At 36.5% G+C, this 68,012-nt stretch overlaps 13 protein-coding genes across 17 annotated transcripts in view; 9 read left to right on the plus strand and 4 right to left on the minus strand.

Moving 5' to 3' along the window:
- The window catches only part of LOC129566425 (paraplegin), a 3,787-nt gene extending 1,808 nt beyond the window's left edge, over positions 1–1,979 (plus strand). The window contains exons 7-14 of the mRNA XM_055442357.1: positions 10–216; positions 283–323; positions 393–476; positions 533–666; positions 772–908; positions 976–1,063; positions 1,152–1,386; positions 1,500–1,979. Of these exons, the coding sequence (XP_055298332.1) occupies positions 10–216; positions 283–323; positions 393–476; positions 533–666; positions 772–908; positions 976–1,063; positions 1,152–1,386; positions 1,500–1,874 (1,301 nt within the window). The 3' untranslated portion in view covers positions 1,875–1,979. The remainder of the gene's footprint in view (positions 1–9; positions 217–282; positions 324–392; positions 477–532; positions 667–771; positions 909–975; positions 1,064–1,151; positions 1,387–1,499) is intronic.
- A 2,531-nt stretch (positions 1,980–4,510) lies between these two features.
- On the minus strand, positions 4,511–5,378 carry LOC129565523 (zinc finger protein 219-like). The gene is made up of 2 exons (XM_055440499.1): positions 5,082–5,378; positions 4,511–4,973 (listed from the first exon to the last, which is right to left on the minus strand). The coding sequence occupies exons 1-2, from the start codon at positions 5,190–5,192 to the stop codon at positions 4,572–4,574; spliced, it is 513 nt and encodes a 170-aa protein (XP_055296474.1). The 5' UTR covers positions 5,193–5,378; the 3' UTR covers positions 4,511–4,571.
- A 2,873-nt stretch (positions 5,379–8,251) lies between these two features.
- LOC129565524 (vascular endothelial zinc finger 1-like) lies at positions 8,252–9,039 on the minus strand. The gene is made up of 2 exons (XM_055440500.1): positions 8,811–9,039; positions 8,252–8,676 (listed from the first exon to the last, which is right to left on the minus strand). The coding sequence occupies exons 1-2, from the start codon at positions 8,925–8,927 to the stop codon at positions 8,293–8,295; spliced, it is 501 nt and encodes a 166-aa protein (XP_055296475.1). The 5' UTR covers positions 8,928–9,039; the 3' UTR covers positions 8,252–8,292.
- Positions 9,040–12,010: 2,971 nt separating this feature from the next.
- On the plus strand, positions 12,011–13,763 carry LOC129566114 (uncharacterized). Its single transcript, XM_055441712.1, has 4 exons — positions 12,011–12,222; positions 12,914–12,937; positions 13,029–13,254; positions 13,423–13,763. Exons 1-4 carry the CDS (start codon positions 12,068–12,070, stop codon positions 13,681–13,683), a joined length of 666 nt encoding a protein of 221 aa, XP_055297687.1. The 5' UTR covers positions 12,011–12,067; the 3' UTR covers positions 13,684–13,763.
- A 1,479-nt stretch (positions 13,764–15,242) lies between these two features.
- LOC129565937 (uncharacterized) lies at positions 15,243–17,898 on the minus strand. Its single transcript, XM_055441323.1, has 4 exons — positions 17,641–17,898; positions 17,399–17,549; positions 17,082–17,245; positions 15,243–17,007 (listed from the first exon to the last, which is right to left on the minus strand). Exons 2-4 carry the CDS (start codon positions 17,542–17,544, stop codon positions 15,440–15,442), a joined length of 1,878 nt encoding a protein of 625 aa, XP_055297298.1. The 5' UTR covers positions 17,545–17,549; positions 17,641–17,898; the 3' UTR covers positions 15,243–15,439.
- A 7,092-nt stretch (positions 17,899–24,990) lies between these two features.
- On the minus strand, positions 24,991–26,559 carry LOC129565525 (innexin inx2-like). Its single transcript, XM_055440501.1, has 2 exons — positions 26,321–26,559; positions 24,991–26,176 (listed from the first exon to the last, which is right to left on the minus strand). Exon 2 carries the CDS (start codon positions 26,167–26,169, stop codon positions 25,117–25,119), a length of 1,053 nt encoding a protein of 350 aa, XP_055296476.1. The 5' UTR covers positions 26,170–26,176; positions 26,321–26,559; the 3' UTR covers positions 24,991–25,116.
- An 8,906-nt stretch (positions 26,560–35,465) lies between these two features.
- On the plus strand, positions 35,466–40,074 carry LOC129565643 (zinc finger protein 26-like). The gene is made up of 10 exons (XM_055440740.1): positions 35,466–36,093; positions 36,242–36,535; positions 36,644–36,868; positions 37,265–37,414; positions 37,545–37,838; positions 37,928–38,113; positions 38,182–38,718; positions 38,786–39,223; positions 39,294–39,687; positions 39,783–40,074. The coding sequence occupies exons 1-10, from the start codon at positions 35,875–35,877 to the stop codon at positions 39,953–39,955; spliced, it is 2,910 nt and encodes a 969-aa protein (XP_055296715.1). The 5' UTR covers positions 35,466–35,874; the 3' UTR covers positions 39,956–40,074.
- A 163-nt stretch (positions 40,075–40,237) lies between these two features.
- On the plus strand, positions 40,238–43,130 carry LOC129565644 (uncharacterized). Its single transcript, XM_055440742.1, has 7 exons — positions 40,238–40,460; positions 40,694–41,044; positions 41,102–41,750; positions 41,898–42,548; positions 42,614–42,667; positions 42,738–42,794; positions 42,915–43,130. The coding sequence occupies exons 3-7, from the start codon at positions 41,373–41,375 to the stop codon at positions 43,002–43,004; spliced, it is 1,230 nt and encodes a 409-aa protein (XP_055296717.1). The 5' UTR covers positions 40,238–40,460; positions 40,694–41,044; positions 41,102–41,372; the 3' UTR covers positions 43,005–43,130.
- Positions 43,131–43,288: 158 nt separating this feature from the next.
- Positions 43,289–46,459, plus strand: LOC129565603 (zinc finger protein 271-like). The gene is made up of 10 exons (XM_055440622.1): positions 43,289–43,449; positions 43,537–43,842; positions 43,964–44,383; positions 44,444–44,617; positions 44,681–44,947; positions 45,011–45,244; positions 45,300–45,383; positions 45,445–45,840; positions 45,918–46,061; positions 46,173–46,459. Exons 1-10 carry the CDS (start codon positions 43,390–43,392, stop codon positions 46,239–46,241), a joined length of 2,154 nt encoding a protein of 717 aa, XP_055296597.1. The 5' UTR covers positions 43,289–43,389; the 3' UTR covers positions 46,242–46,459.
- Positions 46,460–46,872: 413 nt separating this feature from the next.
- LOC129565878 (uncharacterized) lies at positions 46,873–50,244 on the plus strand. Its single transcript, XM_055441181.1, has 9 exons — positions 46,873–47,141; positions 47,229–47,507; positions 47,625–48,014; positions 48,085–48,207; positions 48,291–48,599; positions 48,719–48,937; positions 49,052–49,273; positions 49,337–49,447; positions 49,521–50,244. The coding sequence occupies exons 1-9, from the start codon at positions 47,112–47,114 to the stop codon at positions 49,842–49,844; spliced, it is 2,007 nt and encodes a 668-aa protein (XP_055297156.1). The 5' UTR covers positions 46,873–47,111; the 3' UTR covers positions 49,845–50,244.
- A 146-nt stretch (positions 50,245–50,390) lies between these two features.
- Positions 50,391–54,630, plus strand: LOC129565582 (uncharacterized). Of its 4 annotated transcripts, none has more exons than XM_055440596.1 (13): positions 50,391–50,855; positions 50,935–51,003; positions 51,083–51,313; positions 51,387–51,617; positions 51,686–51,826; positions 51,892–52,086; positions 52,204–52,404; positions 52,470–52,787; positions 52,861–53,028; positions 53,117–53,188; positions 53,248–53,505; positions 53,596–53,775; positions 53,833–54,630. In XM_055440596.1, the coding sequence occupies exons 1-13, from the start codon at positions 50,829–50,831 to the stop codon at positions 54,154–54,156; spliced, it is 2,415 nt and encodes an 804-aa protein (XP_055296571.1). In that variant the 5' UTR covers positions 50,391–50,828; the 3' UTR covers positions 54,157–54,630. The 4 variants fall into 4 exon arrangements, with proteins under 4 accessions (XP_055296571.1, XP_055296573.1, XP_055296572.1 ...); XM_055440597.1 differs by having other exon boundaries at positions 50,403–50,855; positions 53,596–53,769; XM_055440598.1 differs by lacking the exon at positions 51,892–52,086.
- A 167-nt stretch (positions 54,631–54,797) lies between these two features.
- Positions 54,798–57,037, plus strand: LOC129565526 (uncharacterized). 2 transcript variants are annotated; one of them, XM_055440502.1, is made up of 5 exons: positions 54,798–55,219; positions 55,305–55,571; positions 55,630–56,004; positions 56,072–56,350; positions 56,428–57,037. In XM_055440502.1, exons 1-5 carry the CDS (start codon positions 55,199–55,201, stop codon positions 56,665–56,667), a joined length of 1,182 nt encoding a protein of 393 aa, XP_055296477.1. In that variant the 5' UTR covers positions 54,798–55,198; the 3' UTR covers positions 56,668–57,037. The 2 variants fall into 2 exon arrangements, with proteins under 2 accessions (XP_055296477.1, XP_055296478.1); XM_055440503.1 differs by lacking the exon at positions 54,798–55,219 and having other exon boundaries at positions 55,305–55,397; positions 55,456–55,571.
- Positions 57,038–58,093: 1,056 nt separating this feature from the next.
- Positions 58,094–60,726, plus strand: LOC129565942 (uncharacterized). Its single transcript, XM_055441328.1, has 4 exons — positions 58,094–58,124; positions 58,343–58,538; positions 58,712–58,941; positions 59,018–60,726. Exons 2-4 carry the CDS (start codon positions 58,393–58,395, stop codon positions 59,293–59,295), a joined length of 654 nt encoding a protein of 217 aa, XP_055297303.1. The 5' UTR covers positions 58,094–58,124; positions 58,343–58,392; the 3' UTR covers positions 59,296–60,726.
- The last annotated feature ends 7,286 nt before the right edge of the window (positions 60,727–68,012 follow it).

Genomic DNA, 68,012 nt, shown 5'->3' on the forward strand with positions numbered 1-68,012 from the left:
ATTTTATAGGTTGTGGTAAGACACTGTTGGCAAAGGCAGTTGCCACTGAAGCTAAAGTGCCCTTCCTCACGATGAATGGTTCGGAGTTTATCGAAATGATTGGTGGTTTGGGCGCTGCACGTGTTCGTGATTTATTCAAAAGGGCCAAATCGAAGGCACCATGTATCATTTATATCGATGAAATCGATGCCATCGGAAGACAACGCTCCAATACAAGTATGACGAAGTTCATTGAAATAAAGCAATGTCTTGTGCATTAATAATTTTCAATTTATCACACAGCATCGCCAACATCTGGAGAGTCCGAGCAAACTTTGAATCAAGTATTTTGAAATATTGCGTGTTAGATAACTTTTTTTAAATTATTTTTTTATTGAATAATTTCTTAAAAGTTGCTGGTCGAAATGGATGGTATGGCATCAAAGGAAGGAATTCTCATGCTGGCTAGTACCAATCGTGCTGACATCTTGGATAAGGTAATTTCAAAGTTTATCCATTCAATGCAAATGTAATAATGATGTGTTTTTTCAAGGCTTTGCTGCGACCGGGACGATTTGATCGACACATCACTATCGATTTACCAACTTTAGCTGAGCGTAAGGAAATTTTCGAAAAACACCTGAGCGGCATTACACTGGAAAAAGATCCATCTACGTATTCTCATCGGTCAGTGAACATTTTGAGTGCAAATAAATCCTGGTTTAAGAGTTCTCTTATTTCTAAGTACGTTTCAATTGTCTTTTATGTTAATTGTGTCGTTACTTCGAACAGATTGGCCGTTTTGACACCAGGTTTCAGCGGTGCCGATATTGCAAATGTTTGTAATGAAGCTGCACTACATGCTGCTCGTTTTTGCAAGAAATTCGTAGCAGAAGGTGATTTGGAATATGCTGTGGAACGCAGTGTTGGTAAGTCAAGTGAATAACTTTGGAGCTTTTATACCAATGCTTTTATTGTTTGTTTCATTTGAAAAAGGTGGTACGGAGAAACGATCCAATTCGCTGAGCAAACTGGAGCGTCGAACAGTGGCTTATCATGAATCTGGCCATGCTTTAGTCGGATGGTATGGAACATTGCTTCTAAATAAAAGAAACATAGCATCAAAAATATGTGATTGTTCTCATCTCATGCGCTCATTGTTCTCATTACAGGCTATTGGAGCATTCAGACGTATTGCAAAAGGTTACCATTGTACCGCGAACAAATTTAGCGCTTGGATTTGCTCAATACACACCACAAGATCAGAAGTTATTCACGAGAGAGCAGCTGATTGATAAGATTTGCATGGCTTTGGGTGGACGTGCCGCAGAGAATATCACATTCAATCGAATTACAACCGGTGCTCAGAACGATTTGGACAAAGTTACCAAAATGGCCTTTGCAATGGTGAGCTCAATTAATATGTTTGAATGAAACGACGTAGTTGTTCTCGAGTTATTCTGATTTCTAAAAGCTGCCATGAAAAATGGTATGATCAAATCGATTTTACCCAATTTCAGGTCGCCAAATACGGAATGAGTAAAACCATTGGACCAATGTACGTGCCTGACGAACCCGAACAAAGCTACAACGATGAAAAGCCATATTCAAAAGCCTTGGGCGATTTAATCGACATCGAATCAAGGCAAATCATTCAAAATGCCTACTTCCGAGCTGAAGAAATCCTGAAAACCAATCGAGATAAATTAGTCACATTGGCCGAAGCCCTGTTGAAACAGGAAACGTTGAACTATGACCAAGTGGTTGAATTGATTGGACCACCGAAATACGATGCAGCCAAACGAAAGGTTGAACCAATCGAATTCGAACAGTCATTGGAGAATTTATCGCAAACAGAAACACAAAGTCCCAGCCCAACAACCACACAGCAATAGATGTTTTTATCTTTTAGTATTCTGTTTTTACTATTAGATGTGTATTTTGCAGAAGTTTTTTTAAAACAAATAAATTATTAGAAATCTGTTGAAATTGAGGAAAAAGTAACCGTCTCCACTTTGGTTTGATTTGCTGAATTGGCGTTTGTTGAGGGTTTTTCTTAAAGAAATATCAGAAATTTTTTATTCCGAAAACTTATTTAATTCGAAATAATGAATTAATTATTATACTTACATTACAAGTTTTTTGAGCAGCTAATTTACTGTATGATGAAGCGACTACTGTAAATTTGACTCGATACTCACATAGAATTTCAGTTAATTTAACAAAATTTCTCAAATAAGTGGAAATTATATCCTTTGAACACGCTAATGAAGACGTGTTGATGATGAGATGAGCGGAGATGAGGTTCTTCGACCGCAGAAGTCTGCAACGGTTTGCAATTTATGGAACCATGTTAAAGTGGAAATGTTTTGCCTCGGCTGAGAGAGAAATCAACCGGAGAATTCATCAAAAATGTTTACCGATTGAGCTAAAAACATTGCAGTGGCATTGATGCAGAACACAACATTTAATTGAAAACACAAGCGATAAACATTCTAGCAAGTTCGCGCACGTCATTCGCCTAAAATTTGATTTCAAGTCATTACGTGTTGCAAAAGTTGGTCGTGTATTTTGATGTATTCGGCGGGTTCGTGAGATTTGAGTTTGGAAGAATCGACGGTACAACAACTGTATATTTTGGGCTTATTTTTATAATTTTGTTTATTGCGATGCCGCATCACAGACAGAACCAATTAGATTACAAGATTTATTCAGTAAAATGAAAATTTAATTTATCAACCAATTTGATTGTGAATGAAATTTAAAATGCAGTCCGTATATCTGATAACTTTTACCAAAGACATCTCAAGCAAAATAATTGGAATCAACTGAAACATCAAAAGCTGTGTAAAACTTCCGAAAACCAATTATTTTAATTTTTTCTTTCAGTTGAGGTTTCCAACCAATACAACCATTGAATTTGTGGTTATTTTGATAAACTAACAATGGTTTGGCTGTGTTGTGCGGTGTCGTACACAAATTATCCGCTCAATTGTGTATTTTGGATGGCGCCCGCTGATTTACGATATTTGTATTTCCATCTTATTACAGTGCGACAAAATAACCACATTATTATCAACGCATAAATCAAAAGAGCAATGGAATTATCTTTGGCTTTGATTCACATTCTAATGTGTATCGATTTCGCGTACGTGCAAAACGGATGGGGATATGGAATGAATGAGTGTAATTTGCCGTCGCATCACTCCGAGATGCACACTCCACCAATGTGTGATGATGATGGTGTGGTGGTGGTGGTGGTGGTGATGCTAGCATGTATGTATAAATACGTTGCTTGATGCCATGATAAATATCCCTTGCGGCAATCGATGTCGAAAAACAGAAACCATTAATGCAGAAGTGCATTAAACATGCATGCGATTGAGCTGAGCCAAGCCAAGCCGATCCAAGTATCTCCATCAACCGCATATAAACTCACTTCATTCGTTCTCTTACAAAACACATGCATTCAAGCCTTTATACCAATGCACAGCATTCATGTCGAAATGATATAGCCCCAGCATCACGTGCTAGTGAAATTAACCGATCATTTGCTCGATTCGAACGTACGGAAAACCATCTACCGAATAAACGATTAATTGTTTTTTGGCCGGTTTCCGTTTCCATACTCCCTCGCCACCACCAATTTTTTGCGTCAACTTGAAGCTGTTTGCCCATTGCAATCGCAAAGAGTGCTACATTATTCGGTTTCATTTCAGTTTCACCATTGAATGCTCGTAGAAAGTTATTGGCCAAATGGTTTTAACTGATTGGAGTCGAATTTACGTCCATAAATCTGATTAAGCATATACCGCATTCGACGAACGCATCATGCGCTGCAGTACATCTGTGCAAAATGAGGCTGGCTGCTGCGAACATCAGTCTTTCGGTCGAAATATAACATGCACCCGCACACATCAAGGGGCGCATCCATTGTAGATGGCTTGACCATTGAATTGCTATTCTCGTCACCTATATAAACGGGAAGGGATAAAAGGGAACAATGCAAATTACACACACTGTTTTCAGGGAATATTTGTTAGCGATTTTGTGGTTACCACGATTTCATAGAGAGCAGGAAAAAGAACCGTCCAAATTAGTCCGTTCTGGAAAAATACAGGAAACACATTCCAAAAATATGATTTGATGTGGTTATTCAATCCAAAGGGGTTCATTATCGGGCCACTTTTTTAATGAACTCTCTGCATAAAACCGCTTAAAAAACATCGACCAAATCCTGAAAGTAGAAAATAGCATACATGTTATGAATGACAAACAGGAAGCTTAATTATAGCTTGTATTGACTTGAAACCACATGAAATAGTAGCTAGATCAAAGCGAGAAAAAAAAACGTTCTGGGTCCCTTAATTTGAATTTTCTGCGCATTATTTTTACTTGGTACAATTTTTCATGTTACAGGGAAGTACTAACCTTATCTTTTGACATATGCTGCCCGTGATGCGCCCCTAAACTCAGTATCTAATTTCGATAGTTTCAATGTGTCAAACACAAAGCAAAAAAGGATAAAATGATTTGACGAAAACGTTTTATTTATCAATTAAATGATCTAATTTAGCACAAAAGATTCGTGTTCAATGTGCAGAGGACAAATGCTTTTTGTAAAGTGATGTTGTCAAAAATTTCAGATTGCACAATGGACAGTAGTGTTGGTTCTTCTTTTCCTTGTGACGTTGGATATGGTCTGTAAGGTACCACGAGGTACAGAAACACTTTTCACAGATATGACATTTGAATTTTTTGCTTTGGCCGGTGTCTGAATTTACAAAATTTTCCTCGTACATTGGTTCTATCAATGGGTCTTGATCGTCCAATGGGACAAGTAAACATTCATCTTCGGTTGTATCATTTGGTGGCGCTTGGTTCTGATTCATCTGGGTGACTGCAAAAGACTTTTCGCATTGCTTCTTGAAATTATACGTCACTTCTAATTTCCGTGTGCATGACAGGCAAATGTAGCTCGATTGATACTTGATCTATGTTGACAGATAAATAAAAAGGTTTGGAATCAATTAGACACAACAAGTAAGCAATTTTCTTGTAATCGTCAAATAATGATCAGAAAGTGACGAATTTCTACTTACGTTTGGATCAATGAATTGGCTCAGCATATGTGCCTCATGTTCCGCTCCATCACCCAATGTCAAAGAAATCAGGCATTCCTTTTCTTTTCTGCACACTCGACAAGTCGGCATTATGTATTCACATGAAATGATCGATGAAAATTTCGTAAAATCTTTCGTTTACTCTGTTTTCAATGAAAATATTGATGATGTGGTGGTATAAATACAGTCGCTGGCTATGGAATATGACAAAATATTATGAAATCAAGTTTGACATTGCGCTTGTGGTATAAACGAGTTTGACAGAACAACAGCCGAATTCGCTGTATCGACTTCAGACAAATGAACAATGGCTGCTTTGTATGAAGAACAAACCTTTCACTGCTTATACAAACCTATTGAATTCCATAGCTGATTCTCCCTGTTTACTCAATAATTTTTGTTTAGCTTATGACAAGCATACGAAATGTAACTTTGTTTTTGGATCAACTGTATTCGTGCTGTTTCGTGATGATTGATCAAAAATACATCATTTTAAATGAAAATGGCCTTTGCAAATCTGAATAATGATCATTGAATTGAGAAAAATATGCTTAACGAGATGCGAATCAATTGCATCCTAATATCACTCTTTCGTTCGGAGGATGTAAATGCATTAAAGTGTTAGAAAAAAGTCATAAAAATGAAATGTTGAGTATTCCTTCAATGTTTTCGTCTGATGTGCTCGTTCATGTGTTCCTTTTTCAAAAAGAAAAGGCTGCAACCAGGGCACTTGTATTGCAACTTTTTGATGTCATGCCACTTAATGTGGCTTGATAATGCAGGGCGTGTAAGAAATTTATGTGTGCAAATCGGACATTTGAAACTGAAATTCGGAATATTCTTGCGCTGGGACGTTGAACTGTGATGAGATGCCGACATGTGATTGGTTTTCTTTACCGACTTGTGTTCGGTTTTCTTTTTCGATGAACTGGTTTCCTTTTTCGGTGGTCGCATCGGAATTTTGAATTGCATTTTAATTTCACCATCGTGATGATCTGGTCGGTTTTTGTTATACTTCTGGTCGGCACCATTTGGTGCTGCTGCTGCTTTCGGTTCATCATCCTCGGTTAGATCGATTGGATGGGTAACACAGTGTTTTTCCAATTCGTTGGCTGTTTCAAAACAGGACGGGCACGTTTTGCACTTGAACGCCATTTTTGCGGCTCTTAAGCGGTTGGCTGCCATTGATTTGTCACATTTCTGCTTGAAATTATATGCCACGTCTAAGTTATCATAACAGGGCAAACAAATGAACTGCAATTTTGGATCCTGTTCCATGACCTGAAAAATGTCACAAAAATAAGCATCAGTTTAATTCAATGCGACACAATACAAAACACACTTTGTGAATTTTATAATAAGCAAAGGAAATATTCATCAAAAAATACCAACAGGTGTCATAAAAGCTCTCCTCGCTCATTTCTCTACACAATTCTTCGGTCACAAGCTAAAAAAAACATCCACTCTACTTACATTCAAATCAATGAATTCCTTCAATTTGGCCAAAATATCTGTTGCCTCATCTTTATATTTCAGATCAATCAAATTGGGGGTGTCGAATCGACAGATGCAACACATTTTCGATGTCGTCGACATTTTTTTCCAATGGTTTTAATATTTCAACACGTTGATACGCAGCAAATGTAAAAGTTTATTAACGCAGCAAAATGATGTTAATTCAAAGAATGGCTCAGAGGTACTGTGCATCCGAACTGACTGATCATCGTCTGCACATGAGCTATTGACAGTTTCAATCAAGTGTGATTTCGAAATGTCAAAACCGTAGCATGTTCAATAACAACAGTAACATGCAATTACAAAACTATACCGCTCACGGTGCTTGCGATGCTGGCACTAACACAATCACACGTTTTTAAGCAAACATAAGCGAATAAATATCTGCAATTCAAAAACAAACGACGTCTATTTCAGCGATAATACTGTTTATTTCATTTGTTACTTCGCATGAACGTATACACGATTGAAAATATATACCGTTTTAAACGCATACAAATGAAACAATTTATTTAAAATATGAAAATGTCTATGTGGTTTGGATATTTTACTTAATGACGTTTTAAAATGTAACTTAAATAACTATTTTTATGCAGAAACCGTTAACGAAAAACTTAGTCAACTAAAATCGATTTTTGTGTTTTTTTTGCATGCATGACTCCGAAATAATTTCCGTGTTAGAAATTTGGAATCACATTTGTGGCAATGGTTTTGATTGGACTTTTTCATGTGCCGTTTGATATGTTGACTGAGATGACCTTTTACTTTGAATGCTCTGCTGCATATGTCACACTCGAACTTTTCAACCATTTTCGGTTCTTTCTTTTCTTTGATAATGACATCATAACCAGGGTCGTGTTCCATCGGTTCGAGGTTTTCAACACCTTTTCCAAGGCTCATCTTAATCGATTGTTCATATTTTCTTCTGAATTCGTCCGCAATCAGAAGATTTCCAACGCATTTGATGCAAATGTGCTTTGCCACAACGTGAGCCGAATTCTGTGAACAATCGAAAATCATAATTAATAGTTAGCCCACAACACAACAGAAATCGATTACAAATTCGATCGACAAAACACTGTAATTATGGAACTTACACTTGATGCACATAATCCGTTTATCATTTGCTCGATGCGTTCCAATTTTTCATTGGAATTGAAATGGTCGTTATTTTTACAAATTTTACAAATGTTTGAAGACATTTTTCACGGTTTTTGGAATACGATAATATTTAAATCCGACTCTGAACGAATGACACTTTTAAGCGTTATAAATTCGAAATGTTCTTTTAGCAACAAGGAGAGAAACCCAACTGTCAAATATGACGATATGAAAACAAACATGAGACACTCGATTCAATGAAGGAAGTGGAATGGAGAATAGAAAAGAAATTGTGTTTGTAATGGTATGGGAGGTTTGAGTATTCACCACTATGAATATGCAATACGATATGGATATACGGGATATGAATTTCGTTAATGAGAGAAAAAGACAAGAGAAATATTGTTGAATGTCGTTCTCCTCTTTTCGTCTTTCTCTTTTTCTTTGGTTATGAGCTGACAGGAAAGAGTTTGTTTATGCAAAAGTACTGAAACACTATTCGTTTATTGTACAATGAAAAATTGGCATTTGTCGTTTGGTTTTGTTCTACAGGGTGTGAACCGTTTATTGCAGTTCAAAATGATTTACATGCATGATCTGTAAAATGTTTTACTTTCAAAAAACAGAGTTTACATTTTCTGCATGAATATTCTTTGAGGTTCATTTCGTGTCGTTTTTCATGTGTTTGGCAGTTTTCTTTATATTTGAAGCGTCGTTCACATTTTTCGCACTGGAATGGCCGTGTCTTTTCATTATCGTTCGTCTGTTTTCCTTTCTTCGAGATTCGACCTTCGGTATTTTCAGTCAAAGTACCACCATTCCTATTTTCGCCAGGCAATTTTGGATTTTGAGCCATCTGTTCGGCGTTGAGCGCCACAGTCAATTTTATTTTGAATTCGAATGCCCATTGTAAGCGGTCCTTGCATGGAGAGCAGATATGATTCGGTAATGCTGATGCCTGGAAAACACAGAATATTTGTTAGTGTCAGTATCAGTTTCGATTGGTTTTTTGTTGTTGTTATTAAACGAATGTACTTTTTATACTGCACTTGGTGCACATCTTTTGACATATAGTCTTTTTCTCTTACTCACATTGGATTCTACAATGTTGTTCAACATGCCCAAAATATTCTTGACATCTTCGTTGTTTTGCTCCAAAGGCACCATAAATACTCGCGAAAGTCGACACACCCGACAAATTCGTGACATTGTGGCGTTTGTTTCGATTAAAATCGTTGGATCCGTCTAATAAATGATTAGAAAAAAACCCGTTAAGAATCTAAATTCAATCGTTCTTTGCGCGTCTCTCTTCTTAATATGAATCCAATGAACACTGCTCGTTAACGAACGTGATGAGGTGGGAAAATAAATATCGCTCACTACATTGATACGAGTGGATATGTCTATGTATAATGTCTGTGCATTTGTCTATGTGCTTTGTAGCTCGCTTTACATGTACCCTATGCTAACTAATACCAATCAAAGCCAACTGTTAAACAGTTGTATTTAGTATAAGCCGTGCGCTAACTAATGTAATAATGTATGTGTATGTTTATATGCTGCTTTATTTACAAACATTGATGCTGTGTGAAATGTGACATGGTTAAAAATTTCTTTTTGCATACATAGCACGCATGTTGGTTCGATTTTGCTTCATGCCGTTCCAAATGCTGTTTCACTTGTCCCTTGGTTTTGAAGCGTCGGTCGCAAACGGTGCATTTGAATGACGGATTGTTTTCAATTTCAATGATATCAAATTCTTTTGTCGTGATATCGCCGTTCGAAACATCATCGTCACTGAGGCCATAATCAGGTTGACTGATTCGTCGTTCGTAATTTTGTACGAATTTCGTTGCAACGAAAATGCCTTCGATGCATTGCGAACACACATTGAGTGTTGATGGATTCCATTGAGCCTATTGATTTAATCAATATTTTGGTTGAATTTCCGATACAATTTTTCTGGGAAACTGTTCACCATTTTCTTACCTTTTTCAAATCTTGATCATCCTTTGCGAATTCAAATAAAATTTCAAGTGCTTCGGTTAGTTGCTGTTCGAAGCAAGTTGGAACAGTGTTTTCGATTCCACAAATTGCACATACTGGGATTTGATTTATTTGCTCAAACATTTTGGATATGCTTCACGAATCGATCTGAATGCGTTGAAATCACCCAACTAACTAAGTTGTAGATCATCTTTGAAATAAGGCTGTCAAAAGAGCGAATCAAATTGAATTTATGTAAACAAACATGTCAACGAGCAAAATGCAAGTTTAAACAGGCGAAGATATCAACGACGACATCACGATGTGACATGATGCATAACGGTAAAGTGTTGCCTAAAAAAAGTGTTTGTGTTCCAAAGTATATACAAAGCGAAATATTTTTTTTAAACTAATGAACGCAAAAAAGGCATCGTTTTGTACGTGACGGTTGGATAATCTTTTGGTGTATAAACCAAATTATGTTTTAATAAATTTGGCAAAGGCTCGAAAAAAAAACTGTTTTTTGTCAATTTACAAATATCGTTTGGTGTAAAAGATTTGACAATGAGGCTGTCGGCTTTATTCAGAGATTCAGAGTTTGAACTCTCTTCGTAGACAGTGTAAAAAAGTGAATTGAAATAGACGGCTTCGTGTGAAAAGGTCTTTTGATACGACATTTGCCTCCATTCGCTTATTGCAAGCACTTAAATGCCAATGACTCGGAACAGCGCATGGAAAATGAAAGAGAAAAACGGAATTCTTTAAGGAACCTTTTTGAGAGAGCGGGCGAGAAAAAACTGTCCTTAGTCATATTCTTGCGTGCATCGAGTAGATGAATTACTTTTGTTGTAAAATTTGTAACAAAGCACTTGTTTGTTAGCTCAAAAAGTGCACTTGAAAAACACGCGGCATGTGAAAGACAAAAGAAGTCAAATTAAAAGGCAATGCCAGTGTATGTGTTGTTGCTGCTGCAATGACAAGCCTAGCGCGATAGAGCTGGCGAAAGCGTTAATGAACAGAATAATGGGACAAAGCATGTAAATTGAAGTACCGCATCACCATTTGATTTTCGCACCTCACCCAGAGAGATTCAGCGCTAGAAAGAGAGGGAGTGAGAAAGAGCAAAAGAGAGTAAAAGAAAAGAGTGTCTCGTTGATAAAGCATTAGTTTAGTTTGTACAGTTCTTGAAAAACATGACTTTTTTTTCCTTTCTTCGCCCAAATGGATGTATTTATTCGATGAAATTAAATTTACGATAGCAAATTTTGGTATCAACTCACACTTGCACACAAATGCTGTCGACGGAAACAGTGCGGAAAGAAGAAAAATATAACGAAAACATGTGATAAATAGAATTTTCGCCCGGTTCAGAGTTACATGGTGATTAATTGCTTTTCCTAATGCAGGATATATACGAAAAGTTTTCATTCGCTTTTGCTCTCGACCAAAAATCCCATGCAACTTCGCCGTTAGTTTCGTTTACAGTGTGTTCCGTGTTTCCTTGCTTGCTGCTCCGATTGAACCAAAGGTACATTACATTGTGTTTCCTTTTTCGAGTGTCGAAAACTCTCCAAACACTGGCTAAACAGCAGCAACAACGACAGCAGCAGCATTCCTTTTTCCTTGGCAAATTCAACAATAATTCAGGTTAAAGCTGCTTGTGATGGAGATAATATGCGAATCGTTGCCGAATTAAACACCAACAACACACGGTTTTCATTCGTACAAGACGTTGAAAATTGCTATGCCAATGTATATATATTTTGTGCTTCGTCTTTTTCCAGAGAAACTTTCGCCAAAGACATTTTAAACATTACTCATTCTTGAAATTATATGTGCTGGTGCTCAGTAGTTTGTTTTTGTGCTTTATTGCCATTCGATAAAATTAGTCTTTTTCACTCCACCTAGTGAACGACCAGTGAGAAGAGGACAGAAAAACACACTCATTTTTTATATACTCATGCTTCGCTCATCTTTGTTTATTAGGTAGAACCGAATGAAATGTTGTGCATTAAGCGTAGCACCGAGAGAGAGAGAGAAGAAGAAAAGACAGAGCGTTACAAACGCTTTGTTTGTGACAAACGAATTAAATTCCATTGGAATAACAACATTTACCACACAGTTTCTGTTTAGTTTAGTTTGATTCTTCTGCTTGACGAGTTTTGAGCTCAACATCGTTCATCATAGATCAAGTTTGTGCAAAGTTCTTTATTAACCGTTTGTCGAAATCAGTTTTCAAGTAACCCACTTTTCCATCTATAAACGAACATATTTCGAATTTTGGCAACTCATATGCTATTACTTAGCCAAAATATACTTCTAAAATAGTGCGAATAGAGTGATTTTTCAATCAAGAAAATATAATGGATGGTCGTCGTCTAGAGAATGGTAATACACCGAGTGGTATTTTATCCAATACACGAGATCGTTTCTTCGATGCACAAAATTATCCACATCAAAATCCATACGATACTCCGTTACCTAATTACTATCCAGCTTATCAAGGCGGCTATGAATAGTAAGTTCGATTAAAACAAGCGTCTATGTTCGAACCATAAATTTTACGAATTTCCCTTTTTTGTTCTTCGTTTAATCGTTAATTTTTACATTTAATTGATTAGATTTTTCATCACTTTGTTTATCTTTCTAATTTATCTCGAACATTTTTCTTTCTCTTCTGCTTCACTTTCGTGGAGAAAATTTGATTAAAAAAAAATTCAAGCATTCATTTAATGTTCGTTAACATCAGAAGGTCAAATTGCGTACGGCACGACGAGATAAATTAAATGCAATAAACAAGGCCATGGACACCTTACAGCACAATTAATTTAAAGCAATGAGCGAAGTATCTCTAAGGAGCTTCGCGTAAAAGTAAAGTAAATTTATTACTGCTAATTTTTATCTCTACGCATTTCGAAGCGGTGAGCTTCAGTATGATTGTGTTTACCTTTTTGCGAGCTAATGAGAGAAACCTAACGCGTTTAGAAAAAATTCATTTGTAGACAAAAAGCCAGCTTCTTTCGCATAATTTTTGAATGCCTTTAAGTGTGCTTGCTGTTGGATATATGATATCTAAACTCAGTACTTATGAGTCAATAAATGCTCATCGAATCAAAATTTTAATTTGTAAAAATTCTTTTCATTTTTAAACGTGTTTTTTCCTTCCTTTTTTGTTCGCGTCTTTTTGGCTACTTGAAAATGGAATGCAGTGAACCTGAGACAGCTGATTATGGGTAAGATATGAAATGAAATCCATTCAAAGATGATGAGATAAAAAATAAAAAAAAGTTCTTTTCAAATCGATACGTGTGAATAATTCTCAAGTAATGGTAGATTTGGTCATGGCCAAGGTCAAGGGCAAGCAACATTCCATCAACATGTTTATTCAACACTTGGCGGAGGAGGTGGCGGCAGCAGTGGTGGTGGTGGTGGTCATAAAAGCAAAAATCACGCACTGGCTATGTCTGCACTGACATTATTGGCATTTTTATTTTTCATCCAAATGTTGCAATCATGTTTGAAAGAGCAAATGACATCATTGAATCCAACGGTACATTTCCATTACAAATTTTTTGTTTTCGAATATGTTCCAGTAGTTTTGCGTTTAATCATTGCGTTCTGATGGATTTGCGTCCAAAACAAAATTCCTCTGAATTGGATTTAAATTACATTCAAACTATACTTCTAATTCGTTAAACGTTTTTCTCATTGAATTTAGGTAATGGTAATGACGGCAGGCACAAGTCGATTCCGGAAAACTGGAACAGCCAGCACAACAGGTGATGCGAACAAAGAGCTATTTCAGAACGATCCTCATGAAGCAATGATATCATCTGTAGCCGACAATGTTGATTTGCTAACCAACGATCAAGGCGATGTATTCTATGGACCTGCACCAAAAATCTCATTCAAGTTGGACAATTCTTTCGTTGCAAGAAGTGCCGATTCAGTGCCGAAGGAAACACGAGAAGAAACATGAATAATTCAACACACACTTTGGCAAAGCAGTTTTTTCTTTCGTATTCTTTAAATTATTAGACTGAAAAATGAATGATTCGTTGTTAGAGCTTCTACGCCGTTCAAAATTTAAATAATAAAATAAACGAAGTTAATCTTTTTTCCACTTTTAACTGTGAAATAGTTTATTCATTAATGAAACACAATTGTGTTTCGCCAGCGTTTCTGAGTTAGTCTGCAGTGTTAAACGATTATCACGTTTACGACTGTGCATCGATTAGTTACGGCCAGTTGGCGTTTCTTCTTTCTTCCAATTTTTATAACAACTTATTGAATTCACGACTGACTTTGAAATATTTTAAAATGAAATGAAAAAAAAACCATAAAATTCAAGTGTTCTTTGGAGTACGAAATGGAAACAACGAAATAGAGAAAAGTAATAAAAAAACCCAAATTTTATGACTAACGATAAATTTCATTTTTCTCTCGTCATCGCAATCAGCCAGCTTGTTTCGGGCGAGAATTTATAGCAATTGAAACTGAAATCCCAATCGTTCTACAGCAAAATGTGTGTCACGTAATTGCGAGTGTCAGTTCGGCAGAGAGACACAGAGAGACACAAGGGAAAAAAAAGCGGAAAATATATAGTGCGTTAAATTATGAGCGCGTGAAGAGAGTACGTGAACAAATGGGTATGATATTCTTTAACCGCATATGTTTGAAATGCACGCGTACATTCCTGTACAAGAGCCATCGTGTGGCGTTGACACGCAATCGTCGTACATTGCAATTTTTCCCATAATTGCATCGGATTGCATACACGGAGAGGGAGCAGCAATGCATTCAAGTGCATCTGATGCATTTTAAACGCTAATTTATTTGATTGTCGATGCACTGATGAAAAAAATTGCGCCCAGATTTTCTATAAATTACATATTATGACAATTAAAAGTGGCCACAGTGCATAAATCAAGTCGACTATGGTTGAAGTGGATTTCATTTAAAATGAATTTTATTTTATCTGGAGAGAAACTTTTATGCCGAAAAATATACGCACTCAAGTAATATCGCAATCATTGATGCACACCAAATTACTTTCGATGCAAATGCCTTATATTTTGTCATACATAAAAAAAAATATTTAGCTCTTAAATTTAATATCAATTTTTTTTAATCGTAAGATTTATCAAACGTTTGTTTTGCTAATATGAAAATTCATATTCAAAGTAAATAGCAAATAGTTTAGTTGGTTCAGCGCTGTCACAACCTGAAAATTTAACTTCGGAATAACCGATCAATTTTAGTCCAAATATTCCTAGGCAAATGTTACGGATAAAATTCTGGTTACGTCACCAAAAATTTATACTAAATAAAGGTCATCATAAAATGAATGATCGCCATTAAATCATCATGAAAATATAGATATCCTTAAAAAAATGCCTTTCTATTAGTTGGAACTTGCGTTTGCAAACGGATTCGATTTAATTGTCAAACTATAAAAAAATCACGCTTTTACCTTGACTATGACAGCATTATTCCCACTAGCCACTCTTTATATGAGAATGAAATAAAACAATTCGATTTCGATATATGTTTATATTTTTATGTCTTCAAGGACGAAAAAAAATGATGATATAAATGGCTTTGTATTGTGCTAAACAGAAATTGTTGATACGTATTAACAAATGGCTGAAAATATGGCAATTCTAGTCTTAGTGTAAATGATTTTATGTAAAGTATATCGAGAAAAAAAATGAACAGTAAAGAAATGAAATATTTTAATTTCTAGAAATAATTTTTCCATGATTGTTCAAATGTATGAGCTCTTGTTGCGATTGGATGATGTGTTCGTCACCTCTAGCGCCAAATTTAACCGCAAATCCATTTTTGCGTAGCTCATATGAATGCGGCTTTAATTGTACCACAGCCCTATGAATTTTGCGAAAATAATCCGTCATATGATTCTGTGCGTAGATTTTCCATGAAGCATGGCCACGTGGCAGATAAAAGTTGAACACACTAGAATGAACGAACTTCCCCCTCGTCTTCGACGTAAACTCTTTTTTTACGTCCATCCGATGAAATTTTACAATAATTCCGTCTTTACATTGAATTATATCTTGATGAATGTCTGAAATGGTCACACCAGCAACACCTACCTCTCGACAAAATTTTAAGAAGACATTAATCAAATCTCGTTCGTTAAGATTGCTTCTAATGCCATAGACGAAAACATTGTTTGCTAGCTTTTGTTGCTCAATCAGCTCCTCAATGATAGTTGACCGATTGGAGGTTGCAGAATGTGTTGTTACAGTTGAAGCCGTTTGTGGTTGTGATTGTTTTTGTGGTGTTATGACATGGACAGTAGTCGCGGCCGATTCACTTTGCGATGTTGAACGCTCGCTCGCGTTCAATTCGATCTTCTTCTTGGCTGACGAAACCATGAAACTGAAAAACCCGTCCAAAAAAGTGTTAAATGATTTGCTACCATCAAACTTCGTTCCGCTCACATTTTGTTCTTTGAGAGTCAAACCATTGGGCCATATTATGATCGTGGTGAGAAAATGATTCTTCAGTTGATTTACGAATAGTTCGCGATGCGTGTTCACTGTGTCAATTTGGTGTCGGCACTTTTCATGATAAATCATTTCAGACAAATTCGACGACTCATATTTGCATTTCGAGCAAGAGAAATTGTATGAATGGTCCCAAAAGTGGCTCGAATATCTTGCATAATCGACCTTTCCCTGGCAATAGCCGCAAATCAAGTGATCTGGTGTGCTTCCATGGTTTGTAAGCTCTTTCGATTGAACTGCTTGGCCATTGTGTGAATTTTCAAAATGTGCAGCGATTTCAGCTTGTGTTGCGAACAGTTGATTGCATTTTTCGCATTGATATTTCGTATGTGTATTGACTTTCAGGAGTTCGTCGATCAGTTTCTCTGTGTAGCAAATCGGATTGAATATCTTGGGCGCTGACTTCATATCATGTTCCACTTTGAAATGGTTTGTCATGTCATCGTTTTTGGAGCGGCACAAGCCACATTGATCGCGATCACCACGATTAACAATCGCAAATTGTTGGCCAGCATGTTTGTCCTCGTGATGTTGCACCAGCTCGTGATACATGCCAACCTTTTTGCAGTAAAAACACCCGACTGAAGCCACAGCGTAGAAATTGAAAGGCTTTGAGAGCAATTCGTCCGCATGTTTGGCCAACCAATGGCTGTACACATCATCAATAGTTCCGATGAAAGATTTGGCCGGGTTTTTGTCGTCCAAACAATCAACACAGAAGAAAATTGTACATGGCAAATCATCATGCCCTTGTTTGTTGCTTTTATCACCTGAAAGAGAAGAAAAGGCTTTTTTTAAATGCACACTCACTCGATTCAATCAAAATCTTATTTCAATATCATACCATGATCGACATTTGGCTTCTTCATAGGAGAAGGCTGTGTTGACGAAGAAGAAGCTTCATTTTGTCGCTTTTTCGGTTGTCCGTTTACTTTGCTGGCATTCTTTGCATCTTTGACCTTTTTAGGCCTTGATTCGTTCAAATATCGTTGGCATGTTTCAATCACTCTACAAAATAAATTCATTTGTTATATAAAAGATATTTGTGACACATCCACTTAGCGGCAAAAGAAAGTTGATTCTCCGCTATACTGCTGTGCGAACGCGTGTAGTCTGTAGTGTATAATATGTAATTTATTCGTGTAAATTCATTAAAATTACCGCCTGTTGGTCAGCTTCTGAAAATGTTCGATAAATTTTTTTGTAAGCTTCCGTTTGGATTGTCTAAACTGATCCAGTGCCACCCATACTTCGGATTGAACATTTTGCCAAAACGCATTTTGAATCTGTACGATTTTTTCCTCCATTGTGGCTATGAAAATGTAACAAAAAGTCGCTATTAATGTTTGTGGTTTTCAAGGAACACTCAAGGAAGATTCATTTTTAATACAAACAAAACGTACAATGTTTCCGATGGAAGCAATATAAGATTGATTTCAAAATAAAGACGATTCGGACACAATTTTAACATCCAATTATGAATTACCCGAACAATATTTCTATATTTCCTGTCTAAACGATATTCTGATATAAAATTTTCCAAGAGCAGATGAATTTCACAACACACAGAATGAACACACAATATGCTGCTGATAGAGCGTAAGCAGACCGGCACTCGTCAGCATAGCTACCAATACACTTAAAAGCAATAGTGTTTGATGTTTATTCGGGTGGTGTGGACACAACTACAATAAAGGAGCAACAATTTGATTATGGTATCAGCGACACAAAGTCACAATATTCATACTGAACGCTGTCAGTTGTGCCAACAACACGAATTTAGAATATACAAATTATTGAAAACTCCAATTCAAATCGACCAATTTTAGTGGAAAAATAAATGACTTTCGGCTTTAAAATTTTCAAATGCAGTTTTATTGACAATCGAATTTGATACATTGTATATTTTACGTTCTTATTTGGTAGTAAATGTAGAATATGTATCTAAGGGGATTTATCTCTCGCGAATGCATTCGCATTTCAGAACAAAACTTCGAATGTTCGCGAATGCGACGAATGCGGCTATGACAGCGAACTTGTGACTACATAATTCATTCGTTCATTCGTGTTTGGGCATGCATTCGCAACGTTGCCGTATGATTTCTATGTAAAAATTCGCACTCGCATTCGTGAGAACGTTCGAGAACAGCGAAATACGACTGCTATACGAATGCGAATGCGAATGTTTACATAGAAATCATATGGCAGCGTTGCGAATGCATGGCACCGAGCGCGAATTTGTGAATAAAAATTCGAGTGCCAAACCGACATAGAAGCCCCTAGATATTTATACCAGCGTCAGACAAATTGCAATTAGTTTAGAGATCTCATGGGGTTTTACAACCAGCAAATACTCAATCTGCCGGTCAACTCACTCTTCCGTGCTGGTGTCAAAATCAATCCTGAACACAAAAACAAGTACATTTACCTGTTCGCATATGTGGCCAGCGTTTGCGAAACATTCGCGAAAAAGGCGAACAAACTGAATATCAATGACGAATCGCAGAGCACAATATTTAAAAGGGATTTTCAACGGATTTTCAAAAATTTTTAATCTCGGCTTGTTGTTGGTGTTGGTGCTATTTGTTTCATTCATATCCAACATTAAAACAACTTTTTTACAACTAAGACTGACTTAATTTTGAAATACCAATTATTAATATGACGTTTTTCATTAATGCATGTTTTTTTTTGTCGTCAAGAAACACCGTTTTTCTCGACAGCCTATCAATCCATTCCGAAATGAATAATTAAGCTTAATATTTCTTGGACTTATAATTAGTTTGAATAAAAGACAGAAGAATATGCGACCAAAATACAAAAAAAAATAAAAGTATTTAAAAAATGTTTTCTGTCATTTCCTAGGTCTAGTAATTGACAGGATGAAGTTCGCTCGTAGATCATCATATTTTCCTAAATGTTTGAAATCTTTGAAACAGCAAGCGGAACGACATTCGGCTTTTGTCACTTTACCAGGCGGCTTTTTCCATGTTCTTGGCTTTCTTGTTGACCATGATGATATTCAGGGCCTGCAAAAGATAAAGATGTCGTTTAACATATTGAAATAAGTTTGATACAATGTTCAAAACATGAGCTGTTATCGTGACCATGTTTGTTTGGAAATTAGAATAATAACGGGAACTAACTTTGAAGAATATTTGCAAAAACACACGACCGGATAAAATGAACAAAATGAAATCGTTCGTTTATTGAATTAATCGGCAGGTTTTTTCTTCATGAAAATTTCGATTGAACATGAACGACATCGACTACACTGATTTTCTTCAAAAAAAAAATTTGCTGTATTTTCATGCTCATAAAGTTTGCTCTTACCTTTCTTTGGTTTTGGATCCTTCTTGGGAGGTTTCGATGGCATTTGTGCCAGTCTTTGGAATGACAATTGTAACTTTCGCGATTATGTCGATTTTTAACAATCGTAAATTGCTGTTCTGCACGTTCTTCCTTCTGATGTTCGATCAAATCATGACAAAGAGGAATTTCCCAATTTCCATCTGTTCCATACCGTTCACATGGTTGAGTCGAACTGCAAAATGGAACAAAATCATTTTTTTCGATAAAAATAAAATCTTTGTTCAGTACTTTGAACTGCAAATGAAATTACCGATAGTTGGAAAATCTTTTGTTCTTTCTAAACTCTTTGTATCGATGTACCGCATTGTCTTCATACTGAGCCATGATATTTGCCACCATTGCTGCAATGAAAATGAAAAAAAAAGCAAAATATTAATTAACCAAGTAAAATGATGGTGATGGAAAAAAAACCACGAACACAAGAAGATTTTTCGATTCAAATAAAACGTACAATGTTTCCGATGTAAGCAATGTACGATCCATTTTGAAACAAACACAATTCAGACAATTCTTTATTAAAAATTGGATAATCATTCCAATAATTCTGTCCCAAAACGCTTTTCGAATTCAATTATAAATTAACCGAACAATATTTTCTATCTAAACGATATTCTGATATTTCATTTTCCAAAATCAGGCGAATTTTGCAACACATAGCGTGTTTTACAATATGGCGCTGATTAGGCGTAAGCAGATCGGCACTAAACAGCAGAGCTACCAATACACTTAAAGCGACAGCATTTGATATGTGTTTGTGTGGTGTGGATACAGCTTAAGGAGCAACAATTTGTTTATCATCCCAGTTACACAAAAACGTATATTATTGAACGTTGTCAGTTATAACAACAACACGAAGTTGGATATAAAAATGAATTGAAATTGAATATTGAAAACCTCAATTCAAATCGATTAATCTTCGTTGAATACAAATTGGGTGTTTCTTGATAAACACGGATAAAAAGGCTGTGATTCACTTCCGAGTTCACCAATTTGTATGTTAGTTTTTCACTTCTTTTCTTGTTGAATGGATTTTAGCACGAAAATAAAATGAATTGAACGTAGCACCCATTTGTGATTTGTCTAAAATTATTTCACTCATGTATTGTTTGGAATCAATCATTGAGTGTATGAATGTGGTTGCCGTCGATATCGGTTTCATTTTAACGACGGTTTATTTGAAATGTCAATATATCACAAGCTCCATTGTCCAATAAATATTAAATAGAAATGAAAACAAACCCACCTTTTCTTCAACAATTTGTAAAAACACTTCAATTTATTTAGTCCTGATACTACTGTCTTTCTTGAAGGACCGTCTACAAGTGAGAGAAGTTCATCAAAACCATGTGTAATTTTTTTTGCGAAAGAAAGCAAAGCAAATGAACGAAAAAGCCATGATATCATCGTAAGAAAAATGAGAAAATAACGAATACCGCTAAACTCACACACATATGGGCGCAACAAATCAGTTCACAAACGAAGTGTGTTTTATACACAATATGCAATGCGAGTGAGTGAGATAGAGAAAATTTGTCGACAGTGGAATGAAATCACTGGCTTTAAAATGCGTATGTGTGACACATGACTCAAATTCCGAAAAACAAGCCTGTAAATGTCTCTATCGTGTCAATAAACCGAAACAGTGCACTTTTCAAATTTAGGTATCAATTTCATTTGTTCAATAGCATCACATGACCCAAGAGTGAACAGGAGTGCATAGTGTCACTACGACTCGACTCATTCAGGTGCATTGATTAATTGAATGCATTAGTAAATTGGATGGCAGTGTATTTCTTGCACCAAATTCAAACCGCTGCGGCTGTTTTAAACAGTTCACAAAATTGCGAATTTATGGAGCGTACATCGAAAAGTTGCGTGTGCGCTCAGCACAAGCACATCGACTGCAATGGGCAGATTAATTAAAAGCAACCCGGCTACCATATTTTGCCCGTTCCATTCCCAGTGACCTACATGTGTCAACCGACAAACCAATTGATTTCGATACATTCATCTCAGCACGAAAATACTGTGATTATGCTTTGTATCACATCGACACTTTCGACACAGATATTTGAAACATGCCCAACATGGGCTGTCACTTTGAATGGTATTTGTGAAAACCACTAATGCCAATCAAGTTGACAACCAAACAAATCGATGCTTGTGCATGCCCGCAATTTTCTCTAATATAGCACAAACCACCACACTGTTCATTTTGAACAAGCATTACGGAAATTATGGCTACATTTCAATGATTCGATCTCAATGACTTTGATTTGAACAAAAAAATGAGTTTTAGGCAAAATACAAGAAGAAAACTTGTTAATGTGTTCCGTTTAGGGGAAATTGAATTCATTCCATTTAAGAATTCGAGTAGTTGTGGATTGAATTAAATTCAATGAATTTACTTACATATTAAAGGTCCTGTACTTTTACTACGTCAAACATTAAATCGACGAATCATGATGCGAACGGGTTACGATTTTCAAAATATAATCAAAACGCAATGAAATATATTCATTCGGTTCCACGGTCACCTACTTTGAATGGAATGGTTAAGGTTTGTATCACTCCAAGAATGGAATTCCATACACATTTCCATCAATAATAATCAATATTGATAATTCCGTTATATATGGGTTGAAGTAATTAGCTGGAATAGGTGAAGTGTAGGCATTGGGCACTGAAATCGTGCACAGAACATTGTTTAGTTATGCTATAGGAGATGATTCAAGGTAAAAATGTTCACTGTAAATGAAAGCGGCTCATATAAAATTGAGCATAGTATTGATTGACATGCGAAAATAAGCCATTGCCTTCTCACAACTTACTTAGATGCATGAATTTCAATCCTAGATCATGGTTTCATGTTCGAAAGGATTGATTCAATTTCTTGACATTGGGCAATATAATGTTCACTGTTCAAAAATAATAAAATTTTGTTGAAATTAAGGCGAAACTTTGGGAATACTTCCGTAGATACTGTCCAATGCCCATTAGTTTGTGAGTGACCATTCAAATTCTCAAAACTATATGAAACTGACTTTGAATATAACAGCTCTTAAAATGGAATTTCGACAGCACTTTCATCAACAGTAATTAATATTGCAAATTTTGTTTGGTTTGGTGTGATGTAATTTGCTCGAATAGATAGAAGTATGGGTACTCATTCATTTCTCATAAAACTTTATTGAATTACACTTTAGTGAAATCATTCACTGCGAATTTGAATGATTCACATGTGATACAGTACATTTGGTATGTGATTGCCATGGGAAAATCAGCCATCAACTATTGTCTTCTCAACTCTTACGTTTCAGCGTGCACGTCAAATTTCAGCGCATTGTTTCATGCGGCAGTTCGGGTGCATTTTGTATAAGATTCAATTCGCTCATTTCCAAAGAAGAATAGACCCCTTTAAATTTCAATTTAATATATTGATGGTGGAAATATCTCGAATGCTGAATTAGCATTTTCTTGAAGACTCATATAGTCCTTATTCATATTCATATGAAACAAATCAATATTTTACCCGAAAAATTGTACAAATGAGCGTGTTAAAGTCTATTTCCTGGAATCTCAATCAGTTGGATAAAGTCACCCTTTTAAATCAAACTATTTGTATACATCAATTCCCCTTGGTATCAAAACTATTTTTGGCATTCCATCAAGAAATAAAGTTGCAAAACGAACGAACGGGAGAGAGAGAGAGAGCAAATAATATGAAAATCACAAAATCCCCCATAGAATTAGAGTTTGCCTGCGATGCGATTATGAAAATGTATGGTCGACAGCATAAATCAAATATCATCGTCTGAAGGTGTTCCATCAAACGAAATTTTGTTATACATGTTTTTCGAGTGGATCAGAAAATTGACGATGCGTACAAATTCATCGTTCAGTCTCCGTATGTAAAGAAGAAAAATCCCTTTTTCGAAAAATCGCCTCTAATTGGTTGTGTCGACAGAATTGAGCAAAAATATTATAAGAAAATGAAGGGTCAGACGGAAATTTGTCAGAAACACATAAAGAATTATGGTGATTACACACAAACACACACACACGTGAACCGGTCCGACGGTTGGTCGACACTGCAAGAAAGTTAAGCCAACTGTAATTTTGTTTGCATTGAATTTATGTGGTCCCCGCATTTTGTTTGCATAGATAAACTTGCTGGATGTCCACAAATTATTATATTTCATGCATGTGTTGTGTTCGAATTTTGTGGGCCGACTGCAGAAATTCTAATTTTCCTTCTCACACACACACACACACACACACACACACACACACGACACTTTTTGTAAGCTGATTAAATGAACGATAGAAGTGTGTTTGTTTGCTTCAGTTGAAATTCAAAACATCTTCCACTTGATACTGACTAGCATCCTTATTTATAATATTTACTTTATCGTATCGTGGCTACGATGTGTGTTGCTCGTTACTTGTTACTTCGACACATTTTTTGGGTGTGCAGAAATATGATGGCGAATTTCTTCGTTTCATATAAAACACAGTAGTGTGTGGCGCAAACGTATCGACTGCATCACTGTAAGACATTGCTTGCTGCGATGCAAACCAAGCATTTAAACCGATCTCATTTTTCTATGGTTTTTTTGCTTGACCAGCAAAAAATCTTTCAATATTTTTATTTTAAACTGATGCATTTGAAAATGTGTTCTCAACGATTTTTTCTTTCGTCAGACCAATTACCACCCATCAACCATTTTTCTCTGCCTTTAACAACAGCACTTGTATCCCATTCCCATTGATTTATCGAATTTTTTTTTTTATTTGACACCTACTTCACTTGTGTTGTGTCTTTTCTCCGAACAAATAAAAGAAAGTCGAAACAAATTCATTTTTTTGGATATTTATTTACGCGTTATCTGCATGACGAAAAGTCAGTAGACTGTCAGCACAAAAAATTCATAAAGCCAATCAATGAAAAAAGATTTTTCAATGGATACAAACCGTACACGTCTCAACATGCTTACCTCGGACAATGCAAGAAAAGTGCTGATATAATCAAGTGTGTTTTGACTGGCATTCGTTTCTTTGCATTCGTTCAGTTCTTTTTTCATGTAAATAATGCCAATTTCTTTGCTGGAAATTGAATAAAAGAATGAAACTCCAAACCAATTGGCATTATGTATATATTACACACCGTGGTTTCAAACATTGGGAATTGTTTGTAAAAAAGAAATATAAAAATTTGAGATTGAAGTAATGACGTTTTTTTTTGTTCGAGCGCCGCACATATGCACTCAGAATATCGTTAGCTACTTATATCAAAATTCGGATGAGCTCTTATCAAGTCCCCTGAAAATGATTTGCGCTGGAAAAGATGAAATAAATTGACAAATTCAAAATGGTTTATCAAAATGTATTGTCATATTTATTGAACTAAATCTTCATCATAAAGAATTGTCAAATTTCCCTTTAAAAAAAGGCACAATATTAGCCTAGTGTCATTTATTCCTAGTTTCATTTATTCAAGCCATTCACTAAATATCGATGTAGAGTTTGCGAAAAAGATCGCGGCAAATGAATTTGAATGTGATTGGATCGATGTTTTTGCTGAGTTGATACAGAATGAACCAGTCGCCAATGTCAAAACGTAGCAAAATGTAATCGATGTCCCGTCGTGATGCAAACCGTGCTCGCGATCGCAGCAAGTGCAGTCGCAATTTAGATGAACAACAAACAAATGCGCGATAAATTAATGCCATGGTCGACAGGATGATGATGCCAATGAACCAAAACCACAAGAACAAATAGATTTTTTCGTTGATAATATTTACGGGCAACACACAAAGTCCATCAAAATTCTGAATCGTACCCGATGGTCCATATTTATGAAATGAGCATTTTGTCAGTTTCGGGAAAACACGTGTCATTGTATCCACTTCATGTTGTTGCATCACATTCGATCCATACCACAGAAATTCACCGTCGAGAAAAATGTCAGCGAAATAAATTTGACCGATGGCAACGGCGACGTTTAACACCTCACAAAGAAAGAAGCGATACGCATAGAAGCATTGTTGATTCAAATTGTCCTTGAAGTAATTGATCATAGCCACCATATGTTTGTCTTTGTCTTCTTTTTTGGCCAAAGGCTCTTTCAATTTATCGGCCAGCACTTTGATGCGTCCATTTTCGAAGCACTTCCAAATGTATCGTGGAATGTAGGATAAGATTGCTTGAAAAAACAGCGCAAAACATACCCATTGATAGTAGCTATGGTATTTGATTGTGTCGCCGAATTCCGAATGGCTGGCTACACCAGGCTGTACTATGTCCTTGCCGGCAATACCAATTAGGCGATTCGATAGCGTATATGTGCTGTAGAACCAACAGTATGTGTCCATGATCTTCTGCGGAATCACCTCGACTATGCAATCAATTGGATCGCCAATGTACTGACGCGACGTAACCAATATCGAGAACGTGGTCAAAAGCACAAACGTCACTTTGGTGCAAATACGGAAAACCTTGTTGTCGATACAGATTTTATCCGGTTCAAGTAGGTTCTTCAATGGAGTCAGCACATCCATTGTGGACCTATTCGAAATGGATTCGAAAGAGCAACACGTTAGTTTTTAAGGAATTTGTTTGTGATTATTTTTGTCTAATTCAATTCCATCATAAATTTCATAACTAAAGGACTATTCAATGGTATTTATAATAAACTGTAAGACCACTTACGTGTTGATCACTTCAATTGACTGACACAATTGAAAATTACGAGTTAATGATATGATGATTCAGTTGAAATGCGTTTGAACGCCGTATTTTCTTGACGACGCAGTTTGAAAAACTGTTTGTTTCTCCGCTGCAAGAGTTGAATGAAGCGGTCGCCAAGCAAATGTCAACCGATATATGCTTGTTATTATTTGCGCGCTCTTTTTCCCATATCATTCGCAGCCAACAAACCAATCTGTGCCGTTCAAAACAGACGTCCGAGTCGAATGCATTAAACGGTAAATATTTATGTTTGAAAAAAGAGTTAAAAGTGAATCGAATTTCAGACGCATTTCGATACGTCGCCATACTCTCTCTCTCTCACACACACTCGAAAGTATACTTCATAGACGCGTAGAATATCGAACATATCCCATGATTGTGTGTGTAAACATTTATTTTATTACACTTTGGCTTTGTAATCTGTGGATTGCGTTCGCGTCAATACACGGTTTCATTATTTGAATAAAGGAATAAGGAGGAAAGAAGATGATTTGAGGCAAAGGAATGAGAAGAAGAGTTGCCGCTTGAGTGAAACCAGGATGAGTCAAACACATAAATTTTATATGCAAAATCATTTTGCAAAGTTGCTGTAAAAGACTTTTCCACTAATAAATCAACACATTAGCGCGCATAATGCCATCATTAGACGTCTACAAATACACAGAAATTTTGACTATACGCAACTGAAGTCGAGTGTATGCACACGATGTGCCGGTTTTCGTGGGTGTGTGTGTGATAGTGTCGATAGAGAGAAAGAGTTGCGCTTCGTAGACGCAACTCAACCAATTTACGTATTCATTGAAGGTTTAAGGAATTTAATTACTGCTTTTTATCAATGCTTATTCAATAGCTAGAGCGAGTGCAAACATCAAATACGGGTAATTACTATCGAACCGTGTACGCGCGCAAACACACACAGCACTCACTCTCCCACTTTGTTTAAATATTGCGATATAGAAATTATAAATTCCATACGAAAGTTTGTCATACATAAATTAAATGCCATCGAATTTATAATTCATATTAATCTGATTCATAAAAGTCGAAACGCATTGGCAAGGGCGAGACGAGCTAAATTAATACATAAAATATAGCATTCCGTTGAGTTTTTGAAGTATAAGCACATATATATTAAGACGATGTATGAATCGCATGAGAAAATCAGATCGGAAATCGGATTGAAATGAATGAGCATACTATCAGTGCTGTCTGCATGAAATGTTGACGTTCTTCATCAATTTGCCCGTATTTTTGTTTCTCTGTTATCATATTTCTCACATTCGTCAGAACGATTTCCAGATAGAGATACACACACGCGATTTCAATGTCACATTATCCATTAGCTGTGTGTGTGTGTGTGTGTGTGCGTTTGCCTTGTTTGCTGTGATCGCTTTGAGTGTTTGCATATAAAAAGTCACAAGCTACCATTAGTTGATTTGAGAGGATGAAAACGCGACTTTTGTTGGCAACGCACACAAATTACATGAATCCACAGCACACAGATATACACACGGAATTCATTTGCATATATCCAGAACATTGTAATGCCTATGTGAAAGGGGAAAGAGGAAGAGAGAAAACGAAAATATCAGCAGAAAAATCACATTCATACGTTTTTCGTGGAGTTTTCTCATGTACCATTAGCCACATGTGATTCATTTATCTGTTCTAATTCCCAGCGTGTGCCGACAACGGTGTTTGTGTATGCCAATGTTAGTCGGAGTGACTTTGCGAGCGACTAGGTGTTTTTAAATGCACATAAGTACATGGGATATGTGTCAAACAGAGCACCTACTCGACGCTTTTAACATCCACTCATCGCCACTGTCACTGCCATTCTGCCCAACTACTGAATGTGTATGTGTGTGTGTGTGCGTTTGCATCGGCTATACGTACGTACAATGTAAACGGCAGCGCCCCTTATTATTATTTTATTATTAAATTAGTGCCATGCTATAACTCGTGTAATGAATAATTTATACAATTATTTTCAATTAGAGTTTGAGTGAAAATGTTATAGGATAAAATTTTGCAAAGCGTCTTGCCTTCGAATATTTTCTACTCCACACACACACATACATGCCCATTCATACTTGCACACTTTTGGAATGAGAAGCTTATCACACCCGTTCAGTGGATTCCCCGGAAAATTATGTACGCATTCATAATAAGAGGAGCACAGATAAATTGATGTGTCTTACAGTCGAATTCATCGATCAAAATTAAAAAGTAAGTTTCAGCTATTATGGTTCATTTCGGTGACTTTATAGATATAGATATTGCAATTTGGCGTTGAATTGATTTCCGATTTTCCCAAATGAACTCTCTTTCTTTCTTGCTTTCTCTCTCTCTCTCTCTCTCTCTCTCGTTTCCTCCGTTCCGTTTTGGCTGGTGTGTTACAATTTCAATTAAGTTGTAAGTTTCTTCCTTAACGACGACTCGCAAATTTGAAGCGGAACACGCCAGAAAAATGCAACGAACATTATTTTTTCTTGGTGAAGAGCCAAATTGTATGAACATTTCGTGCCATGCACACACCATCTTTTCTTACTTCTTGGTTCGTGTCGATGCCATCAGCGAAACAATGAACGAACCTATGCCAATAAACTTGATTAAAAGCATAAAAAACTTTTTCATCCACGCAATAAAATTCGCACAAAACAAATCTGGCGAACATTTTCGACGACACAGATTACAAAACTGAAGAGTCGCGTTCCAACAAAACCCAGATTGAGTGTGCTTCAATAAAATTTATGAATTGGTGAACAGACTTTCCTCGTTCACGGTTCTTTTTTGGTTCGGTTTTGCCCCAGCGATAGATCGTCTCAATAAATATATTGATTGAAATGTAACGATGATAATCAAAAGTTTGAACCGTCTTCAAGATGCAATTTCCATTCTGAAATTATAATTGTTTCAGGCGTTTGATGAAGAATTTTAAAATCTCTTGAAAGTTAATTCTATCCAACAGTGTTGGGCCAACACACCCGGTATTCAGCTCATCAACGCGACAAATTGAACAAAAAGAAACGCTCAAAAGCAGAAAAAAAGGAAAATAAAACCATTTTCCGAATTTCCGACCAGAAAATTGTAATTTATGTTTCAAATTGATGATGAAACTTGTACCGCTCATGGGTGGCGTAAAGAATGAAATCAAAAGTTAGTTTATTAGTTTCCATTTTGAATGCGCCAGCCAGCGCCAGCTTAACTTTAAAAACTTTTTTCCTCTTTTTCCATTGATAAAAAGTGGCATTTCAAGTACTTGAAAAGATGAAGAACATTCTGTCGACTGTGTGACCAATGCAACATAACGCATCTTGAGCCAAGAAAGTGTCGTTACTATGTCCTTCACCGGAATTACTTTAAGAGGAAAACTGATGTCAGTTTAAAATTTCTTATATTTTTCTTTCGTTTTATAATTGAATTTTCTTACAATTTGCGTACACTTAAATTAAGAAAACTGGATTTTCTATGCGTTTGCACAGACATTTTGGAGTCATCCACAGCGTTGATTTGCCATAATCATGCCGATTCAATACAACTACATAATCAAATCAAGCGAAAGTCACACATACTTTCTTGTAGGCACATACACACATACAGCCACATGAGAAACATACCATGGTTTGTGCACAAAGCCAGCCGATTCGATTTGTTAACGGCAATATTCGATTTGTTTAAACTCTTAGTATGCAAAACAAATTAGCAATGTTTATGGATTCTGCATCAATTCGAGTTTGTATTTGTGTTCATCATCGATTTATACAGTGTTTGAATGAACGCACTGACGTTCTGTCGACACATTTTTGTGGGAGTTCATGGATTTTTCATGTTGCGATCAAATGGTATTCGTCTCTTGAGTGTGACACATCGAATCGATCGAGCTTGGTTTTTCAAACATCAAATAAGAATCGCTGACCTTTTCCATTCAGTTTTTATTGCAACGGTGAATTTGATTCGTCAAAATGAGCGAAGAGGAGAAGGAATTCAAGAAGGAATTTGAAATGCAGTACAACCACTTGAAAAAAAGTATTATTTTTTCTATTAAAATCATTTCTGTTATGTAATTTCATTTTTTTGTGTGATTGTAAAAAAAATTGCCATTTTTTTCGAAAATCAGCTGCTGGGAAGTACAAGAACAAGCACCAAGAATTGAATCGTGTCTACTTGGAAGCAGCAGATAAATTGAAGCAACGGTACGAAGCAAAATCACCCACGATCATGAAGGAGCTTAAGCAGTTGCATGGAATTGGGAAATTAAAAGATGCTATCATGGCGAAATATCCATCCAAGTAACATCAAAATCAACCCAAATAGAGTCATCACACTGAACTGAATCAACTTCTATCTATTTGTATCAACATTCCAGTTGTATACTGAATAAATCCAATTCGACAGTTGGATGCATCCAACAGATTTTGTTTTGATTACACAATTTAATCACAATTCATAGGTTGTAAGTACGCAGCAAACCTATTTGAACATAGAATCGTAAGTAATTACATGCAGAGGTGAGTACTGATTCAACTGAAATGTTTCTCTTCATAACATCTACGACAGATGCATTGAACTGAAAAATTATAAACAGCGCTGAAGACATTTATATCTCATATTTTATGAAGAGAAATCGAAGTGATCAAATGAAAGTCGCATTAAAAGTGAGTCACAAACTGGGGAAAAATTGATTACAAGACACAATTTTTGTTTATTGAATCAGACTGATGTTTGATGATTTTTAATATTGGATTATGATTGTGCAGTTTTCATATTTTTATTCACAGAAACTTAAACCGTGCGTCTTATAAACAAAGAACAAGAAGACAATTCGGCCCTTGATTGATGTGTTTATGTCATTTATAGCTAGCGAACACATGAATACAAAGGGGGAAAAATACAAAGAGAAATTGAAATCGATCCGTATGATTTGGTGTAAGGTGAAATTAATGCTACCGCTCACCTTTACTCTTCACACCAAGCATTTGTTGTGTCTCATTGTCTCTGCCTATTTTCTAGCCGCAATAACTCCAGTGCACACTTGCACCCTATAAATAAAATCGCATAAATACAGAGTGCATGAACCTAATATTAAGCGACGCTAAACGAAACTTTTCTTGTAGTTTCTTGTGTTATTTGTTTGGTGAAGTTTGTCGAGTTGTATGTACGAACAAACAGGATTGAGACCTAATCTAGGACAAACTGTCTTTTGTTCGGTGAGTGTGGAATACGGTAACGATTATTATTACTGCTATCACTTAAGCGCATTTTATACTTTCTAATCTCTTTATTCGATGAATGCATGTGTTTGTTTTCTGTACATTTTCCCCGAACGGTTTTCATTTGAGTTTTTCATTGCGTTTCAAGTGCTTCGCTGGAAACGCACATTCCAAGCGAATCTCCAGCTGTGTGTCCGTATATTCTGTCTGTGGAGCCTTGACACTCGAAACCATTTTCATTGAAAATGTTTGAATCCATAGTCGCTTTGCCATTTCTTTCATACTCATTTTTCTGCTCTCACTCTGAACCTTTTTTCCTAATTTTGTATTCGATTTGTATGTGTGAGTGTGTGTGCACGAAAATTGTTGCGTTCATTTCCATTGGTGTTAGTGTGGACCATTTTATTTGGCAGCAAATAGTTTGTGGGTGGTAGACCACATTTGTACTTCACTTAAACACATATGTGATGTAAATTACGATGTACAAGCATCCGGAAATCCCGTAAAAATACATTGCAACCAACAACATGGAGAGAGGCATGGGAGAGAGAGTGTATGTGTGTGTGTGTGTCCCTTTCTGGGTTCGTATTCAATCAAGTCATTTGTACGAATGTAATAGAAAACGGCAAAACAGCACAAATACCCAATTGCAATATGTAGTTGAATCGAAGACCCACATACAAACACACATATGAGCAAAAGTAGTTTCAGTCTGAAGCAACTACCGCTTAACAATGAAGAGAAAAAAAGCCAGCCGACACAAAAACAAATACGTGCATTAGTTTTAATTACAAATATACAAAACTACTTATGTAACTTATGTTGGCTGGCATCTATTGAATAAGTATGATGCAATTTGGGTTGGTGTGTGTGTGTGTCTGCAGCTCAAAATTTGCTATTTTCATTTTGGATAGTAGGCTTGAGTTTGAGCGCTAATAATAATAAGAACAAACTTTCCGGCTTGTTTTTTCCTTCTCCTATTTGTTTCATCGTTGGCAAAATTCTCGTGCATTTTCAACTCGGCAACTGCCATCATTGTGATTTTAATTTTTGCTCATTGCACACACACACATTCAGGCTCGCACATACATATCGAATTAAGTGATACAACGAAATGAAGAGAAAACGCACTTGGAGCACATCCAATGGAAAACAAACACATACACTTATTGCCTGAACAATGCCAAAGCACAATTATAATTACTATTATTGCCATTACAACAGCTTAGAACATTTAAATTTATGAAATATAATGCAAATTTGTGTCTGCCACACTTCTCCGTCCCCCATTCCGATCCACTCACAGTTTGGCTTGCATCTATGCCGCCTCAGTTGCGTTTGTAAACTTCGACAATCACGTTTCCTCTCTTCCGAAACGGTGCACCGATTCAATTCCTGAAAGCGTTGCTCGCATAGAACGCTTTTTACAGGAAAAAAAAGAACGCAAGCGTTAATAATTCACATCATTTTGTAAATCTTATTCATTGCAATAATTTTCACCACTCTTGTGCCGCTTTTCAAACCCCGTTTTCCCCCAATCTTTTGGCGTCTCATGTTTGTTTCATGTGAATTGTATTCATTTACATTGGATTTATGCGCTAATGTAAATACATTAGACTTAGAAATTTACCATCTCTAATGTGAAAATTATAAAAATATTTGCACAATGTGTCGTGTGACATGGGAAAGGGTACACACATTCAAAATACGTGATTGGATTGATGCACGCTCGTAGCATTTCATAGAGAGAATAGACAGAGAATCACTTTTGCAGGCAAATTGCATTGAATCGGTTTATTTTTTGCTTCAAGAAACGAAAAATTATGAGCAAAGCTATTAAAGTTGCTAGTCTGCAATTCATGACTAATACGGCCACTTCAGTCGGTTTGTGTTGATTACAAAACCAAGTGACTGTGAATAAATGTTTGCCCAACGAAAAACAAAAAATGTTTACTTCTGTACCCGCGATTAAATTTTAATCAGATTTTATTTTGCAAATGTGTACACAAAACTTCTGACCAATTATTGCTGACTATGTCCGGCTATCATATTGAATCTACAAATTATTCAACACCAGTACCATTGCCAGGCAGGCAGGCAGCCAGCCAACCAGTCGCAAAGCAGCACATACCGAGAAAGAAAGTTAAAATCCAATATATCTCTCGTTCGTAAATTAGACTGTGTGCATTTCGTTCATTAAATTCGATTCGTTTCAAAGTTGGTGTTTGTATTAGCATTCAAGTTGGTTCGTGCATAGATGCTTTCTAGCGCGCGCACACACACATACAGACAAGATATTAGACGCTGAACTATTTGGGAGGCATTGAATTTGTTGCAAACAAAATTACACAGCACGAACACCCGCACAGAAAACAATTGAGAACATGAAAGATTCCCCCAAAAAAACAACAACAACCAACAACATCCTTACATATGGTCGGTCATTCATTTCCAAGTAAGTATATTGCACACACAACGCTAACCAAACGAAATATTATGTGAAAAGTACGAGAAACAACACAACTTTCAACCAAATATAGTCTCCAAACCTATAAAATTTTATTCCATATTTTTGTTTTGTGCGTTCGTTCCTCTCATTGTCGCACAAATAATGGCCAACAACGAATATCGTTTGGAATTGGTCATATCTCGTATAGTACTACTCGTATTGCCGCAGTTTTTTCTGGCATTATGCAGTTCTGTGTATTTCAGCCTCATTTTGGGAAAAAATATGGTTGCTACATGGAAACAATGACAGCAAAATTTTTCTTAACATTTCAACATGTGTAACGTAACATTTATTCTTCTCGACACAATGGAACAGAGTATTAGGGAACTTATTGAGATATGGAAACTTTTTCCGAAATGAATAAGCCGAGGCATTTTTTGCGTCTATTTTTATGACACTTAGGGTGTCCGTTCAATGTAGGTAGAGCTACTGTAGATTGCGATTGATAAGAAATACCAAAAGAAAAGGTGAAATGTAATATATTTTTATTTCAAATTATTCCACGGTTTGTTTTTGTGGCAATAAACGAAATTGAACGAATCATTTTACGCATGATTTTCTCTTCGTTGAGTCAATTCACACATCAATGCTACGTAAAAGGCATAGAGAAAGAGCGCAATAAGTCCCATCTATGGTTGATTTCTTCTAAACAACCCAAACATATCAATTATAAACAATTCACTTAAAGAACGTACGTCTCTATAAAAACGTTGTTCGCTTCATGTGATAGAAATTCTCAGAAAAGACCCAGAATATGATAATAAAGCGCAAAGCGGAATGTATACATTTTTATCCTGAGATCAGCACATCATATAAACACATATCCACAGACAAAAACACAAAACACATAAGCATTCGGGATTGTGTTGATATGTCAGCCGGCGATCGCATAAACACTGAATGTTTCAAGCAATTGAAAGTAAGCGTTACGTGATCAAGCGGTAACAAAGATATGCAACAGAAATTCGTTGACACTTTCTCCATAAACATTCACAGAAGAAGTTCCAATTAAGACCGAAATGTTGCATTTTTCGTGATATTCCTATCGCATGTTTGAAGAGCCGCATGTCAATCGTTTTGGGATAACTTAGAGAAAAAAAAACGATGCTATCTAAAAGAAGAAGTATATGGTTGGTATGGTCTATGGTTTTCGATTTATTTATTGCCTTTGCTCTTTGTTTTCGTAACTTTCATGTCATGATTGTCAAGAACTCACGACTTTTTTTTATCGTTAGCAAAATATGAGTTAACTCATTTGTTGTGCTCTGGGCATATGTATGAGTATGAGAAATATTCCTTAAGCTGTCTACAGTGTCGGTCGCTTCCTCGTTTTTTTCTCGCTGTCTCACTCAGGCAACCCAAAACAACCCAAAGAACCGACTTCAGAATTAGGTGTTTCATGCTTATTGTTTGTTGCTTCATAATTTTTATTGCTTTTTCGTAACTCTGCTTTGCGGTTCTTTCGTTCGTTTTCCCTCGCAAACGAAGTCACACTTGCACAAAACGAACACACCAACACACATAGTATTGAATATTCATACACATTCGATGTTGGCGCGCTGATTTGTCACACCAAACACATTCATTTGGTTAGTGACGTTCGACTACATTACTTGTTTAACGAACGTTTGGAAAAAAACTACATATTTTCTAGTAGAAAAAAAAGGTTTGTATCAAAGTGATTGAGTTGAACTAGTCGCTGGTGACTAGGTTGTAGTATTAATTCGAGTCGTTAATAGCGAATGATATGAATGATATTTGAAAGTGTTGAGTGAAACACGGAAAACGTGGCAATGTCCGACGAAGTGATCGATACAAAGTGTTTGAGATGTAATCTCAACTTTACAAGTGCCAAAAAGCTGAAAATTCATCAGCTGGAGAAGCATGCACAAGGTGTTGTAAAGTGTTTCAAGTGCAGACTAAAGTTTTCAACGCAAGATCGCTTTCGCGTTCACTGGAACAACAAACATGTTACAGCACCCAAAACTCCAGCCGAACCCAAGCCATCAAGTGTGAGTGAATTTTTATTTAAACATTTTTGTGTTCATTCTTAGATCAATTTTGCCCGTTTGAGTATACCCAATACAGAATACATACACATGTAATTCTTTGAATTTGTGATGATGTCAAATTATGACTTTTTGTCGTCCTAAAATATAGTCTTCGAATGATCAAACGGTTAATTTGGACGGGAAGAGTGAAGGCGATTCACAAAAATCATCAACAGCCGTGACGGCGAAAAAACGGACACATGTAGGGCCCACTTCGAATCGATGCACTGTCTGCTTCAAAGCCTTTGCATCGCATCAATTTGCAAAATTGCACTATGAACGGGTGCACATGGATTGGACCACAGAATGCGAAGTGTGCCAGAAACGCGTTAAGAAAAATCTGTACATAAAGGTGCATTTGGCAAAACACCGACTACGCGGTGAAATCAGTGTTGAACGTATCGTAAGTAAAGTGGATTTTTTTTAACAAGTGTTGATTTATTTCTATTTATTGATTGAAGTGATGATGATGAAATGGAAAAAATTTAAAAAAATTCAAAATCTTCCATAGCTCGAAATTCAAAAGGAAAATCAAAAGATGCAGAAGAGAAAATCATCCAACGGTGAATTAAACGTGAAGGTGCAGCCAAATGTACCAACAAAATGCCCCGATTGCCTGAAAGTGTTCATTTCAGATCGTGTGATGAAAATACACTGGGCTAGAGTTCATTATGTTGCTACGAAAAAAGAAAATGCTGGAAAAGAAAGGGACAAAGCCGATGAAAAGAGCGATCCGGTTTGTATATAGAAAGAATTTATTCTCTGCTTATCAAAATTTTTCATTTAATTTCAGAAGAATGATCATTTTTGGGAATATGTATTTCATTTACCCTGTTGAACGATTGACGCAATGCGCACTGTTTTCGTTCTATTTCGCTCTATGCAACACAACGCTTATACACAGAAGACAGTCTATAGAGTGGAACAGCTTGAATGCACTCGAATACTATAAACCAAGTGTATCGTAATAGGCTGTCGACTGTGTATGCATGGCATAGATTGGATTGGATTGAAGCGAAAATGGAGCGAGTAGCGCCAAACGTTTATATTGGAAATGATATAAATATGAAAATGCAATAGCCTATCGAATATTTATTACTATTACTAATTTAAATTGTTTTTACAAATGTAGGTGGTGCCGGAGAAAGAGCCAAAAGCCTGTCCGCAATGCAACAAAATGTTTGAAACCGATGGAAGAATGAGAATTCATTATTTTCAAGCGCACGTCAAGAAGACTCTCTCGAAACCGATCCGAAAGAAAAAATTACTGAAAAATAAACAAGTAATTGAGATTACCTTATTTGGTGCTAAACACCGTTTGAATGATTGAAACTGTTTAATTTATTTTATTATTCATCACCATAATCATGGACTAATTCGATGCAATCTGTTTTTTTTTCAAACACACACAGGCTACATGCACGACGTACCCAAGCATCAAGTCGATTTCTGATTTGCGATCAAAGCCTCCAGACGTCGATTTTGATTCGAACACTTGTCCTATGTGCAAAAAAGTGTTCTCCAGTAACAGTTCGGCGAAAAAACATTTTAAAGTAGTTCATCGCCAAGAAGAAATTGTAAAATGCCCCTATCCGCAATGTTTTACCAGATGTAGCACGGTCCAAAATTTGCGTACTCATTTCTCCAATCATCATCCGAAAGCAACATTACCGAAAGAATTTGAGCCAACGCGAATTTTTGTAAAGGTATTCAAGATTTAACTTGCATAGTAATTTCATCCTATTAAGCATAAAGCAATAAATGTCTTGATTGTTGTTATATACCTACTTTTCAGAAACAAAAACACGACGATAAGAACAGTACTGATGGAAATAAGTCAGAAATGAATGCTTCTGATAAATGCGAGAACACACCAGAACAAGATCATCAGGAGGATGCAAAGAAGTCAGACAATGGAACAAAGGTAACAAAGCCAAACAATCCATTGTTGAAGATGTTTGAAAAGATGCGCGAGAAAAATGTAAGTTCGAAGTACTTTTAGAATTTTGCTTTGAGACTTGAAATTTTGACAAACTTTTTCTCCTCAAGGCTCAATGTCCCGTCGTCCCGTTGAAAGTGGCATCAGAAGTTATTGAAATTGAAGAGGATCAAAGTGGAGATAACGGCGGTTGTTTCACTTTGGACTTTGAACACTGTTCGGTGTGCAGCAGAAAATTCCCAACGCGCGAAGCGGCAATGTTGCACTACAACAATAAGCACTCAGACGAGATTCAAATGTGCCCCGAATGTGAAATGCTGGTCACAAACAGTCGTCAGATGCCATACCATTTCAAAACAAAGCATCCAACCATCGTTATGCCATTGTATTTGAAATCGTCGCGAAGAGTTGGATTCACAAAGGAATTATTCGATCAGTTCAATCTAAATAAGTGCACAACATGTCAACAGGTCTTCAATTCAAAGGGTCACGGCCAAAGACACTTCCTTGATGAACACGAAATCAAGTTTGAACTGTGTTCCATTTGTATGCGGAGTTTTCGCTCGGAAGCAGCTTTACTCACACATTGGGCGCACAGCCATGAGAATTCCAAGTTTGTTGAATTCGAAGCACAAACACCAATGGAGGCATGTGTTTGAAAGAATCACGAAGGATATGGAATAAATGTCATATTTTCTCTTATTTTTGGTTTAGGTTGACGATCAAGGTGAAAATGCAACAAAAAATGTCATTGAAAATGAAATGGAGAATAGAGTCGAAAATTTAACTGAATGTCTAATCGAAAATACACCGGGAAATACAACGGAAGCTGACGATGTTCCAATTACTGACTCTGATGTCCCAACGTCAACCAATCTTGTTACGACTAATAAGACTGCAAAAGCGACAAATGCGAATTCCAGCAAGAAAAATCGGAAAAATTATCCATTCATCACATCTAACATGTGCCCGATATGCAACAGGCAGTGTCTGTCTCGCAAGTCAACGGTGTTGCATTACAGAACTGTTCACACAAAGAATGGCATCACATGCCAAATGTGCGTCGCTCTATTCGCCAACATCGATCATCTGAAACAGCATTGGTTGGAGGTTCACAAAGATGCACCTTGGAAATATGCAAATCCTGTTTTGGTGAGTTAAGCAATTCAAACGATCCTAATCGATGAATACTGATTTTTTTTGTAAAACAATTGTTTTCTAGGAAATACGTGAAGAAAAGAAAACACAAAATGAAGCAGAAGACGTGGAGTTGAATATTGGCTCGAATAAGGAGAATGAAATAAACGATAAGACACCGAAAATGAGTGTCGTCGTATCGCTGGTCAATATTAAGGACAATCTGGATTCATTGAGTCCAGATATATTCATCTCTCCAGATGTGAGAAAACAATTTTTGGAACTTTCGAAAGAAATGGATAAAGCCACAACTGACCCAAATTCAACGGAAAACGAAGAAAAAGTATCTGACTCTGGACATGGAAGCACTGCCGATACCACTGATGAAGAAATTTCAGTGGAATTATCGCAAAATGAACCACTCGACCTTTCCACCACTCAGCATGACAGAAGCCCAACGGATGATTTGCTCGATCGAAGTGAGTTTCATTGAATTGATTTCTAATTATTTCATAGAAAATGAGAAAAATTGCAATCTTCTAATTAATTATGTTCCTTTCTTTTCATTTTATAGCCCTGATCAAATGTGAAACTGTCAATATCAAATACGAAAGTTCTGATCACTTGGTTTCGAGCTTCAATCAAGCGATTTTCAGTAGTCGCACCAAAAAAACCACACTGACCGATGATACTGATATTATTGTGAAGGACGAGATCACATTTGAAGAATCCATGATCGAAGAATAACTCTCACTCGAATTACTAACCATATTATTACTTTGACTCAATGCATGATTAATTATTACAAAGTGTACAATCCTTTGTAACGTAATTAATGAATAAACTGAATGTTCATTTCAGAAAAATTGCATGTTTTTGTGTTATAACAGATAAGATAGTAGTCAAGATAGAAGCATGAGAAGAAGTATTTTCCATTCAACTAATGTCCTTTTGTTTCCTTTCTTTTCAGATTCATTGAGCATTCTGATTGATTTGTGAAAAAAACAAACAAAAGTAACAAAAAATTCATTGAAAATATAAGAAATTTACTCATAAAACACACTAAAACATATCCACTAACAAATAGTGCAAATAAAATAATCATTCAACTGATATTTTAAATAACGTGCCCCACATTTGACACACAAAGACAATGTCAGTCGAGAGTCATACAAAAAATACGGTCCCACCTAGTGGATGCGCCCCAGAGACAGAAAAGCCCTATGATCTTCGTAAAGAAATCAATGGAATGGTAAAGACATTTGTTATAAACAAATTTTCAACTTTTTTTACTTCTAAATTCAAATGAAAAAACTTCATTTGCTATTTATGTCAGAAAAAGAAGTTTTTCCACTTAAATTTACAATTTATATGACTGACATAGTACGTAAATAATTTTTTTTATTTTTCTTTTTACTTATAAATATGAACGTTCACTAGAGAGATGGTTAAAAAATACATGATTATTTTTTTTTATTTAATCAGGCTAAACATGTTGTAAAATATCACGAATATAATTCTGATTTTGATATGGAAATTGACGACTTGATCACACTTAATGGATTTAGCGTCGCTACTGTATGGCGCTACCCAAAAGACATAACAAACTGCCTAAGTCCTAGTTGTGGCCTTGAATTCAAAAGTCGCTCTGCTGCAATAAACCATTACAGAAAACAACACGCTGCCCATTTCAGTCTTTGTTCCATTTGTGTCAAACCTGTTTCTGCGAGGAATTTTATACGGCATTATAAGAAAATGCATCCTGACAGTGAAGTGCCAACATTTGTAATTGGAGACATCAATCATTCAATGAATGAACTAATCCATGAGCAAGAAGTATAATTTCTACAACATTTTTCATATGAAATATTCTGATCGAGGTGTGCATTTCAGGTGAATGAATCCGATAATAACCACAAGCGGACTGGCTCTAAAGACAATTTGATCACACTCAGCGGATGCGGTGTGCAAACATTTTGGCGATTTCCTAAAGGCCATTAGGAAACGTTGTCCAGTTCATCAATGCAATTTTATCTCTAATTCCAATTCAAAGTTAATTGCTCACTACAAAGTCAAACATGCCAAGCGAGCAATACTGTGTGACATATGCAACAAACCGATTTGCTCGCACGAGAAAACGAAATTTCAAAATCATTTTCGGAGAATGCATCCAAATGTGAAAGTTCCGTACGGACTTGGAAATGGAATGGTTGGGAAAACCAAGAGACGTCGAGTGATCAACTTTACATCGAAAAGCAAGAGAAACAAGAAAGCCATCATCAAGGGCAAGCGCAAGCAGTGTGAATACTGTAGCAATATTCTCTTAACTAAAAATTATGCCCGACACTTAAGAGAAGTTCACGATTTAGAAATTCGATGCCCTTCAAAAGACTGTGAATACACAGCAGAACAAATGTTCTTAATACACCAGCACTGGAGCTACGAACACCCCTTTCTCCAATTTCCAGATATTCGTAAAGGCACCGCCTTCATTTACAAAAGATCATTGAGAAGATCGCCAAGCAACAATAACCAAAAAGATGTAATTACTATCTAACCTCCTCAACAATATTTTTCGTACAATCGAAATGGAAAATTATTCCAAAGAATTAATAACTTTCAAGATTCAAATAACTTATTTCGTTCAAAACCTAAACAACAACACTTTTTAATGTTTTATTGCAAATAGGTTCGTCAAGATGTCTCGGCACTTTCTGCAGAGGATAGCCTACTAGCCCCTCTTCCCTATCAAGCAACCGGAAGTGGATTTTTATCGGAATTGTCTGATCTTGAGAGTGACGACGAGTCTATATTTTCTGACATGACTAAGAAAGCCACTCCACCTGAAACGAATGGTAATGCATCAGTTGCTATGAACCAGTCAATAAGTGACGAAATAAGCCCAGAAGTACGATCAACTCAGCTGGAATTGATAGCACAAAGCAATTCACAAAAACCAGCAGATGTGCAAGCGAAAAGCATGCTTCAAGTGACCAGAGTTTTTTCTATACCAGAATCAACGTTTAAATTAAATGCCGAAAATGATGACATCGTATCTATATCCGATGACAAAACAAACGGTGAAGAGCAGCAAACTCAGGCGGGTATCGAGCAAAGTGTTTCACCAAATCAAAGAGTTCGTCAGTCAGGAAGCATGGTTCAACATGTAGAAATGGACACCGTTCCACGGCCAGCTGTTGAAACGGACATAATTTCCATTTCTGATGATGAAGAATCGGTCATCGATATTTCCGACGACACAGACGAGGATGGAACAACAAATGCTGTCGAGCAAGTGTCCAAAAGAGCACACATTTCAGCATTACAGGTTCTTTACATGGTAAAATTGGATAATAAATCGTAGAATTCACAACAGGTTTAACTCATCATTATGTTTTCTTTCAGTTTCAAGAAGTTGACCCACCCATTGAGGTACAAGATGATGAAGAAGGCTCACTTGTTAGTATTTTCCACAACTGATATTTTATGTTCGATTATATTAATTAATTCACACTTTTTCCTATTTCAGATTGAACAACAACCTCAACAAAGGGTCAATGGTGAATTGGATGAAAATTTGCCAGCAGTAAGTATAAATGAAAGCAATTTTATTAAATACCCCAAAAGGACAAAATAATTTCAATATATCAACTTTTTTTCAAAATTGATCGAACTTTTCATTTTTATTGCATGTTTTTCTATGAAGCCAGAGACAATTGGAATTCCCCAAGCTGCAATCGATGGAATTGACGACACTATGAATGATGATTTTGACTGGAGCCTACTTCAGGACTGAAATAGCGTTAAATTCAATGAAATATCTTGCAAATACTTTAAAGCAAAATAAGCTAATTTTTAATAATAATTCACTCAATTTTTCATACAAAAAAAATCTTGCAATTACAAAATCACGTCATTGAACGACCAAATATAAATTACTACATATTTTTTATCAATTTATAATATAATAAATGTTTTTCGTCTTGAAATACTTCGATATTCGCAATTTCGAATTTACTGTGTTTATGACAACAATGGCAACGAAAGTTTTACAATATTACTAACGTTACTTATTTTGTTCTCTCTTTCTTTTCAGATCGCAGTCGCCGCATTAATGAAAACAAATAGACAATTGAGTTGAATTTTAAAAGAAGGAAAATTTTAACCAAAAAAAAAACAGTATGACTAGTGAAAGTGCTTTATCGAAACTCGTAATGGGAAAAGAAACTCTATCAAGTATTGTAAGTATTTAACTACTTTCTCAGAACTATCAAAAATATATACATTTTGATTGGTTATTATAACAAATTTGACGGCTTATTCCGCAGGAATTATCAAGTGAAAGTGATGCAGAAGACGATCTGATTACACTCAACGGATGCGGTGTACAAACGGTATGGCGCTTCCCAACAGATCTGAAGCATTGTCCAAATCTACGTTGTGGCCTCGAGTTTGGCGTTCGATCCGATGTAATTGTTCATTACAAAAAGTGCCACGCCAGCCATTCGATCCTTTGTCCGATATGCGACAAACCAATTTCTGCACAGTCATCAAAAGATTTCAAGTCACACCATAAAAAAATCCATCCAAATGAAGAACTGCCATATGATTTAGGCGCAAAGAGAAAACGAAAAGTAAGTCAATTTGTTACAATAGTTGAGAACAACTGAACTACTCATTCAATTACAATACAGTTTGACAACTAATCAATTTAAATTTATTACAATTAATAAATTATGATTTAAATTAAAATAGGCCAAGAGCTCCATCGAAACGAAGAATAAGAAAAAGGACGAGCGAACTGAATCTGAAACATATTCCGAAGCAGAAAATGAAGATAGTAATGTAGATGACTTAATCACACTAAATGGGTGTGGTCATATCACCCAATGGCAATTTCCCCGCAATCAAAAACATTGTCCATCCCATACGTGCTGTGAAGTATTTAAATCTCGATCGGCAGCAATCTCTCACTACCAAGAAAAGCATGCCGATCATTCGATTCTCTGTAGCATCTGTAACAAACCTATTGCACTGAGCGTTACCAATGGAAGGTACCATAGTCGCCATAACATTTTAAACCATTATGAAAGGATGCATCCAAACACGAAAGTTCCATACGATTTTGGAGATTGCAACGAAGTAACGGAAGCGACGGAAGATGGCAATTTCGAGGTAAATACTATTCAAATGTATATGAATTCGATTTATGATGATCGTTATCTTGCTTTACAGTCTGTGAATGATGACCAAAAAGATCTCCTTTGTCCGCTGAAGGATTGCAATTTCAAATGGAAGCGAACGGTTGAATTGCGTGAACATTGGAATAGAGCGCATTCATATTTGCGATTTCCCGAACTCCGGGAGGAAAGCGAATTCACGTACAGTACCACCGAAAGTGAAGAAAATGTGTGTACAGTATGGTTTTGTATTCAATTTCTTTTCGAATCAATTTCGAATTTCCAATTGCAGGTCCACTGTCCCGTGTCATCGAGTGCATCAGTTCAACCATCAGTATCTACTATGGAAGCAGAATCGTCATCGAATGCCTTCACGACGGGGGCATCGTCGAACACATCTGATGGTATGGAGCCAGAATCATCAACAACTGCATATACAACTGAGCCGAAATCATCGTCATCATCGAATTGGCGTACAACGGAGCCAGAAATGACATCCACATCCACAATGGAGCCTGAGACGTCAGCGAACGATGCATATACCGGGACTGAATTAAGCGTGGGTTGAATGAAAAAAAATGATATAGCTTCAAATAACAAAGAAAATCTAATTTGCTAATAGACCCAAGAAGAATCATCAATCTCGATCGTTCAACGGGATGATTTTGGATCGGATGATAGTTTATTGGAACCTTTTCGAACTAGTGACATAGGCGATAGCTCATCATCTCAAGACTCATCGAATGAAGACGATTTGGATTGTACTCAATGCAATCGATCGTTTCAGAGTGTTGCTGGCTTGCGAAGACATTCGATGATCCAACACAACATCCATTCAATTCGATCAGGGCACACAGTAAGTGTTAGGACTCATTTCTAATGCAGTTTTTCTAATAATGCTCTTTTTAAAGGTTCAAAAAAGGAAGCGACCGAAACCGAGCTCATCGGAAAGCAGCAGTACCACGGGTCATATGATCATAAAAAAAGAGAAAATGGTGAGTATTCTGTGAAATAAGAACATGACTTTGAATGACATTCTTTTCTCAAATAAAATAGGAATCCAATGATTCTGATGACGATAACATTCCACTAACGGAACTCATGAAGGCCAATTCGCAAAACGATATGCTGCTTGAAATGGAATGCATGGTTGTAATAGAAAAAATGAACCCTATACCTAGTAGAACACCGAGCTTAGTATCAACACAAATAGATGCAGAAGAAGAAAATCTAGGGGAAGAAGGAGAAATGGTAGAGGCCCAAGCCTATGATGTAGTTCAAGAGGAAGAAGTAGATGAAAAACCGTTGGATTTGTCGATTCGTATGCGGCAAGTGGATGATACAGACATTATTTCAATATCTGATACCGAGGATGTACCCATCATTATTTCCGATGATTCAGATAACGAAACAGATACTGAATTAGGCAAAGCACAAAATGAACAACAAATGGTGAGTGTCTTTTGCCATACATTCCAGTCTTTAGGATTGCTCTTATTATCATTACAACATTTGCTTATTTGCGATAGAATCGACAAGCAGATCACATGGAACGTGCTGAGCGCGTTGAATCGACCGATACTTTCATAGAAATCATTCAGGCAAGTGGACATGTCTCCCAAACCGACCAAGAAGCAGAAAACAAAGGAAATGAAGAAAACATACATTGTCAGGTTTGTTCATTTTTTGGGTGAAAATCATGTCTGCTACACTGCATAAAAAAATCAGAGATCATTAATCTATACATTTGATCTTCATTCTCATCAAACTTTGCTTTTACTTAGGCCCAATCACCAAGTATGAGAAGAAAAGTATGTCCCATCAATTTTCCTGTTCAAAACCAAAATCTTTAAGTACAACGGACCAAAGTCATTGAAAGAAGAGGCTAACCTAATCTAACACCAAATATTCCACCCTTTTTTTACTTTAAACATTTCGTACAAATAAACCACCTTCATCAATAAGTTAGTGTTAAGTTTACAAACAACAACATATAATTGCTATTTAGTGTGTAATTTTTGAAATAAAATGATCCAAAGAATAAATCATATCCCAAAAGTTGCTCACAAAATTGGAATTTGATTTAATTAAATTGGTATTTCACCAGTCGAATCCCATTTCGAATCACCATTGAATCGGATCATTCTACAAGCACCGTGTGGTAGGTAAGTAGTTTTTCACAGTTTCGAGATATTTTTTCCTATGAAATTTTCCTTTTCATCGGAACACGCAGAAGAAATCATTGGAAATTATGCAAGAAAAATCTGATCTTTCAGTTGAACCGAATGACAGCTAAACATTCAAATGTTTGGAAATCCAAATGTGCTGATACAACATCGAAGCGACGTCTTTTGCTCAAGGCAATATTGTGATGTGACTACACTACCCACACACACACATTGACAAAGTCCGTTCGGTATAGTTTGCTCTCTCACACGCTCACTATGTATCAACACAATCGAACGTAACAAGTCATAATACACCAGTTCACGTTTCATCAGAAACGATTAGATACGCTATCCGATCGCACGTCGACCACAACTGCTTGTGTGCACGTTGACGACCTATTCAGAGGAGCAATATTTTTTGTTTAGTGTATTCATAGCATGTGTCAAAATAGTTTCGATTTGAAAATGTTGATTAATTAATTGAATTGCATGAAATAGTCGAATAAAAAGTTTTGTTGACTAACTGTTCAGCTGCTAAATCTGTGACGAAATACAATGAGTGACATCGACGCAATATCGGTATCGGTAAGCAATAACACTATTTCATCATTGCTGTTTATTTTTTCATAATTGTAATCGTCAATTTTGATCAATACATTGAATAATCCTTAGGATGAGATTTCTGATGACATCTTCAATGATTTCGTCACATTGGGAAAATTGTCAGCGTTCAAGACTCCAATTAAATGGCAGTTTCCAGACACCAAACATTGCCCACTATGCGGAATCTCATGCTCCACTCGTAACATTGCGCTGATACACTTTCGAAATACACACGCTGATACGTCAATGGTCTGTGTTTTATGTGACATACTCTTTTGTGATGCCGCCCAGCTTCTATATCATCACGCACTACAGCATCAGAATCATCTGCCGCCAGAATTAAAAGCAGTAATAAAATTTTTTTATGTTTATATGTTTTATTAATAATCTCTACTTCATCTTTTGGAAATACCGGTTTGAACTCATAATCATTAAATGAAACATTTTGAATTTTTGTTTCAACAGAGCAATACCATCACAGAATTTAAGGAAAACGTAGTTAAACCGCAAAAAAGTGCTGAAAATGAAGAAACAAAAGAAGAAGACGACCAGGACGACGATGACGACGATGACGGCGATGATTTAATCACACTCCATGGATGTGGAAAGACGACCCATTGGCGCTTCCCAAGGGATATTAAACATTGTCCAGTCCACACTTGTCGCATTCAGTTTGGCATTCGATACGATGCGATCAATCATTATAAAAAGCGACATGCAAAGCATTCCATTCTCTGTCCAATATGTGTCAAACCAATCTGTTCGCAAAAACCAAATGAATTTGTGAGGCATTATCGGAAAGTACATCCATATCAATTGTTACCGTATAATATGGTAGCAAGAAGTAAAGCAAATGTAAGCAAAACCTCATATTAAAAGCATTGATATGATGAGCATTGACATTTTAATGTGAACTCAATTTTAGCTTCAGGTGAAGGAGACATTGAAGAAAGGTGACGGCAAACCAAATGATTTCGAAATGCCATCTTACGTCAAAGACAGCACAAAAAGTCCAAAACTACCACTTAAAATACAAACAATGAAAAAGGTATGCAACCAAGGTGCCAAAGGTACCAAATGTGACCTTTGTCAGATTTCATTTCTTCTAAATCACTGCCATAATTATTTCAGGAGACAGCAAAAACTATGGAAAATCATCACAATCCAGTCGAAGAAGAAGAAGACGATTTGATCACGCTCCGAAGAGGTGGAAAATGGCGATTTCCAAATGGCTTAAAGGGCTGTCCAATTCATACATGTTATTCTGTGTTTAAAACACGCCGACAAGCAATCGCTCATTTCAAAAGACAACATGCCAAATATGCAGTTCTCTGCACTTTATGTGAGAAGCCAATAAACGCTAGAAATTATCGGCCTCATTGCAAGCGAATGCATCCAAATGGGGAAATTTCGGTCAAACCCAAAGCGACACCGACAAATGTAAGTAAAATGAAGAACAGTGAACTATTGGTCGTTGAATCAAATTCCATAATGTTTAAATGTTCATGAGACAAACGGGTGAATACTATTGAGACCTGTTTTATTCTTTCTTTCATAAGTTCGTTCCTTGCAAAATATGTGGCAAACATATCACCGGCAATATGAATAAACACTTGAAAGTTCACTCTAAAAAGAGGTTTATATGCCCAATGAAAGGATGTCAACATGAAGCAAAGCAACTGGATACAACACGTGATCATTGGCAGAAAAATCATTCACATTTGCCGTTTCCCGAAATTCGGAAGGCCAGCAATACTCCGAGAAATATCAAGCAACAAGTAAGTAGGCTTTGTCACTTCACAACTGATTAATTGATTGTGTTCTGAATCTTAAGCCAGTTTCCGAATAAATGCTAACAAAAATTGTTTCTCTATTTATTCTCATCTGGAAAGATCAAAACAATGTCAAATACTCCAAGTCAGAACGTGACTTCAGATCAACAAGACTCTTTAACTCGGCCAGAGGATAACGAATCAGAAGAGAATTTATTGACACCGCTTCGCACAGCATCTGAACCATCTAGTGAAGAAGAAATAAATTTGCAGTGTACCGATTGTCGTTACGTCTCAAAAACGGTCTTTGCTTTGAAGATGCATCAACACAACAAGCATAGCGTAATGCTTTGAACTAAATTACACATGAACCGGGAAAGAAATAAAAACTGATAATATTTTCAGATGGTGAAGAGAAGGAAGAAGAAGCGAGTGGTGTCACAATCAAGACATTACGATACCACAACTGATGACGACGATGAAGAAGTGAAGAGGGCAGCCAAAAGGCGCCGATTGGTAAGGAAATTGAGAAAAATACATGTAGAAGCAGAACTTTTCACATAATTTGAATTTCATTTCTGCATGTTAGGTAAAAAAGCGAGCTCGAGACTCTGGAAACAATGACCGTGATCGCGATGAAACATCGAACTTGGAACGATCAGAAGGCCAGGACGATCCATTGGAACAGCACGAGTCTAAACACACATTAACTCCATTTAACGGTTTGACTGATCTATTGACCTTTGTTCAGGCCAAAGCCGATAATGACCCATCGGATACGGCTCAACCATTGGATTTATCAATTCCCAAAGTAATTTATGTACTTGATTCCGATGAAGAAGCTATAATCATCGACTCTGAAGACGATGTGAAACCACCAATTACATCGCAAGACAATTCCAGTGAAAATTAACATGCAATGCATGAAAATGTATTGAAATACATTATAATTTAGGTTAAGCATTCGCATTTAACATGAATAACTTATAGAGCGAACAGAAAAAAAATATTTAAAGCAAATTCGATAGTTTGTAACAATTAAATTTAGAAGAAATAAGACAAAAATGACTAAAAATCCAATTGAATATTGTCAAGAACAAACAAAGAAGATTTCCACCCTTAAAAACAGATATTTGAATCGTTCATACTGAAAAAATTATCAAAAATTTCAATTCAATTCATTTTTTGTTCATACATTTGATAGCATTGAAATAGTGGGACATACATCAAATCAGATGAAACAGTTCACATGCTTGGAATAATTTTTTTTTCGATAATAATAAAAAAACAATGTTGTTTAGAAATTCAAAAAATCGTTTTGATTTGTATGTATTCGGTATAGTATGCGTTTTCTCTTTGAAATAATTCATTCCAAATAAAATTTGATCCAAAATTCCATTCCAATCAGATACAAAGTCAAATTCCATTCAGAATCGATGTGAAGTTGGTTTCTGCCGCCGTCGTCGTCGTCGTCGTAAACATGGCATTCGTTTCGCCAACCACTTGTGCGATTCAAACTGTGTGCGTGGCAAAGTTATTTCAGGCATTCATTTCATTTGTAAACATCTATGCGTCATACCGATACATTCACAAACACAGCTTCGCTACTGGTGTTTGTGTTGAAAAGAACCGTTTGTGCAATAGCCAAAACAAGCGATTATGTGAGCATTTGCTGAGTGAAGTGACACAAGTATATACGGTACCAAATCACATCAGCAACAAAGCGAACATTGTTTCTCTTCTCTGCGAACGAAATCACAGCACGTGTTTATTTAGAGCCGATTCGACGCTCATTTAGTGTTTTGACATTCAGTGAATCAGTTGTGAAACAAAAGTAACGATTGTCAAATGCGACGCATATTTACAAGTCAAACGAGTGATATGTGAATTGTTTAAAATGTGCAGTGAAGACGAAAATTTCTCGGTAAATATAAAAAAATTGAAGAGTTTTTTCAATCAATTGAATCTTGAAATTGAATTGTGTTTTTGATTTATTCGATCAGGAATCGGCGGGCGATAATTCCGAAGACGATTTGATTACATTGGGCGAGCTCACGGAATATGAAAGCACGGTATGTACTCATTTTTCAAATGGAACAACTCGAATTTTCGTTTTACCACAACAGAGGTTCTGTTTCTTTGGTCTAAAAGGTGTGGCGATTTCCAGACATAAGACGTTGTCCCGTTCGATCGTGCGGTATGCATTTTGAAACACGAGCAAAGACCATTGAACATTATCGTAAGACTCATGCAAAGCACGCTGTTTTGTGTCGCATTTGTGATTATCCACTGATGTTGTTAACAGCCGCACATCATTTGGTTGGACATTATGCTCGCAAGCATCCAAAAGATACTCCACCAGTGAAAGTGAAAACGACACGGGTAAATAAGACATTTGGTTTTGACATAAATGAACTGTTTTCTGATGGGTTTTTTTTCTCCTTATTTTCTGCAGCATGAGTGTTTAGAGTGCCACTCCACTTTCAAAAACTATGTCTACTTGAACAATCACATGAATAAAATTCATCGGCGACAATCAAAGAAGGGAAAATCTTCCGCGTGGCGTAAACCAAAAAAAGGTCAAGCAAAGAGACGAAAAGTGACAAAAGTGGACAATAACCTGTTCACATCAAAATCATCCGTTAAGAGTGACAAAACAACAGAATCTTGGGAAGATATTGAATCGGTAGGCTTGGTGTTTACCTCTTGATCGTATTTCAATTTTATTTGTAAATATTATCGATTCAATTGCAGGACATATCAACCTCGGTTGATGCCACATCGGACACCGCCAATGACTCTCAAGACGTGTCGGATCCATCGACTCAGGCAACAACGAATTCCATCCGACAATTGGTTAAGCGTAAGGCACGCTCGTTCAATCCACAAAACAAAGTGAGTTTTAGAATATAGCTCGTGTAATTTGACATCATTATTCTCAAAATTGTTTGTCAATTTAGTTGCGATCATGTACGATCTGTGGCAGATTCCTAAAAAACTATTTGCTTGCCAACAATCATTATCGAAAAGCCCATGGTCGAACGGTGTCGATGTGCTCGTTTTGTGGAAAGTATTTTGACAAATCAACAGCGCTCATTCAGCACATGAAGAAATTTCATCAGTTTCGATACGAAATCGCCGCAAAACTGAACAATGTAAAGAATTTCTAGTAAATTGTCCATGCTGAGAAGGAATATTCGTTGACAGTTTACAAACGAATCTAGTCTTAAGTGACCTTTTAACAGTCTAAAGTGATGAATTTTTTTTTTCAGTTTCGGGGTTTCAAACCTTTGGTGAAACCAACCAAGTTGAGAAAAAGTGACGCAAACAAGAAAGGCCAGAACGATGTAAAACAAAAGCGAGGAACAATGTCAAAAGACGCACCAAAACATAAAAGGACGCTGGAAAAAGGTGCCTTCTCCCCAAAAACGTACGAATCGAATTTGACCAAACAAATTGATGGGCCAATGGAGGTACTTACTCAAAAATCCGATACAAATTCAAATGGGTTCAATAGTTTAATCACCATCTTTTACAGGTTCCATTCGAAAATGGCGAAGCAAACGATGATGATATCAGTCAGGACGAGGTTATTACTTTGGGTGAAATGACAGAATATCCGACAATGCGATGGCATTTCCCTGACACGACCGCTTGTCCGCGAACAAATTGCAAGCAAAAATTCAATACTCGTAACGAAGCCTTCAAACACTACCGTGATCAACACTCCATTTGGGACGTGCAGTGCAAAGAGTGTAATATTTTGGTGTCATTGTCTGGAGCTCACAATCTCATAAACCACTACAAACGTTCACATCCAAACGTTGATCTACCGGCCAAAGCCTTTGAGAATAAGGTACACCTCTTGCTACTGATTCAATGCATAATTCACTGAAGACTAACCCGCATTTCGTTCCGATTCGATACAGACTACGTGCCATGTGTGCCAGAAGGTGTTGTCATTCCAACAGATGCGTGTGCATTTGTTTACACGGCACAATCAAGATGCACCGAGTATACCATCCAAAATGGTAAAGAGCGATCGAATTCTAAAGCGCAAATCGCTGAATTTGAAACGAATGGATTCTGAAACAAAAGCAAGTCAATATGTTTATTTCAAGAATAACAACAAGTTTCCATTGCAAAATATTCTAACGACCATCTATTTCCAACATTTTGTTATAGCAAGCGAAAAGTTCTGCAAGATCATTGCTTAGAAGCAAATCGGTTTGCCATCCAGGCTATTCAGCATCATTCGTAAGTGTTTTGAACATTTTCTTACTCTAAGAGATCAAGACATTTCCATTCTTCAACAGACTACCGCGAAGAAAAATGCTCAAGACGATGAAAATGACGAAGTGCCAGTGTCAAAAGGTGTTCCAATTGAACGAACACGAGCAAATGTTCTTGATGCGTCTCACGTGCAATCGACACATGATCCCCCACAAACAGAGCAGACCTCACATATCAACCCACAGTCCAGTTCGAATGATCAACGCAAATCACAACGCTGTGTATCCACTTCTGAATTGTCGCCAAAACAAAAGACTCGCTCGACGGGCGTTCGAAGCAAAGTAAATCATTTTGATTTGGCTATATTCGTATAATGGTTTATAGTATTTGCTCTAAAAATTTTAAATTCATTTTCATCAATTTTTGGTTAGGGTTGCACGATTTGCGGTATGGTTCTTTCGACTTATGTGATAGCCTGTGAACATTACCATCGGCTCCATGGTCGAAATGTTATGATGTGCCCGTATTGTGGACAATATTTTGTGCAAGGACATTTGCTCACCAAACATGTGATGGCAGTGCATTCTGAAGACAGTGCCTATGCGGTAATGGTAAATTTTTTCAAACATTTTCATAGATAACTTGACTGATTGCATACAAAATTCAAGGCAAAAAAGGCAGACGATCATATCACAACGAAAGAAGGAGGAAAAGGAGCAGTAGAAGAATCTCAGAACGATATTGATGTACCTGATGCCCAGACACACAACGCTGAAACGCACGATACCCACTCACATGACACTGAGGCACCTGTTTTTGATGCTATTCCACCGATGCAACCAGTAGAACTGGGTACGGCAGCAGAGAAACAGGAATGTGCTCAAGACATGCAACCAAATGATGAGCCCTTAAATTTAACCGTTCAGAAGGACTCGGACTTTGGTGTAATTGACCTAGCCAGCGGTGCATTAGATTTAAGTCGAAAGAAATAACCAGATTAGTTTCTCAGCGTTCAAATCATTTTGCGGAATAGCTTATTGAAAAATCAAGTTCATATTCAGATGAAAACAAAAGAAATGATCGGAAAAAAAGTAAAAATAATGCAAAGAGATAATGAAAAATGAACAAAAGAAAACAACAAACAACAAAAAACCCGTTTTCTTGCCGGAAAGAAAAATAAAAAAATCAAAATCAGTATTGAAAGTCATAAAATTAAAAACTTCTTGAGAAAAAAATGGTAGAATAAATATGTCAAGAATAGATTTTCTCAAATTTTGTAAATGCAATTTGCATAAAATTCAAAAACCGTGTGATGATAGCTGGCAAAAGTCAAGCAATATTAATATTTTCACAACAAAGTCATATTCAAAGTCAATGAACAGCCAGCAATTATACAGAAAAAAGATTCAATAGCAATGATAAAGTGTACGACGCAATAAATAAAATTCCCATTTTTTTCTATTCAATTTTTCTTGTTTATCTGCTCAAATCCCATGCAATGTGAATGAATCCAAATCTACGGGCGAGACACAAATTCTATTAGAGTCTAGTTATACTCAATTTCATATATTTTTTGCTTTATATCCTCTAATTTTTCTAGTTTTGGTGCAAAAGTGCTAATATTGCGCTATTATTTCTAGTAAAATCGCTTGCAGAGCTTATTACACTGTCAATACAACGCTTATGGAAGACCTAACGGGACTATTTTGTAAACAATAAACAATACGTCCATAAGCGTTAACATTGGCAAACCAAACTCACTAATTTCTTCTATTTTTCCTATTATCGTTGAATAATGTTCTAATTTTACTCATTTAAATTTCGTGTCTCTCAATTAGATTCAAATGAAATCAAAGCATGCGATTATGTGTGAAGTTGGTTGTCATTAGTTTTGCGGGTCTATCAAATATGACTCAAAGTGTCATTAAATTTTGACTGCTGCCTTGAGCTGATCGTATATTGGTTGTCTTAGGTCTCGATAACGTTTTCTTTATTCCATCCAATACATTGCAGTAAAATTCACAGTTGGGAAAAATGTTGCCAACGAATAGAAAGGTAAGTTCTTAAATATATCTAATGAAATTTTGTGAAACACATTGAATTGCTTATTCTGATCAAATTCTGGTCATACAAACAACAGATTTCCGTATTGAAAAAGCAGCACATGGAATCCGAGTTGATTCAACAGCATTTGAATAAAGTGACAAAATCCAATTGCTGCCTGATTTGCGAAGTAAGTTTTCCCGACAACTTAGCTGTTCACAATCATTTTTTGAATGTTCATCAAAAAGGTGTTTTCTTGTGCAACGTTGCTCAATGTAATTATGTGGCGAACACAAATGGAGATCTGCGAATGCACTGCTTGGTTTGGCATTACGATCATTTCCCGTCGGGCATAACATTGCCGGTAAGAGGTTTCATCGATTTATTTTATGCATTCATCTAATCTAGAGCGTTTACTGTAGCAAAATTCCATGGTGATGACGTCAACGCTGAATACTGTTGTGATGACATCAGTTCAAATGCCAGTGATGACATCAGCACCAAAGACATTGCCGTCAGATGCAAAGACAACGTCAGATGCAAAAACAAGTGTGACTTTAGATCCAATGGCGATAATTACCTCAATTCCAAAGACGTCACCCGTAATGCCAACGAGCATACAACCTCCGAAAGAGAAAAAACAAAAACTTGATATAACAATCGGTCAATCAATGTTTGCACCGATTATCAACAATTTAAAGTGCTCAACGTGTGCTCATCCTTTTCTCACCCAACTCGGCATCAATATGCATCAAAGATATCATCGATTCAATTTATTTTTACCCAAACTCAAAAAGGTATTCTGCTGCTTTGGTTTATCATTTGTTTTGTTTATCACTAAACGTATTGAATTTTATACAACAGATGAGTGACATAGAAACGTTAGACGAATTGAAGCAAATTTTGGAGATTAGCGACGAAATTGGTGATGAAAAAGGCATTGCAGGAAGCAAACTGCCACTTCAACGCATCACAAACAAAGAGAATACGCCCGTTAGAAACACAATCATTGAGGCAAAACGGCTGGAACGACTACAACAGCAACAACAACAACAACAAGTAGAACAGTCGCAGAAGCAGCAACAGAAAGTACAACAGCCCCAGCGAACGGATCAATGGGCAGAGATGCTCAAATTGACTAAGGTTTGTTTCATAGCATTGAAAAAAGTCTGAATGAAAAATGAGTCATAATTCCGATTGGTATGAATCGCAATTTATAGGTGAACATAACCAAAAATTTACAACAGTTCCAAACACTTGCTGGCGTTCAAAAAATTATCGACATGGTTGACAACGCAATGCCAATACAGCAAATAATGACGAATGTGCGAGATACAAGGAAGCGCCCATTATCACCAGCTGGCTCAGTCGTGTCAATATCATCCGATGAAAGTGCCATAATGGAGAACAACGAGATGGATTATTCGTACGACGAGGTCGATATTGATATTGAATTTTGATCATTTTTAGTAAAATGTACATTGTACAATGTACATGTAGGGAAAGAAAGTGTAAAAATTGCAAAGACATGTAGATTTTTTTTTTCTAAGGATTTGTTATTGAATCAAATAGTTGACAGAAGAGTCAAAGCAATCATTGGGACTGAATGTTGTATTTACGTTTTATGAAAATTTTGTTTTGGAAGAAATTGCGTTGAATTTTCATCATGAGATGAATACATTTTTATAAAATATCAAACTGAAATGATGATAATGTTAAGGACTTGGCTTATTTTGCCTCAATACCTCATAATCGGGAAAATTTGTTTGTGAAGAATTTTGAAAGTATTTATCATCTAATAAAAATATTTACTTTATCAAGAAAAAGAAATGTACGCGCCCATATGCTGTTGCTTTATCTTCATTTTTCGCACGTAAAAGCATTCCAATCTTTTTTTTTGCCAGCAACTTTTATGTATCAAGTTAAGCTCATATGTGAGTTCATGCCTTAAAATGGCATAATCTCCGAAGTGAAAAGAGAAAACGACCAACATAAAAAATGCGTGAAGTCATATGGCTAAATGGATCAATGCGGCAGCATAAAAATGTCTACATCAACTCATATCTAGATATGCACACTTTTTTCTGAGAAAAATAATTTGCCATTTGGTGGATGGGAGGGGGAGTTCATCTCTTTTTCAGCGCAACAAAGTGGAAACACATGTTGTAATGCTGAAAATTGCCAGCCAATATCAGCTGTAAAAAACCAGAAATATATATGCACAAAACGAATGAAAGTCTTGGCGTGTGGTGCAGAATGAAAGTCTTAAACCTCTAATAGCAATGTATACAAACACAACGAAACGCTGGTTTTTAGTAGGAGACACACAGAAAAGAAAATTGCTATTAAAACACTTCCCAAAATCATTTTGATTCTCGCAACTCTGTTTGTCAGGGAACCAGGGACCCAGTTGTCATCAAGTAAATTCTAAATTCGATTCAATTTTGACTTTTAAATGAATTTGACATGAAACCATTCAATACGCTTTTATACTATCAAAGAAGAGTGTAACATTTACTCAAATTTGATATTCAATAGCGTACAGCATCAAAAATTGTTTAAAGAGTAAGAAATATATGTAAATAAAATTTAATTTTTCTCATTCGATTTTTTAATCGAATCAATTTGAATTGAGTTTTTCATTCCATTATAAATTTTGAATATCCAATGTTGGTGCAACTGCTAGCATTCAGATACACATATGACATATATACGTACGATGTATCACACCAACATAACTATAGCCGAACTTGTTGCTCCTTGGTTGCATGTGTAGTTGTGCCCACACCACCCAAACGTGTCTCGCGCCAAATTTTCTCGGAACATCGATCGTTTTCGCTTCACATGTAACAACACATCGTGAAAATAGTCCAATCTTGACGAATTGAAACATCGTATGGACGGAAAATATTTTCCGGTAAGTTCAAATTTTTTGTGAAAAGCTTTTTCGGGACCAATCCTTTGAATAACTATCCAATTTTGCAATGAAATGTTTTGCCCAAGTTTTGTTCATTTCATGGATTAGTTATATCGTCGTATTGTATACAATACTAACCGGACGATACATACGTATACGTTTTGTTTGATTTGAAAATGAGTAAATTTGCGTCTAATTTTTATTTTGTTTATTCACAGACAAACCACAAACATTAATACAGATATTTTTCTACATTTTCATAGCTACAATGGAGGAAAATATCGTACCGATTCAAAATGCGTTTTGGCAAAATGTTCAGTCCGAAGTATGGGTGGCACTGGATCAGTTTAGACAATCCGGACGGAGACTCACGAAAAAATTCATTGACAGTTTTAGAAAACAGACCCATTTACGGTAATTTTAATAATCATTTTACACTATACTGCGGCGCATTCGTCCAGCAGTAAAGCAGAGAGTCAAATTTCATTTCCCGTTTTGTGGACGTGTCAGAAATACCACACAAACATACATAACTGATGAATATACTTTTATCGATCTCTTATAATAAAAATGAATTTACGTTGTAGAGTGACTGACACATGCCAACGATATATAAACGAATCAAAACGGAAACTGCTAAGCTCAATGGCCAAAACGGCAACAAAAGCAGAAACTTCAAAGGTCGAAGATGTAAAGAATGTCAGCAAAGCAACCGAACAACCGAAAAAGCGACAAAATGAAGGTACTTCTTCGTCAACTCAGCCTCCTTTTAAGAAGCAGCGAAAAGCGGAGCTTAAAATGGATGATCACGGAAGTGGTATGATATTGAAATTAGGCTTTGATTGAATCGATTGCGTGTGTATGGCTAAAGAAAGCCTTCTTTTGTCTTTCAGACGATAAAATCGACATACATGATGACTTGCTGTGCACAACTTTCTTTTGTGTTCATTGTTTGGACGACAAAAACCCGGCAAAATCTTTCAGCGGAACGATTGATGATGTGTACAGCCATTGGTTGGCCAAACATGCGGACGAATTGCTCTCAAAGCCTTTCAATTTCTACGCTGTGGCTTCAGTCGGGTGTTTTTACTGCAAAAAAGGTTGGCATGTATCACGAGCTGGTGCAACATCACGAGGACAAACATGCTGGCCAACAATTTGCGATTGTTAACCGTGGTGATCGCGATCAATGTGGCTTGTGCCGCTCCGAAAACGATGACATGACAAACCATTTCAAAGTGGAACATGATATGAAGTCAGTGCCCAAGATATTCAATCCGATTTGCTACACAGAGAAATTGATCGACGAACTCCTGAAAGTCAATACACATATGAAGTATCAATGCGAGAAATGCAATCAACTGTTCGCAACACAAGTTGAAATCGCCGTACACTTCGCAAATTCACACAATGGTGAAACAGTTCAATCGAAAGAGCTTAAAAACCATGGAAGCACACCAGATCACTTGATTTGCGGCTATTGCCAGGGAAAGGTCGATTATGCACGATATTCGAGCCACTTTTGGGACCATTCATACAATTTCTCTTGCTCGAAATGCAAATATGAGTCGACGAATTTGTCTGAAATGATTTATCATGAAAAGTGCCGACACCAAATTGACACAGTGAACATGCATCGCGAACTATTCGTAAATCAACTGAAAAATCACTTTTTCAAGTCGAATATAGTATGGGCCAATGGTTTGACTCTCGAAGAACAAAATGTGAGCGGAACGAAGTTTGATGGCAGCAAATCATTTAACACGTTTATCGACGGGTTTTTCAATTTCATGACGAAAGAAGCGAAGAAGAAGATCGAATTGAACGCGAGCGAGTGTTCAACATCGCAAAGTGCTCGATCACAAGCTGATTCAGCCACAACATCCAGTGGACGACATTCTACAGATCCCAATCAGTCAACTATCAGTTACGAGCTGATTAAGCAGCGTAAGCTCGTTAGAAGTGTTTACGTCCATGGCATTAGAAGTACCGTCAAAAGTCCGATGGAAACCTTCTTGAAATTGTGTCAAATGATGGGTGCGCAAGTGATGGGTGTGAACCGCTCTGACATAGAAGCAATTTACCAGCGCGATGATGCAATAATTGTGAAATTCCATGTTTTGAAAGTAAAAAAATGGTTTATATCACTAACGAGTGGTCAGTCCATTCGCTCGAACTTACTATTTCCACTGCCCAGTGGCCAGATTCCATGGAAAGTTTACATTCGAAATTCCATGACACCATTTTACCATGATATTCATGCGGCGGTGGTAAAATTGAAACAAGAAAATCGTTTGTATGCATATGACCTGTGCGAAAATGGATTTGCGATCAAAATGACAGCTAATGACCATACTGAACACATCATACAATCAAAAGAGCAATTGATGGATTTGGTTAAATATGGAAAAGTTCGAAAAGCGAAGTGAAAAACCATTTCATCTCTTTACTTCTAATATTTTTAATTTTTCCTTTTATTCTACGAATGGCTTTACAAAACAATTGTGCTAAGGCTAGATTCGCTACAGTTAACTGCAACCATTCCTTTCATTTTGCAAAATCAACAAAAACAACAATTTTTTAATGAACAGGCTTCCAGCTTATCTCCTTATTACACATAAGATAAAGTACAATTTTGTATCAACATTTTTTCTTTACTCTAAATAAATAAATGAAGTTAATGAAAACTCTTTATTTGATTCTCATATAAGTGATGATAGTAGTAAACAAGAGTAACGCCGTCTTAGCCAAGGTAACAGATTAGAACTCAGGAAAATCTCATGAGCTCTTCATGATTTTATTTTTCATTTAGGAATTTTATTCGGTATGAAATGATAACGGAATAAGAATTTGTTCTGTAAAAATGTACAGAACAACACGTTGCTTGAAATCGATTGGAGTGTCTAATATCAAGTTTTAAGTTGTGGCAGCACTGCCTCCGCCGAACTGTGTGTATCGTCAAACATTAACATTCAAATAAACATTTCAGTCCAATACGCAACACATATATACCCTTCGCGCACACCTATGTGTGTGGTTGCCTTAACCTGTATGTCGATGAATTTTGCAGCATAACGCGTCAAACTCTTTCATGTATTTTCATACGTGGACAATCGAACAGAGCACAACTCGCCGTTTAAAAAAACAGTAGAATACAAGCAATATTGTGAATTGTGGCTGGTGTTCAACGTATGAAATAGTCATAAAGCAAATTTCGATGACAATAAAGCATACTTATATGTACACATATTGCACAGAACGTTGATGGGAATCATCATATAACAATAAGTCTTTAAATAAGTTAACGAATGCAAGAAGAAAAGCTTATTACCTCACAAGTATATTTTAGTATCAAAATAATGTTTTATTCGCTTTTTCCTTGTTGATGTATGCTAAGTCAGAAAGTTGTATACTGAATTTGTAATGCGACTTGAATTGAATTCCAAAATTGAGTATTTTTCATCTTCAAACTGTTTGCCATTTCTAGAAGATGAGAATAGGAAACCGTAAGAATTATGCCTCAAGATGTCTTCAATTTCATATATAACTTATTTTTTGTAATGTTTCGAGCTGTTTTAGAATTAGAAAATATACGAAATTTGTACTTAGCCAAAGTGCTGGTTTGATAATGTTCTCCAGAAAATCCCCTTAAAAATCGATAGTTCAGAGCAAAAAGAAAATCAGATCATTGCCAATTTAATTTGCGACTGTTGAGAATGAAGTGCAATTCGATTTACATTAACCGCGCGCACATCGAGCAATGTACGAAATTGCATTTCCAGCATGCGAATATATTTTGGTGAGTTGATCCCGAGAATATGTGCTCTGTTCCGCTGCTAATTCATTACGTTATTTCCTTAATATCATTATTCTGTGCATGGGAATCGTAACACTTGTAAATTCCATTCCATGTGTATGTGTGTGAGTGCGCGAATGTGGTGCGTTTTATGTGTTAGCACAAACGGGTGTTTTGTATTCCCAGCATACAGCCGAACTCAATTTCAAATTCTATTTAGAAAATTGTTTGCCTTCACGAGAAAAGTGGAGTGGTTTGTTTTTTGTTTGTTCGCTCATCTTCTTCTGTTGGCTACGAGCTGATATCAGAGTCGGAAACGGAATAAAATTGGTTGTTTTAGTTTGCGTGCATCTGGCTTATAATGTTCAAGGATTTTCTTACATTTATTCGTCTCATGTGGACGGTTTCTTGTGCATTACAACCGCTGAGCCAATGACAGAAAACAGAGAGCATCGTAAAAACTAGAAGGAATTACTTTACCAAAACCGAATCAAGTACATAGCGCACAATAATAGCCACAACGAACTGAAAGTTTTGTGTTGAACGTTGATTTTTCCGGGTTTTGTTTATTTTCCGTTAAAATGAAACATTTTCGTCGATGCGAAAGAAAAAGACGAGCGGCATTGTGTGAGCAACAACACTCTTGCACACAATGCTCAATTTAATTAGTTTGTTGCATTTTTATTTGATTAATTGAACCATTTTTTCGATTTAAAAACTGCAACACACAGATGAAGATATTAATTCACAGGCAGATATCCATTTCACATGAAACATGTAATGCTTTCAGGGTTCTTATATCGCACGAAGAACGCTTCTTTTTCCAATTTAGACTTGGTAATAATTTTCCGAGTTCGTGCTGATCTTCCGTTACTTTTTCCAAAGTTCTAATGCAGCGGCCACAGCCTCAACCATATTATTCTATCACCGTCAAATCATTCTGTAATTTAAACATATAAAATAGCAATCAAAACATTCATCACAACGAAATATAATGCAAAACAAAAACAAATCTGGGAAAACAGTACGATGGTTCTCGTGCTCCGGTAGAATTTGTTAGAAAGAAACATTAACAAAATATTTTGCTTGAATCATAAAAATGAAGACAAACGAAGTATACGTTAAATAAGGAAAACATTTTTAAATCCATTTGGATTTTCTTGTAGAATTGGATGAGTAATGGTTTGCAGAGGAAAAAAATGCCCGGAAACGAAAAAAAATATATTTTTGGACGAGTGGAAATGTACGAATTAAATGTCAGAAAGAGTAACGTCATTCATATGAGTTGCACTTTAAATTCGGTTGTTGCTGTTGTCGTGTTGTCTAAAAACGAGCATATTATGGGTGTATATTTTTGAGCATGTACATTGTACACTGTACAGTGCTCGTTGGTATATATTCACAGCGACAGTTAAACGTATTCCGAATTCCAAGAAAAGAGCGAGAGAAAAAAAAACTCAAACAGCAAGAAAAAAGCGACACAGTCAGAACTTGGCTATGTGTATTGTTTTCACCTAAACATTGCGATTGTCTTTCCAAATAATGTTCATGTGCTGATTCACATGCGCACCGTATAAATAATTCGGTTATACGTTCTATTCGGGTTCAAATATTTTTCCTTCAATTTTGCATAAAATTTTACAAACGACTTTTTCTGCTTTACCATTTCAAAACTACTACACACGATGACTGGGAACGATGTTGTATTCGTATAGAGCAAATGCGTTGGAAATTCCACGTCACGCGATACAATATTGAAATGAAATAAAAAAAAAATCGCATAGCCCAGGGTAGAGACATTGTTTTCATTTCATATAAAATGCATAAACAATAAATAAATATACAATTTTGTGCTTGTTGGTCGCTTTTGTTTTCGTTCAATTTTTCATTGTGTCGGATCGGCTTAGAAGTTTGAGCGAAGGACGGAATGGGTGGATTCATTTTGTATTGATTTGATTATATATGTATATCGGAAGCAAATTGGCAGAGCTATTCGAAGCGCAATTTTTGGCAATTGTTTTACTGGCGTGAGGGTGAATGAAATTGTTCTATTAAGGCCGGAGCGAGTAAAAGAAACGTGGAAACACATTTATTCTCAACGGGCCAACTAAATCTAAGCCAATTCTCTTGTTGATTGGCACTTGTTTGTCCCATTCCGACTTTTACTGCAATCAGCCTCGAACACATCGCAATATGGCCGTTTGCCAATATCCATGAAAATTTATCAATATTCTCGGTGCCGTCTTTCATCGCACCTATAACTGACTATAATTTTTCCGCTGAGATAATATAATTTTCGGCTTCCGGACACATTTTGTGTTCGAGTTGGATCGATTCATAAATGATAACTAGTGCCATTTTTATTGCCAACACCAAAGATGCCTAACCAATTCCGGCCGATCTGATATATTAAAATGCATCTCTGGTCGGCAATTTCATTGCATGTATGGATTCGAATGCATTCAACCATCATTGTAATTCAGACAATGAAAGTTTCTATTCGATCGTACGGATATAAGTATTTTGATTGTTAGTTTATCTCGGAACAAAGCGAACGAGTGGAATGAACTCCTCCATTTCTGCTTGCTGCGGAAGGACAATCCAAAACGACCAGTTAAGAGAGAGAGAGAGAATTTTTCCATATCCATTTCTTCTGTGATACATGCAAATACCGAGCCTCCTGCGTATAAAATGTTCATCGTTGTGTGCAGGGCATGTGTGTAAAACATTTGTACATATTGCGGCTTTTAATTTCCCTCAGGTATTGCATAAAATGTTTTTCACTTGAATTATCGATCTGTCTCTTTATCCATGCTTCCCGTTGCTCTTTTTTTCCTTTGTCTGTGTGTGTGTGTGTGGATGTGAGTGATTTTTGGTAGTCGCATTTGGAAAGACGAGAGATGAGCCAGTGCGAAAGAGAGAGGGAGATACAAAACAATGCTCACGAGGGGTGTTGTGTGAACAGAAAACAATTGTCTCTTTGAAAATACATATATGGGTTTATAAACGCAACGAAATTCATTTCAGTTTTTATAGCATTTTTTTTGTGCGATATATCAATTGAGTGTTGTGTGATGGTGATGCTGTTGTTGTTCGGTGTGCACAGCACATGGGTTAGATCGTAGTGCAATCATTGTACGGTGCCAAACCAATTTGATTGCGAACTTGTTAGAGATGTTTTCGGCATTCAACCTATACAAAACAAACAGCTCGTCTCAAGCCTCGTATTGCGTTACCCCAAAAGCGCTATTCGTCCGGGCGTGCTCTCCCTTTCCCTCTCTCTCTCTCTCTTGTGTACCGCTAATACAGAATGAAAGCAATAAATCTAGCTGCCAGTGTTTGAGCTGGTGGTGTGAGGAAAATGTATAAAATACTTTTCGAAAAAAAGGGGAGCTCATTGCAGGGAAATCAAACATTGGGTCAATCAGTCGTAAAAATGGTGATGCAACAATGAAATTTATCACACCTCCGTCGAAGCGAAAACATGATAGAATTGAAGGAACACCGTCGAATTTGTTGCTGTGAACAAACTCATAGCGAGCCAGAGAGTGACGGAGCGTGAGCGCATACAAAATCCACACTAACATCAGCCATTCATTTGCGATGTACCCATTATTCACTGCTGATACTGGTGACCATAAAACCGTCGTCGACAATTTCAAACGGTTCTATTGCAGAAAAAAAAGTTCGTTTTTTTTCAGTTAGGAAAATTCGAGTTGAGTTCATAAAAAAGGAGCAAACACAAAATATACGAGGAAAAAAATGTTCATTTTAACACGCAAGGCGTTTAGTTATGCTCTCCTTTTTTTAACAACCCCAAAAATGATAGCGAAACGAGCAAGCGAACACGATCGTAAAACATCGTAACGCGAAGATTAGCTCTGTGGAACACATTTTGCAATTGTTACATACTTTCAATAGTTGTCACGGTGCATATCTCACCCGAACTTAAATGCGAGTCCTTTAAACTGTAATAACAATAAAGCAAACAATGCAAACCGGCTAATCAACAAAGTTTGCGGTCGTTGTTTATTAACACCTAAATATTTAATTTGTCATATTCCCTCTCTATCTCCAATCCGGAAATGTGTTTTGCAATGGATGGGCAAAAAATGTATTTCACTTAAAAATTTCATGAAAATTACAACTTTGTCAACATAAACCTACAAGCGGGCGAGCAGAATTTTTGTGGCTTGTGCTTGAAACTCGTTCCGGTGAGCGAGCGGACGTAATTGTCAGAAATCGTAATGCATCATCATCTCCAGAGAATTTTCCAACCGACGAGCATCAGTTCATTTGTACACATGACAAAGCACAATGAAAGCCACACCGCACAATTTATGACTGCACGAGATGAGGGCCGCACAAATAAATTTAATCAATGGAAAAATTCATATTCTCACCCCATGGTGTTTATTTAACAATGTTATTAAATTGTATGATGGCACACAATTTCACACACACACACCCATGCATTGTGTATTTCGACTATTTGGCAATCGGCTGAGTGCGTGAATTGACAACATGTCTGTGGCGGCAACGAATCTGGTGCCGGGGAACAAGTGAATGAGCAGGAAAAAAAAGTTGATGCACTACAATTGCATGGGTAAAAAACAATGACAAATTTATGTTAATAAAAGTCTCATCTGGAACTGACTGTGTGCGCTTAAATTTTTCGAGTTAATCTGAAAACATGCATATTTTCCGTGAGATTTAAATGACTACATGCATGTTTGTCGAATTATTGCGAGAGAAAAAAAATGGGTGTAAAATATGTAATGTTAACCACTTCTTGTTCGAATATATTCAGCAGAAAAAAAAAAAGAATTGCCATCACTCGAACGAGATGAATCGATGTTAATGCACCGAATAAAAAAAAATCGAACCGAACCAAACGAATCCGATTGTGACAAGTGAAATGAAATTGCAACCAATCGACAGCAGTGCAATTTTTTCGAATGATTTTGTTAATTAATAACTCGCGCTCGTTGTCGTTGTCGTTCGAAAGCCGAATTGTCTCAAGTGCATTGACAAGTGCATTCATCGATTGCAATTTCAATGAAACCGCACAATTTGGCGAATTTCGAAAATGCCACAACGCCGCCTATCACTCTCGATCAGAACAATTGGGATTGCATAGCATTCGGCTCGGATTCATTTCCATTCTCTCATTAACCTAAAGTCATCGGCCTGTTGAATAATAACACTGTCGAGTGCTGCTTCATGGTCTTTTTTTTATTCCGTTTCCACGAATTTCGATTGCAACGAAGGAGGAGGAGCAGGAGCTAGAGCAGACCTCCTTCGTTGATGAAGCCAACGACATTTTGAAACGTTTTCAACTCTTGAAAATCACTCTCACATCAAAGAGTTACTTAAACAAGCAGTGCGGTATTGTAATGACGTACCATTGACTGACTGATGTCTTTTTTATTTCGTCAAAACCTTTTTATCAACGCTAAAAAACTGCCTCAAGTGAAAATTCATATGTCGAATTTAGCCGAAAAGAGGATACAGAGAGGGAGAACGAGAGACAGAGTGGAGGCGTCGAAGAAAAAGAGACAAAAATTGTCAACTGCTTTTCATACAAACGGTGCGAAATACACTTCAAAGTTCAGTGCTTTGCACTTAAAATGCTGTGTGCATTCCTAAGCCGATGTCAAAATGAAATCGCTGCTCCATCGCTCCCGTTCTCTGTCTGTCTTTTTCACTTCTCTATCTCAAGAGAAAGAGAGAGAGAGAGAGAGAGAGAGAGAGAGAGAGAGAGAAAGAGAAAACTCTTTTGTTTCCCCATGCACATTACACATACATATACACCTGCAAATATAATCAATGATATGACGAAAAAAACAACAACGTATAGACTTCAAGTGAGACAAATAATGATGGCAAAACAACGCATATAAAAAAAACAGAGTGAATTTTGAAGATGATGAAAGAAAAGAAGAAATGCATACAAACGACGGTAGAGCAACGTTGCAGAGAAGGAAAAAAACACGAAACCGGCAACGCAATGGGAAAAAAATCGGTTGTGTCAGTAATTTTCATAATGACTGAAAAACAACGAAAACTGCTCGAAAAGCGTACAAACGGAT

The sequence above is a fragment of the Sitodiplosis mosellana genome, unplaced genomic scaffold (assembly GCF_009176505.1).
Source record: "Sitodiplosis mosellana isolate CC-2019 unplaced genomic scaffold, AAFC_SMos_1.0 Smas_scaffold_3, whole genome shotgun sequence".
In the NCBI taxonomy this organism is placed as follows: domain Eukaryota; kingdom Metazoa; phylum Arthropoda; class Insecta; order Diptera; family Cecidomyiidae; genus Sitodiplosis; species Sitodiplosis mosellana.

Bases quoted from the DNA above. Each gene is read 5' to 3' on its own strand.
- LOC129565523 (XM_055440499.1), bottom strand. From the start codon at position 5,192: ATGCCGACTTGTCGAGTGTGCAGAAAAGAAAAGGAATGCCTGATTTCT. The intron at 4,974-5,081 runs GTAAGTAGAAAT...CTGTCAACATAG, and splicing joins GCCAATTCATTGATCCAAAC to ATCAAGTATCAATCGAGCTA.
- LOC129565524 (XM_055440500.1), bottom strand. From the start codon at position 8,927: ATGTCACGAATTTGTCGGGTGTGTCGACTTTCGCGAGTATTTATGGTG. The intron at 8,677-8,810 runs GTGAGTAAGAGA...TGTGTTTTCCAG, and splicing joins ACAACATTGTAGAATCCAAT to GCATCAGCATTACCGAATCA.
- LOC129566114 (XM_055441712.1), top strand. From the start codon at position 12,068: ATGGATGGTCGTCGTCTAGAGAATGGTAATACACCGAGTGGTATTTTA. The intron at 12,223-12,913 runs GTAAGTTCGATT...AATGGAATGCAG, and splicing joins TATCAAGGCGGCTATGAATA to TGAACCTGAGACAGCTGATT. The intron at 12,938-13,028 runs GTAAGATATGAA...ATAATTCTCAAG, and splicing joins CCTGAGACAGCTGATTATGG to TAATGGTAGATTTGGTCATG.
- LOC129565937 (XM_055441323.1), bottom strand. From the start codon at position 17,544: ATGGAGGAAAAAATCGTACAGATTCAAAATGCGTTTTGGCAAAATGTT. The intron at 17,246-17,398 runs GTAATTTTAATG...TTTATTTTGTAG, and splicing joins CAGAAGCTGACCAACAGGCG to AGTGATTGAAACATGCCAAC. The intron at 17,008-17,081 runs GTATGATATTGA...CTTCTCTTTCAG, and splicing joins GAAGCCAAATGTCGATCATG to GTGATAAAAGCAACAAACAA.
- LOC129565525 (XM_055440501.1), bottom strand. From the start codon at position 26,169: ATGGATGTGCTGACTCCATTGAAGAACCTACTTGAACCGGATAAAATC.
- LOC129565643 (XM_055440740.1), top strand. From the start codon at position 35,875: ATGTCCGACGAAGTGATCGATACAAAGTGTTTGAGATGTAATCTCAAC. The intron at 36,536-36,643 runs GTAAGTAAAGTG...AATCTTCCATAG, and splicing joins AAATCAGTGTTGAACGTATC to CTCGAAATTCAAAAGGAAAA. The intron at 37,839-37,927 runs GTATTCAAGATT...CCTACTTTTCAG, and splicing joins CAACGCGAATTTTTGTAAAG to AAACAAAAACACGACGATAA.
- LOC129565644 (XM_055440742.1), top strand. From the start codon at position 41,373: ATGCATCCAAATGTGAAAGTTCCGTACGGACTTGGAAATGGAATGGTT. The intron at 42,549-42,613 runs GTAAAATTGGAT...GTTTTCTTTCAG, and splicing joins CATTACAGGTTCTTTACATG to TTTCAAGAAGTTGACCCACC. The intron at 42,795-42,914 runs GTAAGTATAAAT...TTTTCTATGAAG, and splicing joins TGGATGAAAATTTGCCAGCA to CCAGAGACAATTGGAATTCC.
- LOC129565603 (XM_055440622.1), top strand. From the start codon at position 43,390: ATGACTAGTGAAAGTGCTTTATCGAAACTCGTAATGGGAAAAGAAACT. The intron at 44,384-44,443 runs GTAAATACTATT...CTTGCTTTACAG, and splicing joins CGGAAGATGGCAATTTCGAG to TCTGTGAATGATGACCAAAA. The intron at 45,841-45,917 runs GTGAGTGTCTTT...TATTTGCGATAG, and splicing joins CACAAAATGAACAACAAATG to AATCGACAAGCAGATCACAT.
- LOC129565878 (XM_055441181.1), top strand. From the start codon at position 47,112: ATGAGTGACATCGACGCAATATCGGTATCG. The intron at 48,600-48,718 runs GTAAGTAAAATG...TTCTTTCATAAG, and splicing joins CCAAAGCGACACCGACAAAT to TTCGTTCCTTGCAAAATATG. The intron at 49,274-49,336 runs GTAATGCTTTGA...TAATATTTTCAG, and splicing joins ATCAACACAACAAGCATAGC to ATGGTGAAGAGAAGGAAGAA.
- LOC129565582 (XM_055440596.1), top strand. From the start codon at position 50,829: ATGTGCAGTGAAGACGAAAATTTCTCG. The intron at 51,314-51,386 runs GTAAATAAGACA...TATTTTCTGCAG, and splicing joins TGAAAGTGAAAACGACACGG to CATGAGTGTTTAGAGTGCCA. The intron at 53,029-53,116 runs GCAAGTCAATAT...ATTTTGTTATAG, and splicing joins GAATGGATTCTGAAACAAAA to CAAGCGAAAAGTTCTGCAAG.
- LOC129565526 (XM_055440502.1), top strand. From the start codon at position 55,199: ATGTTGCCAACGAATAGAAAG. The intron at 55,572-55,629 runs GTAAGAGGTTTC...CGTTTACTGTAG, and splicing joins CGTCGGGCATAACATTGCCG to CAAAATTCCATGGTGATGAC. The intron at 56,005-56,071 runs GTATTCTGCTGC...TTTATACAACAG, and splicing joins TTTTACCCAAACTCAAAAAG to ATGAGTGACATAGAAACGTT.
- LOC129565942 (XM_055441328.1), top strand. From the start codon at position 58,393: ATGGAGGAAAATATCGTACCGATTCAAAATGCGTTTTGGCAAAATGTT. The intron at 58,539-58,711 runs GTAATTTTAATA...TTTACGTTGTAG, and splicing joins AGAAAACAGACCCATTTACG to AGTGACTGACACATGCCAAC. The intron at 58,942-59,017 runs GTATGATATTGA...TTTGTCTTTCAG, and splicing joins AATGGATGATCACGGAAGTG to ACGATAAAATCGACATACAT.